Raw genomic sequence first — 69968 nt, forward strand, 5'->3', positions numbered from 1 at the left:
GAGCCAGGGGGGAAGCCTGAGCACTGCCAGGTTTGACCCCAAATCCAAGGGGAATAAAAGAACATGGGGGGAGAGAGCGGAAATCTATGTTTTTGTAGAATCTTTCACTGGCTTAGAGATACATGCAATCAGAAATTACATTGTCCTAAACATCTGGAAAAGTACTCCTTACCCCATGACTTACTTTTCAAGATTACATACATTTCTTTACAAGTTAAAAGAGGTTTTATTTGGGGTTTTGGGTAGAGAGGTAGATAGAATGTGGGCTCTTAGTGGAGAGAGTGCCCTGGTACACAATCCAGCGCTACATATGAAAGTCAACATCTCAAGAGGGGAGACGTGGGCACCACATGCAGCAGCAGCAGCACCTGGGCACAGGCAGCACATGTGTGTCACACGGTCATGTAATTTAAAGGGCCTCAAGAGATTTGGAAAACCTAGTGTAATAGATGATGTTAATTTTTCTTTGATGATGTGGAAAGTTTTTGCGTATTCAGTTGAGCAAGTGAAAAATTCAGTTTATTCCTTTTAAGGTATTTAAAATTGTTTTTTTATTTGGGGGGGCCAGAGCAATAGTACAGCAGGGAGGGTGTTTGCCTTTGCCTTGCACACAGCCGATCCAGGTTCAATCCCCGGCATCCCATATGGTCCCTCGAGCACTGGCAGGAGTAATTCCTGAGAGCCAGGAATTACTGGGTTACTGCAGAGCATCGCTGAGTGTGACCCAAAAAGCGTCCCCCCCAAAAAAAAGACCTCATAAAAATTTTTTAGGGGGGTGTGGTCTTGGGCCTCTCCCACGGTGCTCAGGCTTTAGTCCTGACTTTGTGCCCAGGAATCACCCTGGGCGGGTTTGGGGGACCATATGGGTTGCCGGGGATTGAACCAGCGTTGGCAAGACGAGCAGCTCTCCTCTGTACTATCTCCAGCCACACTTAGGGTCTTTTTAAGGGACTTTGCAGTAAGTTCAAAGTTTGGAATTTAGACATAAAATTCAGCCTTTCTCATGAAACTCTTGGCTCCCGGTGGGCTGACCTGTGGTTCTGTCTTGTCTGCTTACAATAAGCCATAAACTCCTTTTTCCTTATCTTACTTTCAATCCTAAGGCAGTTATGTTTCCCTTTCAGATCTGCCCTTTTGAGGGCGATATCTCATGCCTACAGAATACCAGTGTTTTAGTACCTGAGTGATATTTTCTAAATAGTTCATAGCCGGATTGGCCAAGAAATAGATCATTCAGTTATGATAAAAGATTACCCTAGATTGTAGGGCTCTGAGATGTTTAGTCATTACCTCCCCTCAAATGGTTGAAAAGTTCTGAAATCTTTGAGGAAGGATTGTTCAACAGTACTGTGGTCTTTGTCACTCATAGAAATATATATATATATATATATATATATATATATTACAATTCAATGGCAAAATTTCTGTCATTCAGACCTAACTGTGCTTTTTCCCTTCTGAGTATGTTGAAGAAGGTGTGTTTTAAGTCTAGCATGAGAAGCGGCCTGAGTCTCCTGGAAAAGTCATCAGTGAAGCATACGGGTCAGGCAGAAGATGCATATCATGAACTATTAAATGACTCTTACATCCTGCACAAACCTTTTTCTTTTTTTGCTGGCAATATGGGTGCCTTGTAGGGGAACAGGCATCATGGTGAAATGAGTCCAAATTTCAAAACCTTTTGCAAAATGGGTTATATACCACTGGGAGCCTCTCTCTTCCAGGAGTATTGTCTCTTTGGGGGAAGACTTGATCATTCTTTTAGCTTGACAGTGATCTGTGGTCATGCTTAGCCCTTCCCAGAGACCCCTGGCTCGGCAGAGACACTCACCCTCCGGCTGATCTCCCGAGGCAAGCGTTCCTCCTCTCACTTTCCGGGCTGTGTGTGCAGTCTTTGAAAATACAGCGCATTTTCCGGTGGTACCTGTAGATACAGCTATTGCCCTTCAAGGGAGAATGTAACTTGAACATCTCATTTGGTTTTATTTGTTTTGTTTAGGGGCCACGCCCTGGTGATGCTCAGGGGCCCGACTCAGCACTCAGGAATCGCTGCAGGCATATGGGATACTGGATATGAACCTGAGTTGACTGCATGCAAGGCAAATGCCCTATCTGCTGGGAACAGTTTATTTATGGAGTCAGTCTCACTCCAAGAACGGCACAGGACCTTTTGACATATTAAAAAAGTGTGTCTAATATGCAGCGCCCAACCCCATCTCTCCCCTACCCCACTGACGTTCTTCTATAAATTGTAAAAAACATTGTGTGTGTGTGTGTGTGTGTGTGTGTGTGTGTGTGTGTGTGTGTGTGTGTGGTCTATTGGTAACTCTAGTAGCCGGTAAGGTATGTTACTGTTTTTAGTCAATTTTGTGTTCAAAACAGAGTAATTAGCACTGGTGCTACTAAGGAATTAATCATTTGGGTTGGAGAGATAGTGCAGTGGGTAGGTCCCCCAAGCACCACCAGGAGTAATTTCTGAATTGCAGAATGAGGAGTAACCCCTGAACATTGACAGGTGTGGTCCCAAAACAAAATAAACAAAAAATAAAACAAAACAAAAGAAGCTCGTTATTTGGTTCCCCACTGTAAATTTACCCAGGGCTCCCATAGGGCAATTAAAATTGACCTGAGTGGGTCAGCCAGAATCCTTGGACCTCTCTATTTATGTCAGTCACAAATTTGATCCTCACTTCCTTTTTTTTTAGCTGCTTCTTCTTCTTCTTCTTCTTCTTCTTCTTCTTCTTCTTCTTCTTCTTCTTCTTCTTCTTCTTCTTCTTCTTCTTCTTCTTCTTCTTCTTCTTCTTCCTCTTCCTCTCCTTCTCCTTCTCCTTCTCCTTCTCCTTCTCCTTCTCCTTCTCCTTCTCCTTCTCCTTCTCCTTCTTCTTCTTCTTCTTCTTCTTCTTCTTCTTCTTCTTCTTCTTCTTCTTCTTCTTCTTCTTCTTCTTCTTTTTAAATGTAGGAGTACTGCTATTTATTCAGCCATTGATGAAGCTGATTGACACTGGATCACTGGATCACTGGATCCCTGTCATCCCAATGCTCATTGATTTGCCCAAGTGGGCACCAGTAACGTCTCCCTTGTGAGACTTGTTACTGATTGACACTGGATATCTTTATTTATTTATTTGGTTTATTTGGCTCACACCTGATGATGCTCAGGGGTTACTCTAGACGCTGCACTCAGGAATTATTCCTGGCAGTGCTGGGGGACCTTCCGGAATGCTGGGAATGGGACCCGGGTGAGTTGCGTGCAAGGCAAAACCCCTACCTGCTGTACAATTGCACCCACCCGCAACTTCTATTTTTTTTCCTTCCCCCTTTCAGCTTGGGACATCTATTTTTCCCACTTTTTTTAATATAATAGGCACATTCATCCTTATTCAAGGACATTCCCTTCATCTCTTTCTGGGCCCACCATGAATCATCCTGTGCGCTGCTTTCTCCCGGGATTGCAGTTGGTCTGTGTATTATTTCTTCTCTAGCATTAGAAACCTTAAGGCGATGTCCACAAACCCACAATGAGTCCTGACATATTCCCTTACGCTGCACTGAGCTTCCTTTTAATGTCTTTGGCACATTGTCCCCTGGAGCTTGGATGTTCAGGTCCTCTCGAGGCCTCCGGATCAATAGCAGGCGGGGTGGTAGGCTCGGTGTGCCTCACAGACCCACTTTAGGATTCAGAAGTCTTAAAAAAATCTTATCCAGGTTCTTTGGTTTCCATACCCCTCTTGGAGCCCTGGAAGAACTCACTCCTTCCAGTTCATTCTTCCCTTCTCTGGGGGCTGAGAGGATGGTTTCCAGAGTAAGGTGTCCCGTGGGAACCTTCCTGGTGGAAGTGTTCTGCTTGCTTATTGCCTTAGCAAGCTCGTGCAAGGCGATGAGAGGCAAGTAGCAAAGATTAAATCGGCCATTCTTTAGGGACCTTTATGACAAGCTGGGTTTGGATCTTCCCATGTAATAGGCGTGAGGCAGAGATGAGCGGCGACAACAATCCTCTTCTGCTGGCGGTCCTTGACTCCGAGTCTGCCGCGGGGAGCTCCGGCAGAGGAGACTGCCTTACCCCAGCTCCCTGCTACACCTGGTGCCTGTTGGGGGCTCACTGGGAAAACCCTCCTAGACCCCCCTACATTTGGTGGAGGAAGCCTGCGATCACCTCCTCTTGGTGGATTTGTTATTTAGGGTGCGAGGGCCAGGGCAGTAGGAACAGAAGGATTTACACTTCCTGCCCTCTTCGTCTCTTTCTGCCTGTGTTTTCCTTCCTGCAAAGGGATGGCGTCTTTCACACCTCCGTACCATCCTCTGGGACTGTTACGAGAAGAATCTTTGCCACGTAACCACAGAAAAGCCAAGACATAAGATATTTTTATCTCCATGTGCTAGATCTTTGACCAAATAACTCGAGCTGCAAAACTGTGTCCCAGTTTAGTGATTTCCTCAAGGGACATCGCTCTGCAGACACCAGCACACACACAGGGCAGGCGGCCTCACGGTTGAGATCAGCCTTCTGTTCTTCGGCCCAGGGCTGTTGGCACATTGTTAGACCCGGCAGAGACAGATCTACCCACTTTCAGCAAGACAGCCAAGACAAACGTCGAAATCAAGCACAAAGGGAATTCCTCCAAACACAAACCCTCTCACCGACAAGCCTGCTAGAGGTTCCAAAGCCTTGTCCCACACCTCCCAGTACCGCAAGTGACCCAAGGGCGTTCCAAATGACAAAAGCCCAGGCTGCCAGCGCGGAAAACTTCAGATTGTAAGCACAGGGACTTACCTGGACTTGTTGCTGGGAAGTCGGTCCAAGCTGAAGCTCCTCTTCCTCCCCCAACTTAGGGCAATGGGCGCTGTGAAGAGGAGAAACAGGAGAGTCCTTAAGACAGGCGGGTCTGACCCTGGCTGGGAGTCTGAATAGGTTGTCAACAGCCGCACCCATCACAACTCCCAGTGCCCGCCCGCATCAGCCTCCTGGGGTGCAGGAGCGCCCTGGGGCTCACCAAAATCTGTTCCTGAATCCCGGTCTAGTCGGCTGCTGCTCAAAATCCCAAACTGCAGAGAGACAGGTGGGTGCGAGAAGAGCACGTTTACTCAGTTACCAACAACCCGAGCTGATAGGGGCCTTGCCTGGAAACAAGTTTCGCCCTAAGACCCGGGGTTGCCGTAGGCTGGCTGGGTGGGCCTGTTAACACAGGAAAGCGCGGATGGTCACGAGAGAAGGACCACCGGGCACCAGTGGCTTAATGAATGGCTAGAATGGTCAGGTCTCTCTCGAGATAACACCGTTAAACAACATCTTCTGCCTCCAGGGGATCCACGTGATCTCTCTGAGGACCAGGTATTTGTTCTTTCCTCTCCATCCATGACCAGACCTACTTTAACACGACACACGAAGAAGGACTCATTCCTTAGTGTTTGGAGACGAGGCAAAGGTCAGGAGGAAGGGGAGGTATTTCCATTATTTCTGACTCTTCTGCTTTTCTTTTCTTTTCTTTTTTTTTTTTGTGGATTTTGGGCCACACCAGCCCAGGGTATACTCCTGGCTCTGCACTCAAGAATTTCTCCTTGCGGTGGGTGCCCTATGGGGTGCCAGGGTTGGCTGCATGCAAGGCAAGTGCCCAGTGCACTGTACTATCTCTCCAGCCGCAATAAATATTTTCCTAACATCAAAACCATCTTTGATTCTCCCTATTAGCTATGGGTTGACAGTAAAGATACTATAAATAATTAGATATGCTATTGTTTATGATCCAAACTTTTATTCGCTCGACAACAATTTTGACACTGTCGAACTTGGCAGTGTGAAAGACAAGTAAGCAAATAAACTTTTCAATTTAAAAAAGAAGGATTCCCAGTTTAATGATGTGGCCTTTCATGCGGCTGACCCATGTTCGATTTCTCCGCCCCTCTCAGAGAGCCCGGCAAGCTACCAAAAGTATTGCGCCCGAAAGGCAGAGCCTGGCAAGCTACCCGTGGCATATTGGATATGCCAAAAACAGTAACAATAAGTCTCACAATGAGAGATGTTACTGGTGCCCACTCGAACAAATCGATGAGCAACAGGATGACAGTGACAGTGACAGTGATATGTAAGCAGATCTTACAATAAATCTTTTCAACTGTCGTGTATAACTTTGAGGTTGGGTGGGGACTGTCCAAGGCGCAGAAGCAAAGCAGTTTGCTCTGAAATCCAGCAACCCCTTCAGGGTGGCTGTTAGACAAGACTCGGTTTAGTGATTTCAAAGCCAGTGAAATCCATCTCAGGGAACTTTCTCCTGCTGATTCCTGGGATTTTGAATGTTAGAGCTACCAGCACTAATATCAAGGTGTAGCTCTGTAGCTCCAAGAGACTATTTGGAATTTATTTAAGAGAGTGAAATGCGTCTGTGCCCTCATTGTGTACTTACCACTTGTCTGAATCTCCGTATATGTTTCTCAGCTGATCACCAACAACCTACATGGACTTGGACCCATTTTTCTCATTTTTTTTTTTTTGCTGCCTGCTTACGTACAATCTGGTGCAGTCCTTTTATCGCTGTCCTATTTGCACACAGTATACTTATACATCACCCAAGGGAAAGGACTATGGGAAGAGTAGATAGAAGGAGAGAAGAACCTGCTCACACAAAATCATTACCAGAAAAGAGAATTTGGATCCGCATGAACAAAAATTAAGTGAACAAGAAAAAAAATTAATAAGGGACCCAAAGATGATACCTCCCTCCTTTTTTTTCTTCAGTTTTCTTTTCTTTCTTCTTTTTTTTTAAATTAGTGAATTACCATGAGATACAGTTACAGACTTACAAACTTTTGTGCTTACATTTCAGTCATATAGTGGCCCAGTGCCCATCCCTCCACCAGTGCCCATTTCCCACCACCAATGGTCCCAGCATCCCTCCCACCACCCCCACCCTGTCCTCCTCTCACCTCACCCTGCCTCTGTGGTGGCAGGGCATTCCCTTTTGCTCTCTCTCTCTCTCTCTCTCTCTCTCTCTCTCTCTCTCTCTCTCTCTCTCTCTCTCTCTCTCTCTCTCTCTCCCCTTTTGGGTGTTGTGGTTTGCAGTAGAGGTATTAAGTGGCCATCAGTTTTCCTAAGCTCCTGAGTTGTCTTGGGGTCAGCCAACAGGAGGTGGCGAGGTCGAGACACTCCCCGCCGACCCTCACTCTCAGCACGGGCCCACTCGTGCCTCCAGGAATCAGGAATTAGATCCTAATGCTGTACGTGCAGGACTATAGGACTCAAACTTTTCTGAGTGGTCAAATATATTGGATTAGACAAAACACTTTAGAATATGAAATCTCTTGAGAAAGAGAAGCCGAAAACATCTAGGTACTGAAAAACAAATGGCCCGAAATGCCACTGACAAGGATTTGAAACAGGGCACTTGGACACGTTAAACTGCAGCTCTAAGGTCTCGGGTTTGGCCAGCCCAGGACCTTTGACAAGTCAGTGCTTGGAAATTCTGTGATTGTGTTCCTGAGTTTGTGTGTTGTAATCAGGCATCTATAGAACAACTTAGTAGGGCACAAAGCGAAGGTCACCCGGGGCAACTTCTATGTCTGGTTTTTCTTGTTCTGTCTTATGCTTACTTAAAACACAATTCCCCATGATTTAAAATAAACAATATAAAGACAGTCAGTAAATTCTATGCTGATCATTTATAATCTTAGTTTTAAATTGCTATTAGTGAGAATGTAAAAACCATCACAAAGAGATCGAGAAAGAAAAAATGCTTTATATTTTACTATCTTTAGTGACACCATTTCCTTGCTTATATGTTTGTTTATTTAGCATTGGGTCAGGTACATTAGATAGGTGGCTCTGGTGAGCACAAAATCCACATACATAGTAGGCTTTCACAAATTTCTTGAGTCAAATATATGCATTTCCACCCTCAGTTGAATTATAGTTGAATTATCATCTCCCAGAATTATAGCAGAATTACAATCTCCAGGACACGGTGAGTCTAATACCAAACCCCAGGTTCTTTTTCTGTTCCTCTCTCTCTTACATGAAATCAGGAGTGGAATTCCCTAAATTAAATAAAGCCGCACAGAAAATCATGAGGGAAGATATGGTTTGTTTTTGCAAACAGTCCACCGGTATGTTAGTAGTATATGAGCGTTGCAGTCCTGAGCCTTGCTTACTGACTTGCAAAGTTTTGCGTTGCAAAGATGAATCAAAACCCCTTCCACTTTAGAAAGTGTTTGGATACTACTTGTGCCCCAAATGTGTGTGTGTGTGTGTGTGTGTGTATAGGCGGGGGAGGGGGGGAAGACTGTAAAAACAGAATGTTGAAGACAAGCAAGAAGTAAATTACTAAAAAGAAAAGGCTGCTTTAGGAAGCACACAAAGGCCCCGCTGGGATTCGAACCCAGGATCTCCTGTTTACTAGACAGGCGCTTTAACCAACTAAGCCACGGAGCCACGCCGCGGGCGACGTCCGCGTTTGCGTTCTCGGGGAGCCCGTCTGGGCTGTGGCCTAGTTCCGCGTCGAGTGGAAACAGGTGTTTTTTTTTTTTTTTTTATACCGTCGGTGAAAATGCGTCAATCGATATACCAAGAAGTTCCTCCGCGTGGCGTTGCCTTTGGGTGGGGCTCGGCGCCAGCCGGCGGGCGGGCGGCCGGCTCGGACTTTGCTCCCTGCCCCGCCCGGCGCGGCTGCGGGAGGGCCCGGCCGTCGGGCAAGGGCGGGCGGGGCCGCGGCCGCTTTCCTCCGGGACCCCCGGGGACCCCCGGGGAGCCCAGCCGCCGCCTCCGCAGACGGCTGCTTCCTCTCGAGGACCCGACGGGCAAACGGAAAGTCGCGCACTTCCTCCGGGGGCGCCGCGGCGTGCGGGGCGTTGCGGGGCGTTGCGGGGCGTTGCGGGGCGTTGCGGAGCGCTCGCGGGCGCCCGGGGCTCGGGTCCCCGCTGGGTCGCAGCTTCTCTGCAAGAGGCCCTGAGCGCTCAGACGTGTCTTTCCCCCGGGGTCCGGGTCCCGCCACCGTCCCAGGCTGTCCCCGCCGGCCAGGAGCTTCCTAGAACCGCGCACGGGGGGTTCCCCCGCCTCCCCGAGAGGCCGAGCCCGGTGCGGAGAGACCCGGGGTGGTCCCCGAGCGCCCCCGCCCCGGGGACGGTCGCGGCTCGCCGCAACTCCCGGCGCCGCTGCGGCTCTTTGCAGAACAGCCGCGAGGGCCGCGGGCGACGCGCCCAGGAGCGCCACTTAGCCTGCGGTTTGGCCCCTGGTGCCCCTGGACGGGGTCCCGCACCGCACCGTGGCCGCTTGGGGCCTGTGGCCGAAACTTGAGGGGAGCTTTTGGTTCCTGATCTGCACAGGTGTGCGGGCTTCTCCCTTGCTGGAAGTTTCCCGCGAGCGCCCGTGCAGGTGCGCGCCGTCGTTCTTTCTGAAGTCGAAGCTCCCCTTCCCCCCCAGGGCCCCTGCGACGCCCAGCAGCTGCCCCCCCTCGGGATGCGATAGGAGAGCGGCTGGGCTGGGGATGCCCCGGACCCTGAGACTCTTCGCCGGCTAAACCGTCCTGAGATGGAGAAAACTTTGCCTTTGAAAAGGTTGACGTTAACGCGGTGCTCAATGACAAGGCCAACCTCCAGCAACCTTCCCAGGTGGAGGGAAGGGACGCAGACACACTGCAGGGTCCCTCGCCGTCCCTGGGTTAGAAACAAGGCGGACAGGGCAGGAATCTTGACCATCAGAGGTCCTCTTCCTCTTCCGGCGGTCGGGTGAGAGAGCCACGGGTGGACAAGGTCCGAGAAGTGGAAACGAGACCATTGGCAGGCAAATTCGGGTGCAGGGGTGGTGGGGAAGGGGGAGGGTAGGGCAGGATGACACCTCGAGTCTGGAGCAAGGGGTATTGAGGTAGAGGGAGTCCGAGGACCACGCAGGAGGAGAAGAAGCAATTTGGTGGCCAGGAGTGATCTGTCTCACTCTATTATTTAGATGATCATGAGAGAAAAGTTTGCGCGTGTTCAAAACAGCAACCCCTGGACCTAGAATAGAACCCTCGGGTCCTTGGTTTACACCTAGGGCTGACTGCCTTAGGGGAAATCCACTGAATAGGATTTAAAAAAAAAAAAAAGCCTTGATGTGCCGAAACCCGGGATTGAACCAGGGACCTTTAGATCTTCAGTCTAACGCTCTCCCAACTGAGCTATTTCGGCCACCTATAGAAGGTAAGTTCTTCCTTTTCCTTTGCAACAATTCATTTTTAACTTTCTTTTAAATGTGTTTTCACGTTGTCCCACACACTTCCTTGCCTACCCAGAAAGACTTAGAGTTTATTGTTTTCTATTGGTGCAAATTGGATAGAATTTCTCCACCGACACCAGGAATTTTACAGACTTTGGAGAGAAACAAAGTGAGGAATTAACAGGAAAACCTTCCACCTAACGAGTTCACATAGACACAACTCAGAACACAAACCAAAGAGAATGTTTCAAACGGATCCTCATTTTTCTCTTCTTTTCGTTCTTTGGTTTCCCAAAAACTTCAAAATGGCTGAAATGTAATTCAGTGGAAACTCATCGTAAGCAGGTGTAAGAAAATTAACACAGTAAGAATGACAGATCTCATAAAAGTATCTCTGTAATGAAAAGGAGACTAAACTCAAGCAAATTTCTGAATGGTGCCTGACTTTAAAATTCAGTTGACCACGCAGTTCAATAGTGAAAGTTCAGTGGAATTCATTACTTCGCAGTACTAAAAGACTTATCAAAGGTCTATTAGAAATATTGAAATGTCTTCTGTTCAATAGATACATTAAAATAATAAGTTAATATCAGAATGTTGACAGTTCCTATATCTGTGCAATGACATCTTCAAAGACAATATATATAAAATCTCGTTATAGAACATTACAGAGCATTCAATTTTGATCACAGGGAGCACTAACTTAAACATAAGGCACTTCCATTCTCTTCATTTTTTCTTTCTTATCGATACGGGCTAGAGTATTCTTGTTTCATCTGCTAGATTAGGTCCCTTTTTCTCGTTTTTGCATTTTAATGTTCAATGTGTCTGCAAGTTCTTTTGAGTCTACTTTCTTAACTGGAGCACTTTCTTACATGTGGGACAGGAGAATGTCCTAGGCTTTCTTTTGCTTTGTCCCAGGAAATACTTTCAGGAATTGTGGTTCCTTCTAGTAGAAAAACGTTTTGAGAAACGAAGAAGAAATCGGATTAACTCTCTTTGTTTTCTGAGCTCTTTCAGTGACAGAGCTAGGAGGGGGTTTTGCCTTCCTCTATTCAAGTGTTGCCTGGAATTTAGTTAACTGGATTTAACATTAGGAAGTCTATGAAAGACCTACCATTATTTTGACTTTCTTTTGATGTAGCTGCCAATGCAATTAAGGGGTTCAGCAACAGTGGAACTGTGTATAAGAGTCTTTGCAAATCATCAAATCACAGAAAGTTCGATAATGTGTGTAGTAGGGTCAGGGTTTCTGAGGGGGTGTAGCTCAGTGGTAGAGCGCGTGCTTAGCATGCACGAGGCCCCGGGTTCAATCCCCGGCACCTCCATCTCCTGGGTTCTGCAAGAACCCTGTTCCCTCTAAAGGACGGACACTCGCCTAATGTGGGTGCTCTTTTATTTTCCAGGTACTTCCAACTATCACGATTATGTTGGCTGAAGTTATTCCACAAAACGAAGTTGTGGTGGAAAATAGTTTTGAGAGTTGAAAATTCACTTTGGCAAAAAAGGACATTACCAAAGACACTTAATTTTACCTTCCCCTCATCTTGCCTGCCCCTCAAACGAGTGATAGAAACCGCTTCAAAGGATTTTGTTTTCTTGAATTTGAGGGAATTTTTTAAATGAAGACTTTAGGGGCTCACTAGGGATGTCGGTTCAATAAAAAACACACGCCTTGCATGCATGAGACCTGGGTTTGATGCCCTGCACTGGAAAAAAAATAAATTACTGAATTAGAAAGGTGTCCTGCCAGATTCAGCAACTTGCTCTTCACTATTTCTAGAAATCAGTAATATTTGACAACAAAGTGAGAGGTTTCTGAACTTCTGTATTTTTATCTCTTCTTCTCACTCTGCAGGGCCAGTTTCTTACTAAGGTATCTAAAGCAATTGCTTCTTTCAGACCAAGGAATCAAAAGCAGTTCAGTAGGATTACACTATCAATATATTGTACCAGTGTGATATCCTACAAAATGGAGACATGATCAATAGACCCGCAAATTCTATTATTGCACAGGCTGGAAAATGCAAATGAGTCAGTATTAATATGTATATATCCTGCAAATACAGAGACATAATTCATATAAATGCAAATGTTATATAGATAAATGCAGATTATCCTACTGACAGTATCAAGTTTTGACTGGGATGGGACTGCAGAGAGAGTACAGTGGGTAGAGCATTTGCCTTGCACACCTTGCAGACTTAGTTTTGATCCCTGACATCACTATGGTCCCCCAACCCTGCCAGGAATGATCCCTAAGTACAAAACCAGGAGTAAGCCCTGAGCACAACTGGTGTGGCCCCAAAACAAAATAATGTTAAAAGTAACCAAAGTTTGCAGTAGCTGTCAATAAATGTGGGGACTTCTAAACTGAAGTTTGAACTGAGAACCCCAAGGAGATTTGTTAGCCACGCGTTGAATTAGATTCTAGTATTTTGGCTAGAGGGAGAGAGATTCCAAAAGTTCTTTGTGAATTTATTCATACAAAATAATCTAGAACCACTTGTGTAACAATTAACATTTTAAAAAATAGATGTACAAGAAGGCATAAAAAAGAAAACAAATTATCAAAAAAAAAAGAAGGGATAAGACAGACACTCCTGAAATAAGGCAATTAATTATAGGTCTTTCTATCTCTTGCTTTATCCTTCTTCTCTTACATCTAAATTACTTACTAGTTACATTGCTATGTCTATCCTATCTTGTCTTGAAGATGAGCTTTACCATTAGTTCTGGAAGAGGATAACTCAATTCTGAAACATATTGTAAACCAGACTTCTCTGTCCAAACTATTGCTCGTCAGACTACTGCTGAGACAAATGCAGAATACGAAAAGCAAGAGAGAACACTAACTATGTTCCCTAGGAGGTCTTCCAGAGGGCTTTTGCACCTGAGTAAGAAACAAAATGGGAAGCAGTGAAAATTCTGGGTTTTAACTTACAGCTCCATCCTTGAATTAACATTTTTGTTGGATTTTATGTTTATTTTTGTTGTTTAATTATGGTTTAAGTAGTTTCAATGTTTGAAATTTATGGTGTCCAGGCACAAATTTTGTGCCCTAGTTAGACTATTACTGCGCTCTCCGAGGTGCTGAAACTTTATTCTTGAAACCATTCCCATCCAGAGTTGGCTTAGTGTCTGCTTTACCTGTCTCTCTCTGTTGTTGCTTCTATTCCAGGCCCGTTGCTCTAGAAATTCAGCTCCCACCTCATCCTCACTAGCTCAGAGCCACCAACGACACATGTTTCTACGCACATTGTCCCCACAAGTCACACAGCGTTGGGCTGGGACTTTCCTGCTACTGTGAATATTTCCTGTTTCTATTCCTGCACCACTCTTGGCCAACAGCAAGCTAACCACAGAAGTGTCCTGTGAGCAAAGCAAACCATGTGGGTTTCTCGACACCTTGGTTAAGAATAACAGTGCAGGAGAGATGAGCTTGGAAAGCTCCACATCTATTTATCCAAATCCTATCGGTGTTTGAAGTCCCATTCCCACAGCTTCTGGTCTTCTGATAGCTCCTCTGAGCTGCCTCTTCTCTCCTATACTCATCTTTTAGCCACTTCCCTTTGCTCTCCATTGTCCTCTATTCCCCATTCTTCCTCAGTGGCACCAATTTAGCAGTAAATGACTTTGGGATGTTTATTTAGAATCACCTGAGAGTGACTGAAAACTATCATCTCCTCCTCCATCCCAAGGATTTCCTTCAAAATTCTTTGTGGTATCTGGGTTCCTATGTTCGTGACAGTATAGAAACCTACAATAGCTAAGACCTGGAAACAACCCAAATGCCAAAAAGCAAATGCGGGGATAAAGAAACTGTCTTTGCATGACCGCAAATCCACAGGACAATTCATACCACACAGCCTACCCATACTCCAAGAGTATTGCATCACATTTGATGAGATTCAAAGTAGAAGGCAATTGATCTTAGAGGGAAATATTTTTTACAGATACATATATATAATATATATATATATATAAGCATACAAAGCTCAGCCTCTAACAAGGAGGTTGAACCTTGTTAGAAAATAAGGAAATATTTTTTACAGATACATATATATATAAGCATACAAGGCTCAACCTCTGACAACATATTAGTGATCTCTTATAAAAGGGCTTCATGGTCCCTGGGTGAAATACAACAATCTTCACATTCTTTCCCCTAAGGAAGCCTTTTTGTACCATTTTCAGTGTTTTTTAATAACAAACAATATAAAATATATTATCTCAGTTTTTCTTTGGGGCAGGGGTTGGGGCTTGGGATCGAAACATTCGAAATATGGTGGTGGGAAGGTGCAATGGTGGCAGGATTGATGTTTTTTTTTTTTTTTTAAACAGATTTCACATATGCATTTCTTTATTATTTTTCATTTTTTAATTTATTTGCTTTTTGGGTCACACCTGGCGATGCACAGGGGTTACTCCTGGCTCATGCACTCAGGAATCACTCCTGGCGGTGCTCAAGGGACCATATGGGATGCTGGGAATCGAACCCGGGTCGACCGCGTGTAAGGCAAACTCCCTACCCGCTGTGCTATTGCTCCAGCCCCAGGATTGATGTTTAAATATTAAATGTAACCAAATGTTGTGAACTACTTTATAAAATAAAACACATTTTTTTAAAAAAAGAAACTGTGGTCTATATACACACTGGAGTATTGCTCAGCTATATGATGAAAAGATGGAATTTGCCCCTAAGTGGGTGGAACTAGAGGGTATCATGCTGAGTGGTCAGTCAGAAGGAGGGAGATAAATACAGAATGATTGCTTTTAGATGTGGAATACAAACATAATAAGGGGATGACAAATGGCCAATGGCCACAGCAGTTGAGAATTGGCCTATAGAACCGAGGAGGTGGGGGTGGGAGTGGGAGGGGAACACGAGACTTTGGTGGAAGGACTCTGACACTGGCGTTGGAACATTGTGGCATGAATTTTATAAGCTGTATTAGAAATCACATTGCCTGAATAAAAATGGAAAAAAGAACATTTAAATTTCTATCAGGGGGCTGGAGCGGTAGTACAGCGAGTAAGGTGCTTATCTTGCACATCAATGACCTGGTTCAATCCCCAGAATCCCATATGGTTCCCTGAGCACTCTAGGAGTTATTCCTGACCACAGAGCCAGGAGTAACCCCTGAGCCCGGGCAGGTGTTGCCCAAAAACCCAAAAACCAAACCAACAGCAACAACAGAAAAAAAACCATTCTGTCTGGTTCATCTGCAGCAAACACTTTGAGTCAAGGTGTAAAACATCTACTGTATGCCCCAGGTACAGCTGTATTTGAGGATCTATCTAGGCATAGAGAGATCTTGTAAAAACTTATTAATTTCACTTCCTTCCTCTGGTGTTCTCCCTATTTGTGGAAACATCTCTTCAGTCAAGTACAGTTATTATCCCAGCAGATGTATCTACTTTAATCCCTCTCTAGTTAACTTCTGTTACCAGGGTCTCAGGACTAGAGACACAGCCCTCCCAGGAATACTGGGTGGTACTCATACTTGTACATCTTGCATCAGCTTTTGTATTGTTTCTGAAAGCGCTGTCAACAAGATGGGAGGAAGTTGAAGAGTAAAGGGAATGTCTCTTCCACAGGAAGTCCTGGTGGACTCCCAGGAGAGAGAGTGCAGTAGATAAAGCCCTCGTATTGCAGATGACCAGGGTCTGATACCTGGCACCTTAATAGTCTCTTGAGCACTGCCAGAAGTGACACACAAACAAAGAAGTCTGCAAAACAAAATCAATGCACAAAAACCCCTTGGCTTTTCTATATACAAATAATGAAATAGAAAACATGCATATTGCCTCTGAATATTTCTGTCTCAATGATTTACTGATCAATATGAAAAGATCACAAATAATTTTCATCCTTTTAAAATTTTGTTTTATGGACCACACCCTGTGATGCTCAGGGCTTACTCTGGGGAATACTATGGGGTGCCAGGGATTAAACCTGGGTTGGCTACACTCAAGGAAAGCGCCTTGCCCCCTTACTATCTCTCTGACCCCTAATTTTCATTCTTAAAGTGTGCAAAATTCACAACTCCTCCCAGTTTGAATGAAGATTTGAACTAATTAACTAATTTGGTTTGAGGACCAGTTGGGGGGGTCCCCTTTCATGCAAAGCCTGTGCTCAGTCCATCCAGCTCTCTCCAGCCCCAGAATTGGAAATTTTGAGAGAAAATTTTAGATTTGAAAAATTGAAAAATTTAAAAAATGTTCCCAAGTCGTGTTACTTTTTTTTTCTTTTTGGGTCACATCCGGCCGTGCTCAGGGGTTACTCCTGGCTCTGCACTCAGGAATTACTCCTGGCGGTGCTCGGGGGACCATATGGGATGCTGGGAATCAAACCCAGGTTGGGCACGTGCAAGGCAAACACCCTACCCGTTGTGCTATCACTCCAGTTTCTCGTGTTACTTTTTTAGTAGCATAGATACACATTCTAGCTAAGACTGTGTGTATAGGGGATGTTCAAATAAACATAAAGAACAGTTGAAATAAGCACTAAACTATGATATTTAAATAAAATCACTGGTACTACTCAAAGATTTCCCAGTAGTGGGGCTGGAAATACCATATAGTGGTTTAGGTGCTTGCTTTGCACCTGTTGACCAGGGTTCAATCCCCAGCACCACATATAATCTGTGACACATAGCCAGGAGTGATCTTGAATAATCCTTGAGCTCAGCTGAATGTGGCTAAGAAGAGAACAAAATGAACAAAAATTCCTCAATAATGTGGGTATTTTTCTACTTTATTGTTGTTTATTGAAGATTGTGTCAAAGTTCTTCTCCTTGGTTATATTGTCATATGTGTGTAAAGGTTTTTTTTTATTTTTTAGTCTTTTAAACTTTTTGTTCCATTGTACTTTACTGCATTCAACTTGTTTATATGAATTTACTGCTGGCAATAAACAATTATTTATCAATAAATATATTACAGCTAGAGATGCTGTGCTAGATATAGTAGATAAATAACTGTGATTAAGACACAATTTCTAACAAAAAGGAAGTTTGAGCTTTATGAAGCTTAAAAAAATTAAGGCCCAAATAACCATGATAGATTAAAATGTATAGAATAAGACTCCGGTTGCCTTTTAAAAGATGAAGTAAAACCCATAAACATACACAGAAACAATAGGAAATCACATGCAACAAAATGTCGACAGATTTTTAAAATACTGATTTTCAATTCTGCGGTTTACAATCCTGTCAATGATAGTGTCTCAAACCCATAATCCCAACACCACACCCGTCCCCAGGGGTACCCACCTCCCTTCCCCCAGGACCCAGTGCTCCTCTGTTTCCACCCCTCAACAGGTTTGCTTTCAATCAGTGGTTCCTGGAGGAATTGTAGGAGGAATTTGCTTCTGGCTTGTGGCTTTTCTGCGCTGCGAATCGCACCCTAAAGTACCCAAGAAGTGTCCAAGGGCTGAAGGCGGAGGTTAGCTAAAGCAGGAGAGAAGAGAGCCTGCTGGTGGCTAATGAACCTATTTAAAGGGAAAACAATAATGACAAAATGTGATGACTGAAATATTTTATTTACTAATAATTAGGCCAAGAGTGGAAAAAGGAACCTTGGAGATGCCGGGGATCGAACCCGGGGCCTCATACATGCGAAGCATGCGCTCTACCACTGAGCTACATCCCCCGGCGGTGGGACCAACCTGGAGAGACATCCTGTTCTGTTATAGCTGCACGTTTTTGCACAATTACTTGGTGGTTTCGTGTTCCACCACGGAGCGGCGATCTCTGAAGGTGAATGCAAGTGGTCGGACCCGAGCCCCCCCTCCTTGGCCAGCCCGCACCCCGGAACACCGTGGCAGGAGCCTCGCACGGCTGTTGGTCCCTCTCGGGGGCCAGATCGGAAGCCAGACGGAAAGGAGCAAAGGCTACTCCCGGGCCTTTCAAAGAAGGTTCGACTTGCTCAGGCTTCAGAGCGGTGCAGCTACGTGGTGACGCATCTGGTCACGCGCGAAAGGTGCAAACGCACAGCGCCAGCCCAGGAGCAAATCCATCCCCCCAACGCTTCCAGGGAGAGAAAACAGTTGCGTGGAAAGAACGGTTTTGCTCTATTCAGTGAGCTACCATCCGTTCCTACCTGCCACTGGAAAAATAGCCAGGAGAAATAGATGTCTGACTATTCTTTCAGGGCAACCTCTTGAGCTGGAAAACCTGTGTTCTGGAAATACAGTTAACACCCTAACACTCGGTCTCGGAAGTGGAGGCAGTTTTAGGGGACCGAGGCCTTAATCTCTGGGTTCTGAGCTACCTCCAGGTAAGGGAATTAGAGTCCTAGGATACCCCGGGGCCGGAGAATTGCTTGGTTATATCGGAGAAAACACATCAGATCTTCTTGAAGGCTCTTAAAATCTACCTGTTCTCTGCCCACTGCTCACACCCAGCTGGTACTTGGGCGTCACGTAACATCAAGTACAAAGAGGCAATCGCCCAGAAAGCTTGTCATTTCCTACTACGCTCACCTACAAATATATACCCAATTCACATAAACCCTATTTCTCCTTAGTTACTGTAGAGTATTATTAGCTTCTTTGGAAAGTTCTATTTCTGTTCCTGATTCTCCTCTATGCCCGAGATATATTCTCTTGTATTTATTTTTCTACTATATTAACTATTATGGACTGGAGAGATAGCACAGCAGGTAGGGCGTTTGCCTTACACGCGGCTGACCCAGGTTTGATTCCTCCATCCCTCTCGGAGAGCCTGGCAAGCTACCAAGAGTATCTTGCCCACACAGCAGAGCCTGGCAAGCTCCCTGTGGCATATTAGATATGCCAAAAACAGTAACAGCAAGTCTCACAATGGAGATGTTACTGGTGCCCGCTTGAGCAAATCAATGAACAATGGGATGACAGTGACAGTGATTGACTATTGTGGCACTGGTATTATAACTGATGAACCAATATTGACATCTAATTAGTAACTAACCCATAATTTATATTAGGGTTAGTTCTTTACATTTTACATGCGATGGGTTTTGACAAATGTATGATATGAATCCACGACTACAGCATCATACTGGACAGTTTTGCTACCCTGAGAATTCTCTCTCTTCTATCCTTTCCCAGAACTCTTAAAAACCAGTACTATTTTTTCACTCTCTCCAGTTTTACCTTTTCCAGTATGCCACGTAGTTGGAGTCATATGGTATGTTAGCCTTTTCATATTCTTCCTCACCTCTTTCACTTAGTAATGTGCATGTAAGATTCAGTCCTGTCTTTGCTTGAAAGCTCATTTCTTTTTTCAGTGCTAAATAATATTCCAATTGTGTTTATTTTCTAAACACATTCACTATTAAGGTACATCTTGGTTGCTTCCAGTCTTTGGCAGTTATGGCTCAAGCTCTATATCTATCTACATGCAGGTGTTTTTTTTTTTTACCAGAACATAAAAATTTCAGCTCTTTTTGGTAACTATAAAGGAATATAAGTACCAAAAATTATGGTAAAGAAATACCAAATTGCAGTCCAAGGTGACTATGCCATTTTCCATTCTCATCAGCAACAACTGAGAATTCCTGTTAGACCACATCTGATAGTCAGTATACTACACTTTGGCCACTAATAAATTCACAGTAGTGTCTCACTTTTCCCTTAATCTTCAATTCCCTAATGACACATGATTTTGAGAATCTATTCATATGCTTATTTGCTGTCTCTATTTCTTCGGTCAGGAATCTGATCTAGACTTTCTCTTTTTTTGGGGGGTCACTCCTGGCTTTGCTCAGGGGACCATATGGGATGCTGGGAATTGAACCGGGGTTGGCTGCATGCAAGGCAAATACTCTACTGGTTGTGCTATCACTGCAGCCCCTCTAGACATTTTTAATTAGGTTTTTTTTTTTTTAAATTTTTAGGCCATAAAATTTTTAGGCCATGGCTGGTGATGCTCAGGGGTTATTCCTGCCCTCTGTGCTCTGAAATCACTCCTGGCCAGTGACCATACGGGATGCCTGAGATAAAACCTGGGTCAGCTGCGTGCAAGGCAAGCACCTTACCCACTCACCCACTGTACTATCCCTCTGGCCCCAGGATTATTTTTTCTCGTGGAGTTTTAAGAGTTATTTATCTATTTTTGATAATAGTGTTTGGTTAGTGTTGTGTTTTGCAAAACATTTCCCCAAGTCTATGATTTTCATCCTAGTCTCTTAATAGTGTTTCATGCAGTGGAAGTTTGAAATTTAATATATCCAGTTTATTTTTCTATCCATGGGTTTTTCTTTTTGGAAGGCAGCTATACCCACCCGCACGCTCGTGAGCTGTTTTTTTTTGATGAACACAAAGTTACTCAGACTTTCTTCGATGTTCTCTTCAAGTGGTTTTATAACTTTGAAATTTGCAATTAATTCTGTGGTCCATGTTTTGAGTTATTTTTTGTGAAGGTATAAAATCTGTGTTGACTCATGGCTTTGCACGTGGACGGCCAAGCGGCTCTAGCCCCACTTCTTAGAGAGACCAACACTTCCTTTCCTATGCCTTTATCTCTTGCCAAAGAGAAGTTGACTCTCTCTGTCACTGCTGCAGTCACAACTTATCCGCTCCTGTCAAGAACCCAGATGTTCTATATTACAAACCATAATGCACCAAAGTAGAGAGAGAGTATGGGGGAAATAGCCTGCCATTGAGGCAAGGGAATGGTGGGAAAAGGGGGGCGTATACTGGGGACATTGGTGATGGAAAATGTGCACTGGCGGAGGGATGGGTGTTCCATCATTGTATGACCAAAACTCAAACGTGAAAGTTTTGTAACTGTATCTCATGGTGATTCAATTAAAAAAAATAAAGAATTCAGATGTTCAGAGAGATGTCTGCATATTCATTCCAATCAAGTTATACTGATGGCCACGTCCTTCTTTACTGCGCTCCACTAATTTCCACCTGAGCATCCTTTAAAGAGTTCAGGTTTCTGTTTCCTCCTGCCTGGCTCTATGTGGTGACCTGCAACATAGTAACAAATCCAAACATGGAGAAGAACCATTTCCTACTGGGGTTTCCCAGCCCAGTTTTTTCCCTTCTACTTAGTTACCCCATGTATGTAAAATAGAGGCTATTCAGAGTTTCTACCCTAAAATACAGAGGTGAAAAGTGTTTCATCCCCAGGGTGGGGAAATAGATTTATGGAAATTTCAGGAAAAAAATAAAATTCTGCTTATTTCATGAAGACAGTTTAGGTAAAACGCTCTTTCTGCAGTGGGGATGTAGCTCAGTGGTAGAGCGCATGCTTAGCATGCATGAGGTCCCGGGTTCGATCCCCAGCATCTCCATTTCTTTTGTCCCTTCCCTCGGGAAACCTCTGTGTCACCCAGGGCATTTTGCTGCAGAATCCAAGATCAACCTTCCAATTGCCAAACACTTGCATTTTGTTGCATTCTGTGCAACAAAAACGCCCCGCTTTTGAGTTGTGTTCTGTGCCCTTTACAGCGCTCACGTGTGTCTCCCACCGAGCAAAGCGAAGTGGCTTTGGGCCCCCGTTCCGGGGGTGCAAGTCACTGACCCCAGCAAAGCCCAAGTGAGGCTCAGGGCTGGGGTTCGGGGTGTGCGCCGGGAGGGGGTGCAGAGGGCGGGCTGCGGCGGCTGGGGCCGGGCGGGGGGCGGGAGAGGCACAGGAAGCCGGGACCCCCTTGCAAAGCCCCTTCCCTCTCCCCGGGCCCGACGCTGTGCGAGCAACGCTCGGTGTCAGCTCCCCCGAATCGGCGGTTGTGAGACGCGGAGCACCAAGGGCGGAGCAGGGGCGGGTGGGGGCGCGGGTCCTTCCCGCACAGCCCCGAGCCCGGGTAACGGCCCTGCCCGCCCCCCCGCGGGACCCTCCGCCCCGCGCCCGCAACCGCTATTGTTCCAGTCTCTTGTCCCCGTCTCCTTCCCGGCCCCGCTGCCTGCCACGCCCGATGGGAGGCCCGGCCTGAGCATCGTCGCTGTCTGCCTGGCTGTCCTCGGCAACGTTAGCCTGGACCCTGACCTGCTGGGTGCTCCTCCTGGGCCTGCCTCCCACCCCCTTCCTTCCTTCCTTCCTTCCTTCCTTCCTTCCTTCCTTCCTTCCTTCCTTCCTTCCTTCCTTCCTTCCTTCCTTCCTTCCTTCCTTCCTTCCTTCCTTCCTTCCTTCCTTCCTTCCTTCCTTCCTTCCTTCCTTCCTTCCTTCCTTCCTTCCTTCCTTCCTTCCTTCCTTCCTTCCTTCCTTCCTTCCTTCCTTCCTTCCTTCCTTCCTTCCTTCTTCCCTTCCTCCCTTCCTTCCTTGTTCCCTTCCTCCCTTCCTTCCTTGTTCCCTTCCTCCCTTTTTTCCTCCCTTCCTTCCTCCCTCCCTCCCTGCCTTCCTTCCTTGTTCCCTTCTCCCTTTTTTCCTCCCTTCCCACCTTCCCTTCCTCCCTCCCTCCTTCCTTCCTTCCTTCCTTCCTTCCTTCCTTCCTTCCTTCCTTCCTTCCTTCCTTCCTTCCTTCCTTCCTTCCTTCCTTCCTTCTTCCCTTCCTTCCTTGTTCCCTTCCTCCCTTTTTTCCTCCCTTCCCACCTTCCCTTCCTTCCTTCCTCCCTCCCTCCCTCCCTCCCTCCCTCCCTTCCTTCCTTGTTCCCTTCCTCCCTTTTTTCCTCCCTTCCCACCTTACCTTCCTCCATCCCTCCATCCCTCCTTCCCTTCTTCCTTCCTTCCTTCCTTCCTTCCTTCCTTCCTTCCTTCCTTCCTTCCTTCCTTCCTTCCTTCCTTCCTCCCTCCCTCCCTCCCTCCCTCCCTCCCTTCCTACCTTCCTTCCTTCCTTCCTTCCTTCCTTCCTTCTTTCCTTCCTTCCTTCCTCCTTTCTTCCTCCTTTCCTTCTTTCCTTGTTCCCTTCCACCCTCTCTCCCTCCCTTCCTTTCTCCCTTCCCCCTTCCCTCTTCCCCTCCCTTTTCCTTCTTTCCTTCCCTCCATCCATCCTTTTCTTCTTCCTTCCTTTCCTCCTTCCTTCCTTCTCTTCTTTCCCTCCTTCTTTCGTAGCCCTTTCCTCTTTTTCTCCTCCCCCCTCCCTCCCTCTCTCTCTTTTTGTTTTTGAACTCATGTTTATTCCGTTTTTTCAGCTACACTCACTTCCCAAGGCTCTTTATTCCCTTGTTCTCTCTTCAGTTTTCAAGAATACAAAAGGAAAGGCTGGGAGAGACAGTGCAGGGCGGGGTGGGGGCGCGGGGGCACTGGACTTGTTCCACACATGGTCCTGGAGCCCCGCCACAGTGATTCCACGCACAGCTGGCGTGGGTCCTGCCACTGCTGCGTGTGGCCCTCAAACCAGCACAGGAAGTGTGCTTTAATTCACTTTATAGATGGGAAAGCTAAGAATTGCAGAAAAGTGATATAATTTGCTTAAGTCACAGTTTCATCAATACATGATCATGCTAAGGGCTAAACTTAACATTTATCAACACAAGGTCTTACATATCAAATAGTAATATTATTTATAAAACCAAATATATTCAGCGCAGCATTGCATAGCTACACTTCAAATTGTTTGGCGCATGAGCTCCTTGGAGTATCTGGTAAAAACTTGCCCCTGATAACCACTCTCTGGCCCGGCCCCCCGGGAAAACAAAGAGACATAAACATAAATTTTTGTATGTTTCTAAGTATTTATGGATTTCCTTAGTATCTTAGGTGTCCATGAGGCACGAAGGAAAAAGAATTTTTGTTTTGGTGAGGTGTGGTAACTCTTTCCCAAGACCATCAATGTTAAGCATGCCGTTGTAAACATATTACCGTCACTTCAACAATAAACATCTAATTTTAAAAAAAACAATTGTTTTTAAAAAAAAATCAATTGTTTTTAAGCCCAGTGGAAAAACAAAACAAAAAATGCTTTGCTTCCCATAAACTTGTAGATAGGGGCCAGAGTGACAGGAGGTGAAAGACATAAACACGGAAAACTATACATCACTAATAAAAAAAAAATAGAAACAATTTCTAGGTATTCTTATAACTGCAGAGAATGGGGTGGGGCAGATTGTACAGGAGGTAAGGCCCTGACCTTGCATGCAGCCCACCCCATGGGACCCCTGGCATCGGTGGTCTCTGAGCACCACTCAGGGGTCATTTCTGAGCTCAGAGCCCAGAACAGATCCTGGGCCTAAGGGTGGCCTAAAGTGCCACCTCCAAGGACGAAGTGGGACTTGTACATTATACTTTGTGGATGACTCCTGATACGCTGTGTCTATGAAGCCCTCTCCTTTCGGGAGTCTGGGTGGGAAGCTGTGTTGAAGGTAGGAGATTTTCCAGTGTGTTCCACAGTCCAAGATTTCCAACTTCTCTTGATCCGAAAGGATGCTGAAAGACTCTAGCTTCTCCCGCCCCACCCCTACATCTACGTCCACGCTGCTCTGTGTCACCAGTGGACCAACGTCCAGCTCCAGCAAAGGTAACAAGAGCTCAGGGAGGGCGCCTCCTAGCATCAAGCGTTTTTGAAGCACAGCATCTAACCTTTATCTGACGAGGTGGCCGAGTGGTTAAGGCGATGGACTGCTAATCCATTGTGCTTTGCACGCGTGGGTTCGAATCCCACCCTTGTCGGGAGGGTTTTGGATGGCGGACTGAACTCACTGTCTGTCTCAAGAGTTGGAAAAGTATCTCTCTGGATCAGCGTTTGTGTTACTTGTGAAATACCGGCTTGGTCTTTCAAATTCTGCAGGAGATTTTCTCTTCTTTGTCCTGTTCTTTTTTTCTTTTCTGTTCTGTTCTTTTTTTCCCCCTATCCTTTTCTTTTCCCTTTTCCCCTTTTCCTTTTTCTTTTTTCATATCTTTTTTTCTTTTAAATCTAAGAAATCTAACCATTCGTCACGTTGAGCTAAATTTCGGTGCATTTCAGATCCAAATCTGAGCTCACATCTTTCAGATGACACAAAAAATCAACAGAAATATGCAACAGACTCCTTGTGAAGGCCCATTTAGTTCTGGAGCTAAGCTGGGACTCATTCTCAGTTAACTGAACTTCTACTCTCCTGAGCACAGAAAATGAATTAGAACAGACCAATAAAGGTGTAGAAAGTGATATACGAGCCCCATTTGAAGAAAACATCGAGACAGGAACAGCAAGTGTGATATTGAAGAGAGTCTTTTGGTTACTCCTAAGATGGACCAAAGCCTCCCTCCTGAAAACAGACTCAGCTTTTCTCCTTTGCACTTTGTGACTAAGACTGCACAGGCGCCAATCAATAGTTGTATGTCATGTACTAGACCTTCATCCGCAGAGTGTCTTCTCGATGTGAAACTGAGGACTGTCATTGCAGATTAACCTGCAGTTTTGCTCTGGGGCCACACAATGAACAGGAAACATGATGAGATTTAAAGACGTTCAACTATTCAACCTTCCCAAGTGTCAAGGTTATGGAAAACTCCCTTTTCATCAGAGTAGGAGACTGGGTAAGGTTTTGCTGAAGATCAAGGCAGGGCAAGTGCTTCATCATATGTTATTCTCATCATAGATAATTTTGGGGTGTGGAATACTAAAGCACAATTAATGCTATCTTGGATATATTTGCCCCAGAGAAAAGCTACTTACTTCTTTGGTTTGTTTTTGGGGGTGAAACTAAGGGCCTCACACATTCAAGGCTTGGACTCTCCCCATGATCTACATCCCCAATCACCAAATTAATTACTTTAAATATTCACACTCAGTTCTTCTTTCCAATTTAGAAGTTATAACCTTGAGTACTGCCTGCTAAAGCAGTACATAGGCCTGGGTGATGTTTTGTTCCTTTCTGATATCAGGCATTTCTTAGGGAAGACCGAGAAGGCCAGAATTCAATAATAAATATGGAACTCAAGAGAAAATACAGCAGGTAAGGCAAATGCCCTACACTATCACTCCAATCCCTTATTCTTCTTTTCAGTTAACTGAGCTTCCCCTTCCATGCTTTCTTCTGCTCCTTTCTCCAAATACACAACAGCAACAGATTACTTAACTGAATTTCCATAGTGCTCATACTAGTCCAATTTATTTTTATTAAATTGAAATTCTTTTTTTTTTTTTTTTGCTTTTTGGGTCACACCCGGCGATGCACAGGGTTACTCCTGGCTCTGCACTCAGGAATTACTCCTGGCTGTGCTCAGGGGACCATATGGGATGCTGGGAATCGAACCCGGGTCGACCGCGTGCAAGGCAAATGCCCTACCCTCTGTGTTATTGCCCCAGCCCCTGAAATTCATATTTTTTAAACTACAAGCTTAAAAGCCACAGACTTGATCAGCCACCAGACAGATGGCATGTCCTTCTCTCCCAGAAGGGAGCATAACATGATGCCCGCCATAACCATGCCACCGTACCCTGCGCCAGGCTGTTTCACTCTGGGTTCCCCTGAGGGGGCCAGGTGAGACCCTCCCGGCCCCAAGGGACCCAATCCCGGAAGCCTAAAACCTCCACAACTCAGCTTCCGCCATGCTCACAGCCACTCTCCACATGCTTGGGCTGAGCCTCACCCACGAGTGAATCTATTCCTGGACCACTCGGCCGATACTTCAAATCACACATCCTACACATACTCCAAGATTACTGCACCACATTTCATAGGGTTCAAAGTAGGAGGCAACCAATCTTAGAGGGAAATATACATTTTTTTTATAGATATATAACAAGTCTTCCAATGGAGACGTTACTGGTGCCCACTCGAGCAAATCAATGAGCAATGGGATGACAGTGACAGTGACAATTATAAAGTTGTTCACGATGATTTATTACATTCAATACTTTAACATCAACGTCACCACCAATACACCTTCCCACCACCCACCATTATTTTCAGTTTTCTCAATCACCACCCAAGCTGCTACAATAGCAGACCTTAAATAATTTGTTTTATATTGCTTGTTATAAATAACTTGCTAAAAATGATCAAAAAGATTTTCTTAGAAGAAAGTGTGTGAAGATTATTATATCTCACCTGGGGCCATTAACCCCTTACATATGAGATTACTAACATGTTGTTACAGGTTAATATTAATTTTTTTTTTTTTGCTTTTTGGGTCACACCTGGCGATGCACAGGGGTTTCTCCTGGCTCTGCACTCAGGAATTACCCCTGGCCATGCTCAGGGGGACCATATGGGATGCTGGGATTTGAACCCGGGTCGGCCGCGTGCAAGGCAAATGCCCTACCCGCTGTGCTATCTCTCCAGCCCCTAATATTAATTATTAATATATAATTAATTGGACTGGAGTGACAGCACAGCGGGTAAGGCATTTGCCTTGCACACGGAGACCCAGGTTCGATTCCTCCATCCCTCTCGGAGAGCCTGGCAAGCTACTGAGAGTATCTCGCCCACCCAGCAGAGCCTAGCAAGCTACCCATGGCATATTCAATATGCCAAAAATAGTAACAAGTCTCACAATGGAGACGTTACTGGTGCCCACTCGAGCAAATCGGTGAGCAACAGGATGACAGTGACAGTGATAGTGAGATATATATATATATATATAATGCACACAAGGCTCAACTTTTAACATGTTAGTGATCTCTTATAAAAGGCTTAATGGTCCTTGGGTGTAATACAACAATGTCCACACTCTTTCCTGTCAACCCCAGGCAAGGACTGGGGTTCTGGATGGAAACAGCCAAAATATGGTGGTGGTAAGGTGTAATGTTGGTGGGATTGTGTTTGAATATTAAATATAATCAAATATTGTGAACTACCTTTTTGAAAAAAGAGCCACAGACTTACATATTTAAATATAGATAGGGAGATGAAAAAATAAGGACCCCCTTGTTAAAATATTTTATTATAACAATGTGATTTGCCAAGTTGTTCATAATACAGTTGTTTCAGGCATTAAATGTCACAAAATCAATCTCATTACCTGTGTACCCTTCCATCCACCATTGTCCTCAGTTTCCCACTCACCACCCCGGCCTGCCTCCTTGAAGGCACCAACAAATTTACTTCCTACTGTTTGTCACAACACAAAGGGAAATGGAATTGTCCAAACTTAGATCAATAAAAGTCAGCTTGTGATAATTGTTATATCTCATGATGGTGTTACTAAAGTCATTGTCTGAGGATTTATTGGGCTGGTGCTTTCCAGATGGGTCTCCTATGTTACTGTTTATGTTCATTTGACTTAGAGGTCGTTTATGCAACTTTCCCTGTAGATTTGCTGTGATTCTCCTGGGCTAACACTCTGAAATGTGGAGATGTCATGTGGCTGCATATGCGGCTCAGCAGTCCAGGAGCTGCAGCGCTGGAACAATTTGGAGGCTTGGCTGTTTGATGAGGTTCAGCTGTTGAGTGGGCGGTTTCTGTGTTGGAGGATGTTGGGTGTGGCTTCGGGCTGCTGTGCCCTCCATAGAAAGGCGGGTCTGCCTGTCTCCATTCTGAGAAGGCCCAAGAGCTGTCAGCCTGGACCCGTGTACCTGGTGAGACGGCCCAGCATCATGTTCTTTTTGAGATTAGTTGAGGAGCTGAGCCAGTTCTCTGCTGGCAAGATGGCAGGTGTGGGAGGGGGCTGCTGGGTTTTCTGGTGGGGAGGTTGTGGAGTGTGTGTGTGTGTGTGTGTGTGTGTGTGTGTGTGTGTGAGAGAGAGAGAGAGAGAGAGAGAGAGAGAGAGAGAGAGCGCACACCGTTTAATAGATATTATTCATTATTCTTTTTCTAAAAAAAAAAATAACAGGGGCTGGAGCAATAGCACAGCGGGTAGGGTGTTTGCTTGCACGCAGGCGACCCAGGTTCGATTCCCAGCGTCCCATATGGTCCCCTGAGCACCGCCAGGAGTGATTCCTGAGTGCAGAGCCAGGAGTGACCCTTGTGCATCATCGGGTGTGACCCAAAAAGCAAAATAATAATAATAATGATAATAAAAATTAAAAAGAATAACAATTATAGCTTAGGTAATGTGGTTACCATAAAGTTAAAGTTTATGGTGCCAGTGACAAAGTTACTGCATCCCACTGCAAGTGATCACAACTGTCCACAAGTGTTCACTGTCTTTATGCTATCTCTAATTCAAGCAAATAAAGAAAAATTTTAAAAGGAAAAGAAAAACCTTGATTTGCAATGAGAAACAGTTCCAGGTAGTAGTAGTAGTAGTAGTAGTAGTAGTAGTAGTTGTTGTTGTTGTTGTTGTAGTTGTTGTTGTTATTATTTGTGAGTTCTAGAGTGGGTATGTGACGTGTTCAATAGCTGAAAGCCACCTCCTGGCCTCCCCAGCAGAGGAACAAAGACAGGGGACCACAGATTGATGGTCAAAATGGCCCGTTTAATGCAGAGCTGCTAGCATACTTATAGAACACCTGAGGGGGATCAAACTATAGGACTACAAGTAGGTGTGATTGATTATTTACACAGGTAAAATATTTATAGTGTCAAGGAGACACTCTGTCTCCCAGAGACATCTATATTGCTTTTCTCCTTCCCTTAAATTGTACATACGAAACAATTAAGTTTACTTCTTATTAATACTTGCCGTTATTTGGATAAACACAGTAAAAGATATAGATTTCAAAATTTTGTTCTCTGAACTCTGAGAAAAAGCAAGTCTTTTACCGTAAATACCAGATTAAGTCCTCAGCAGAGTTAGCTTGTTCTACTCCATGGAGGGGCCTGTCTCTTAAGTCATAACAGTCTGCATCAAGACTGTGCTTCTTTACTTTCTAGACTGTCCCATTTGGATGCTGGAGTAGCTTTGCCGCTCACTCTGGCTCCATCCAAGGCCCACGGGAGAATCACTCTTTGTGGGGTGTTAGGAACTACACAGCAGCAGAGACTGAGGCAAGTAATTTGACGGATGCCTAGGAGTAGATACATATCAGAGTCGATTAACTCACAAATATTTGGAATATAGCATTAATGGTCTTTCTGTGTTGAAGCAAAGAGCATCGCTCTATAGTAAAATAGGAAAAGGTTATAGGGGAAATAGAAAAGCAAGTAATTCACTACAAATACTAAGTCCAGAGTTATCAGAGAGTTTGACTTATAAGTAACCAATCCTGACTTAGGGAATTGTGACAATGAGAGGTAAAGCACAAAGGAAAGGTTAAAGATAAATTCAGAGGATTAGGGGTGCTCATAAGAGCACTTAAAGCTTTTCAGTGGGGAGGCTTCACTGATGAAGCCTAAAACTCTTAGGGATAATATCCAACAATCATTATTTATTAGCGCTTGCTGTCTCTACCTGGGGTAAGATTAGATTCCCTCATTCCATCAGATGTAGTTCATTCACTCCAGTCAGGATAAGGAAGTTGGGCAGCTTTCAGTAAATTCTGAGGTTCTAGTAAAATGTAAGCCACTGATAAAATTAGTGTTCTCTCTCCAAATCTGGACTCCCTAGTGTGTGTGGCCTTATTTTAGCTCTTATTGGAGGCAAATCTTAAGTTTTTATTTAGAACTGACATGAAAACATACAAAATAGTTGAATATAAGTTAAATGGGAAAATGAGGTCTCATCTCAAACTAAAATAAGAAGAAAATAAAAACATAATAAGTAAAATAAAGGTTACTTTTTAAGCCCCAGCTCCTGTTTGGCTCCATGGCTTAGTTGGTTAAAGCGCCTGTCTTGTAAACAGGAGATCCTGGGTTCGAATCCCAGTGGGGCCTCAGCTTGTCATTTTTCAAACCTTAACGTCACTTTTTTTCTTAAGAAGGCCTGAGGGAATTGTCCGAATTTCAATCCTGAAACGCCCCCTATCCGCCCCCCGAGGCAGAGTTCCAAAAAAATCTAAACCTCTACCTGTCTCCTCTAATTGCCAAAAGGTCGAACAGGCCTTTGTCTGGGCATTGGACTCCCTGGGCCTGGGCTTCCAGCGGGTGGTCCTGAGAAGGGGCCGGTTGCCAGGGAGACGCTCCCCCCGCGCCTTGCGGGAAGGGCAGGGGCGGGATCTCTCTTAATTCCTTCTGGGCCTTAGAACTTCACACCCCAAGCAGAGTTCCCATAAACTCTCGAGCTAACAAGAGAGTTTTCTAAGAAGCTGAGTGTCTGGGGGGATAATCCTGGTGTTTTGCGTCCACAAGAGAGAGAGGGAGAGAAATCCAGCTGAGTCGGGTGGTTTCTCCACGTTTATTTCAGCGTCCGAAGAAAATTTCTCCTGCTCTTTCCTCCTCTGCCTCTTGGTCCTCCTTCCTATCCCTCCCCCTGTTATAAAAATCCTCTTAAGACAGCAACAGTTTTATATATTATATGAGTTTATGCGAATTCTATGAACAACATGAAACATTGCCTTTTTATTTCTTGATATACCATCGAATGAAAAACTGCAATTTACAGCATTACTCCAGGATGATTTCATTTCTGCACGTTGAAAAATCACATTATGTTGTTTGTCGAGGGACATTATTTGGTAAAGCAGAAATATAGACAAGAAGGGTATGGCCAAGGGAGCTGTATCTTAATGTCCTATTTCTTAAACAACATATGAATAAAAAAATAATACTGTGAGCTCCTGCAACTTAAATAGCTAAGAATCCCCTGAATGAGTCTTTCTCATGGGATCACCAATGCTTTTATCCATTGATATTTTTTTCCAGAAGATGTCACTTTCTGCACTGACCTGGCTCCAGTATGAGAAGTCAGAACCTCTTGGTAGACTTTATGGCTGTCATTGATTTGTTATGCTGACTAACAGCATTGGCATTGGAATTGGAGCATAGAATCCTCTATGGGGAACATAATCAAATGGGATTTTCCAGAACCAGAGGTCTCCTCTGAGAGATCTGAAGGGAAGGACATCATCTGGATGATGTGAAAACATGACGTTCTGCAATCCAACCTGTAAAGTCAATATCACCACTGATGCCAATAATAGTATTTGAAGGAAAAGATAAAATCTTGTTCGAAATGATTTTATTGACAGTTCCTGTGTCATGCCAGGTACAAGTATATATGCATACATATATGTGTGTGTGCATGTATACCTACATATGTGTGTATGCATATGTATAATGACTATACATTTATAAACGTGTTGTTTAATGAAGCCATGCTTTCTGAGTAATAGATCATTAAATGATTTGGTCATTGTGCAAAGATTACAGAATGTACTTGCACAACCCTAGAGGTAAGAAATATTGTATATATATATATTTATACTACTGAAACTGAAATGGGAACTGGTTATACAAAAATGTACATCAGTAACACTTTTCCCATGAGTTTTGAGTTGATGCTTTCCCCAGGCTGAGTTGGAGAGGAGCGTCCTGTCCTCTTACCAATGTTGCATTAGCAGGCGAGCAGTCAGTCTAGCTTTCCCAGCATCCGCCCTTATTCTCGCGTGCGCATTGGGGACGGTACCGGATAGCCCTGGCGCTACTTCTACCCCACGGCTCTCTGATTTCTTAATGAGAAACACGCTGGCTATTTCTTGCTATGCTTCTTGTACCTAGGAGAGTGTGAAACAGGCTGTGGGATGAAGAAATTGATGGCAACCGAGAAACTTTAGCTGTCAATGTGGCCTTAGAAAGTAAAATTAATCTGGGCCAGAGAGATAGCACAGTGGTTAGGGCGCTTTCCTTACCCTCTTTGCTCCCCTACAACCCAATGATTCCACCAGCCCTGAGCACAGGATCAGGTGTAAGCCCTGAGCACCAGTGGGTGTGTACCCCACCCCCCTCCCCAAGAAATTAATTTTCCCACTTGTAGTGACGGTGCAGCCGGTGAAGGGAAGCCCAGTGTGGGCATCCAGGGACCAACGGGTGAGTTCAGATTCATGAAGAGCAATTATGGCTGAGAGAGGGAAAAGGATATACCTACCCCCGGAACTGCCCTGAAAAAGGAATTTTCTTTTTCTCGCTAAAGATTGGACATTATGATTTGGACATAAAGACCCAAATATTCAGCAATGGACAGAGAAAATACACAAAATTCAAATTACTATATAGGAAGGGAAGAAGACAAAAGCTAGAAAATCAAAAGAGATTTTTTCATCAGCGACTCCAAACTGAACCTGGACCGGACCTTTTCATCCAGACCATAACTAATGCAAGGACACAAGCAGTCATGAAAGTTGTTTGAGCAAATAAAGGAACCAAAGGCAAAAAAAAAACACCCTCCAGGACATCCAGAAGGAAGATCCATTGAACAAAGAGCTTGGAAATGATCATAAACTGGATTCTTTGAATCTGTGATTTTAGTACAGAAAAATATATGGGGGGGGGGGTCACAAATAAGTGTTCAAATTAATTAGTTAAACAAACAGACAAAAAAATAGAGCCCTTTGCACATTCAAACCCACCTTCTGAACAGGCCCTTATTTGGGGGTCTCCACCGCCACCCCATCCCCCATTCCCCGTGCCCGTTAACCCTTTCTCCTCTCTTAGGTCTCCGTTTGGCTCCTTGGGTGTCTGCTGAAAGCTGGGTTAAGGCTCAAGCCCAGCGGTCACACGCTTGGACCCACGGGGACCGGAGAGCAAGGCTGATTGCACAGTTGCTGGCCAGATGCCGGATCCAGGAGAAAAAGCAGCTTCTAAGGCTGTGATTGGAAATTAAAATGCGGCAGGAAGCGAGTCCGGCGCAGCCTTCCACCTTGTTCTCTCGGGCTTTTTACTAAGATTCCCCCAAATCAGCGGGTCTGTCCTGAAGGCCGTGCTGGGCGTCTCCAGGAAGACCCCAGACTCAGTCTTGCTTGCAGGCGGGTCGGGGCACAGAGCTGAAGGGGGCTTCTCGCCCACCGCTGGTGAACGAGGAGGGAAAGAGCGTTTTGCAGCCGAGATCTCAGAGGAACGCTCAACCCCGTTCGGGATCTTTCTGGGTTGGCGATGCACCCCAGCAGCACACGAGCACCATTTGGCTCAGAAAGGACATGTGGCGTTAAATGCAGGACACAAATGTGGAGAAAATCGGAATTCCCCGCTCGCCTTAACCCAGGAGGCGTCAGGTGCTTTTTTTTTTTTTTTTTAACTCTGTAAGTATCAGTGAGGTCCGCAGAGAAGATGCATCCGGGCTGCAGGAAACAGCGAGCGTGTAACCCTGGAGACGGGTCCGGATTCTCAGTATTTGTTGTATTTTCCCGCATACGCAGCCGTGAGACCACGTGGCCTAATGGATAAGGCGTCTGACTTCGGATCAGAAGATTGAGGGTTCGAATCCCTTCGTGGTTGGGCTTCCTTTTTCACGCGGCCCGTGATCTGACTCCCGGGTTCACGGTCCCGGGTGGTTGGTGTGATTCCGTGGCCACTTCCAGCAAGAAAATCGGGTTGAAAGCCGCAATCCGGTTTCCTCCCCTGCTCCCCGCGGCGGGTGAGCGCACATATGAGGATGCGCGCCCCCAGGCGGGGAGGCCCGGCCGGGACCACTGTCCGCGCGCTCCCGGGCCGGTCCGCCCCAGGACACGTGGGCATCCTTTTAGCCTGTCACCAGCCTGCAGTGGGTCATCTGACCGTGAAGCTGGGATTCTTTGACCGACAGGTACATACGCGCACACCCCACAGCCGTTTCCATCTCCCGCAAGTCTGTATCTTAAAAAAAAAAAAAAAAAAAAAAACCTTAAAAAAATTAAATAGATATTTTTGCATGCCTGTATCTTGAGAGATTTGTTTTTCGGAAATCAGCTTCTGTGTCGCCCTCTTTCATAAGGACACTTACACGAGATCCAGTTTCCCAAGATAAAACCCTCCCTGCTGGTATGACATTAGAAATTAGAAACTGCATTCGATATAAAATAACATGAGACTGCTGACACCCAAGGATAGTAGAGACAGGGCCAGAAATATCGGTCCATGGTTGGCAGCCTGACTCATGGGGGTGGGGGAGAAGGCAGAAGGCGGGATAGAGAAGGGATCACTAAGTCAATGATGGTTGGAGGGATGCTCGGGATGGGAGCTGTGTGCTGAAAGTGGATAAAGGACCAACCGTGAAAGCCTCTCAGTATCTGTACTGCAAACCATAATGCCCAAAAGTAGAGAGAGAGGGTATGGGGGAAATTGTCTGCCACAGAAGCAGGGAGAGGGGTGGGAAAAGGGGGGGATACTGGGGACATTGGTGTTGGAAAATGTACACTGGTGTAGGAATGGGTGATTGATCATTGTATGACTGAAACTCAAACATGAAAGCTTTTTAACTATCTCATGTGATTAAAAAAAAAAAAGAAATTGCATTCCAGTGTCAGGTGCTAAAATGTGAGATGATGAGTATCTTAGAATCACAGCTAATTCTATGCTTTTTTAGTATGGGAGTCAATTGATTCTGAAAACTGTTTACTCCCGGGCATACGTCATAGTTACACGACTTAAAGCTCAGTTGCCCTTGGATTGACCTTAGTTCCTTACACCCTGAAAGGTAGGCCCCATCAAGGAACTTGGATGCACCCTAAGGCAAGTCGCAAGGTACCCTGGCTTCATTATGGGACAGCATAAAGGCCAAGAGAAATATAAGTTAAGAACAAAGACATGGAACAAACTGTCATGACCCAAAGAGAAGCAGCTGAATACGGACCCTGTTGGGTTTAGGAAAAACTAACCTGGCCTGAGGTCTGTAGTCTGGAAATATAGCGGATGTCCCCAGGAGAAGCCGTCCTTCACCTGGAGTCAGAGAGACCATTTACGCCTAGTCTAGGGTATAGATAAAAGTCTATATCTCTTACTGTGGTTATACAAAATGACTAGAAGTATTATTAAGAAGTAAATTTAAGATGATGGTTTAAAGGAATTATCAGTACAGGAAAGGAGAAAGCAATATGCCCCTCGATGGTTGCCATCCGTGGGTGGATCTCCTAGGAGAATTTCCCAGGACGGAAGCGCTTTACATCTGTAATCATTGTTTATGTTAATGTTCAACCACACCTACGTGTCACTGCAGCCCCTGAATACCTCACGATTTCTCTAGAATAATACTGATTGATGTGAATTAAGTCACCACTGGTTACCAGCCTGTGTTTTGTTCCTTCATTCATCAGCCAGGGGGATGGTCACTGACCCCGAAAGCACCAGGGAACCCCAATCACCGTGGGAATATGACCCTAACAACTGATGCCTCAACAGAGACTCTGGTGATCAGACAGTATACTTTCATTTTGTTGTTGTTGTTTGTTGAGAACTTAGACATTCTCCTGGCCCTGAGCTCAGGAGAGCACATGGGGTGCTAAGGATCAAACCTGGGCCAACCACATTCAAGATAAGTACCTTACCACTGCCCTATCTCTCCGGCTCCAATTGATATACTTTTTTTTTTTTGCTTTTTGGGCCACACCCAGCAATGCTCAGGGGTTACTCCTGGCTCTGCACTCAGGAATTACTCCTGGCGGTGCTTGGGGGACCATATGGGATGCTGGGGAACCCGGGTGGATCGAGTGCAAGGCAAACGCCCTACCCGCTGTGCTATCGCTCCGGCCCCTCCAATTGATATACTTTAAATTCCAAACATAAATTTTGTTATTTAGAATAAGCAATGACAATTTCAAGATTCTCTGCCTCAAGAAATTTCATTTTATTCTTTTTTTTTTGAGAAGAAATTTTATCTTAGTGATGTCAATAACCAGAAGAACTTCTGACTTTACGGAAATGATTGTTTGGTGACTGTCCATGATATGTGTGTGTGTGTGTGTGTGTGTGTGTGTGTGTGTGTATGTGTGAGATGTTCAAAGCAGAAATAAGAGGTAAGCAGGAAAATGGTGAAATATGACCTCTGACAAATGAAAGGTTTATTATTGAATATCCATTTTGCTTCTGTCTGTTCCTACAAGGAAAAGAATTTTAAAAGTGGAAAAAAGAAGATTAAGCAGAAATATGAAACTAACACTCTCAGAGGATAATAAGGGTAGTTTTCACCTGCTTATACTATTTAAGGTCACACATCACACACCCAAGAAATAGCATCTGGGGATATGAAAAACGAACTGCAATCTGTCACCATGTCTGTGAACCATATAAAGTGCTAGATGCATATAAGAATATTCTGAATTTAAAAAGGGGCTAAATGATATGATACAGTGATAGGAAAACTCAGTTCTATAGACCAGTTCTCAGGTTCTGCTGCTTTCTGTTTGATCTGGGAATTCTTGGAGTGTTTCTGTTTGTTTTTACTTTACAGTGCTGAGGGTCAAAGGGGGTGCCTTGTGTTTAAGGGGTGTCTCTGGGGTCCCTCTCAGTGATGTTCGGGGACCAAAGCTGGAGTACCTGCATGCAATGCTCTAACCCAGGGTTCCTGCAGTGCATCCCAGTCCATTGAACTCTCTCCCCAGCCTTCACTGGTACTTTCCGTAACGCAACCCAGTCACCATGATTTCTATCACCTGTTTGACATCATTTAAGGAGTTGGTAACGCCTTGAAGTAAGTGGCTTAACATACTTTCTTAATGGAAAGCCTGCAATCTGATATTTCTGTCTCTGCAGTTTCCCACACAAGATCTAACAGTGTTGGTTATCAGCGATATTAAGTGACAAAGAAGTTTTTTTTCTCTGAGTCCAAAGTTTAAATCTTTACTTTATTGTTTTTAAAAGTATTTGCATTACTGCTTGTCTTTTCTTTTGTTTCTTTTGTTTAAAGAAAAGATTTAAGCATTTATTAAAAAAAACACTAGAAAATAATTTCTGTAGATTTTCTTGGAGGAATAAAACATACTTGGGACTTATTTATTTTTATTTAGGTGTTTGGGGCTCACACCTAAGTGGCACTCAGGGCTTACTCCTGGTGGTGCTCAGGGATCAAACCAGGAGCATCTGTGTGCAAGGCAGCTCCTGTACTGTTTCTGGTTCCTATTTTCTTGAACCTTTTATTTTTTTTTAACACCATTATTCACAATAATAAACTTTTGAAAAGGTTCAGATAAATTCAGAATCCATTATCTAGAAAAATATGAGTTAAGACTTCAATGTAAAAGACAATAGATAAAAGAATTTCAGAAAATTCCAAGAAAGAACGTGTACATAAACCTACGATAGGGAGGAATTTCACAATTAAGCACGCCATGCTTAGCGGAGTGACAGTACAGAAGGGTGCTTGCCTTACACAAGGCTGACCTAATTCGATCTTTGGCACCCTTTGTGGTCCCAGAAACTCCTCCAGGAGAGATTCCTGAACCGGGGCAAGGAGTAAACCCTGAGCATTACTGAGTGTGGCACAAAAGCAAAAGCAAAAACAACAAAAATGTTGTTGGAATAAGCAATCACTGTCACTGTCACTGTCATCCCATTGCTCATCGATTTGCTCAAGCGGGCACCAGTAACGTCTCCATTGTGAGACTTGATACTGTTGATACAGGGATATTGACTTCGCCACGGGTAGCTTGGCAGGTGCGGGCGAGATAACTCTGCGGGCTCTCCGAGAGGGGCGGAGGAATCGAACCCAGGTCCGCTGTATGCAAGGCGAACGCCCTACCCGCTGCATTATCACTCCAGCCCATGCCCAAAATTAGTTAAATTAATTTTGTGGGTGACCCAGAATGAGGTTCAGGAATTGGTGAATGGGAAAGTATTATATGTATAATCAATATTCCTGCATATGTGCTTTTGTGTATGTTAATAGCCATTGGTGTTCTCAAGCTACTCCTAGCTCTGTGCTCAGCACCTCTTCAAACAGTGCTCAAGTTCAGCAATGCACTGAATTCAACTGGGATCTAAAATGGATCACCTGCATGAACGTCAAGTTCCTTCACTGTTCTGTAACTGAGTAGTCATTTAGTTGTTTAGCAGTGGATGAATTATGCAGCAAAAATTAAATTCTTCAAAATATGAACCAGAAGTCAAGGAGAATTGTACAGCAATAAAATAAATTTGTTATGTACCAAAGGGGGAAGTTGGAATTGGGAGGGAAACAGGGGGTACTGGTGGAGGAAAGGTCACATTGGTGGTGTTGGAAAACTAAACGCTTGAACCAATTGTATAATAAACAACTTTGTAAATCACTGTGTGTCTGAGGTGTGCCTGATTGGGTGTCAGTTGTCTGAGACCAGGGTCTCCTGGTGACCAGGGGTGATGGCTCTCCCCCTGGGCGATGGACAAAGGAACAGGTCCACAAGATGGTAACCAGTGGTGATTTTATTCAAATAAATCAGGGTTATTATAGAGAAATCATGAAGGGTTGGAGAACAGCAATTGCATTTAGGTGTGGTTGAATATTAACATAAATATGAAGACATGGAAAGCACTTCCTTTCAGGGAAATTCTTCTAGAAGATTCACCCAAGGATGGCATACCGTCTAGGGATATTTTGCTTTTTCCTTTTCTTTACTGGTAATCTACTTAAACAATCACATTGAATTTACTTCTTAATACTATTTCTAGCTATTTTGTATAATCACAGTAAGAGATAGAGATTTTTATCTATACCTTAAATTAAACTTAAAATGGTTTCTCTGGACTCATGGTAAGGATTATTCTCTTGGGAACATCTCGCAATATTTTCCAGGCTACAGTCCTCAGGACAAGATAGTTTTTCCTAACTCCAATAGGGTTCTTATTCGGTTGCTTCTTTTTGGGCCATGACAGAGTTTGTTCTATGACTGTGCTATTAACTTTTATTTCTTTTGGCCCTTAGGCTGTCTCGTGTCAAAGCCAGGGTAGCTTACAGCTTGCCCCAGGCCCATCTAAGTCCCTCAGTGGGTATCACCTTTTGGGATGTAAGAAAGTAAGGTCAATCAAGAGCAACTGAGGCTTAAGTCAAGTAAATATGACGGATGCCCGGGAGTAAATATTTCAGAGTCAATTAAATCCCATATTACAAAAACATAGCACTAATTGTCTTCCGGTGTCTATACAGAAAGACCATTGCTCTAAAATAAGCTATGCAAAGGCCATAAAGGAAAGAGAAAGGCAATATTTCACTTACATATAAAAAATCCAGAGCTATTAGAAGGTTTGACTTTACAAGTTACCATGTCTGATTTGGAGATATTTGTGGCTAACAGGTAGGGGGAGTAGACACAAAGGAGAGGGTAAAAGTAAACACGGAGGACTAGGAGTGCCCAGATGGAATTGGGTGTACCCCAGGAGCTCTGTGGTGGGAGTAACTCAAATAACAGACGCTCCCTGTGGAGGGGAAAGAACGGCCCACTGTTAAGTCTAAGATGTTTGGAACTATAATCCAATAAGGGTGTTTTTAATAACAATTTATTTAAAAATAAGTACAACAAGCTAGCAATAAAGGAAAAGGTTGACAAATTTGCTTTCGGTTTTGGGTTTACTCCTGGTCCTGTGCCCAGAGATCACTCCTAGGTGATGCTCAGGAACTGAACCAGGATTCAGTTTGAATGCAAGGAAAGTACCTGTAGATCTCTCTGGGCCCCAAACTTAAACTTTGTAATTAACTAACCAGCATATACCATAAGGGGAAAAAATATTGGCTTTCATCATAGTTTTGACTGTGAGGTTTCTTCACAGATGCCATTTTCTAGGTTTATTTCTAGGTTGAAACAGTTCCTGTCTAATCTTTGTTTCTTGGAGATTTTAGTAGGAAAGCATGTTGGATTTTAGAGAATACTTATCCTGCATCTACTGAGAGCCTTACATAAATGGTTTGTATATTGTTGTTTAATTGTATTGGTGTGGTACATTATGTTCATTGATTTTGGTGGTGTTAAAACAACCATGCATTCCAGGAATAATTTCTACTTGGTCTTTTTTTTTGTTTGTTTGTTTTGTTTTTTGGGTCACACCTGGCGATGCACTGGGGTTACTCCTGGCTCTGCACTCAGGAATCACCCCTGGAGGTGCTCAGGGGACCATACGGGATGCTGGGAATCGAACCTGGGTTGGCCGAGTGCAAGGCAAACGCCCTCCCCGCTGTGCTATTGCTCCAGCCCCCCCCCTTGGTCTTTATGTAATCTGTTTTAGATGTTGCTGGGTTTTGTTTAATGTTTAATGGCATTTTGTTGAGGATTTTTGCATCTGTCTAGGAGACTGGATGGCATTCCACGTGCTGGTCCCTGGGTTTCAGGAGACAGAAGGAAGATTATAGCAACAAGGTGGGTTGATCTGTCTGCTGTGCCTCTTAGTAAGTAAACTATTCAGTGTCACTTCTTTACCAGATGTTAATGAAAGCCAGTCTGTGAGCCTTGTTTCGAAACTTTTACATACATGATGGGCAGCTGTTGTCCTGCTATTTCTCAAGCTAGAACTTCATGCTGGTGTCTCTAGGATGTCTCTCTTCACTGGTATCATTGTATCACTGCCATCCCGTTGTTCATCATTTACTCGAGCGGGCACCAGTAACGTCTCTATTCCTCCCAGACCTGAGATTTTAGCAGCCTCTCCTTACTCGTCTTTCCCAACGATTGGAGGCTCTTACAGGGTCAGGGAAATGAGACCTATTGTTACTGTTTTTGGCATATCGGATATGCCACGGGTAGCTTGCCAGGCTCTGCCGTGCGTGTGAAATACTCTCAGAGATTGCCGGGCTCTCCAAGAGGTATGTATATATCTGTTACTGTATTTTGGATATGAATACGCCACAGGGAGCTTGTCAGGCTCTCCCAAGTGGGTAATAGACTCTAGGTAGCTTGTCAGGTCCTCTAAGAGGGAGAACTAGGCTATTAGAGAGCTTGGTTTTATAGTCTCTGGATGTTGGCCGTTGATAGGATTACAGGGTGGGGGGGGGCAGTCTCTGGGTGTGACTGTCTAGCTACTGGAAAATGGGGATCTGGATGGAAAAGGTCCGGTCCCGATCCGAGCAGCCTTGGAAATCTCAGCCCCGGGTCCCGCACACCTGGATTCCTCTGCCGGCTCCCCCATTCGTGAGGCTCCACTGAACGTGTAGAGAGTGGCCTGAGGATGTTTCTCATAATCTTTAAAATCCAGAGGGTGACACTGACCTTTGCACACAGATTTCCGGATGGACTGCGAGACTATAGCGAGTTATTTTGTTTCCTGGAACTGAACCCCTGTGTCTCGGTGGTCAGTTCTGAGCATCGTGGTGTTCTAAGATAGGAAGGCCAGAGTGAAAAACTGAAATAAGGAAAGGAGTTCAAGGCACTGGAAATTTCCAGCCAACCTAGTTCTAAAAACCAAGATCATCTGCATTTCAAGAACCTATACTTCATAGTTTTTCTTATTTCTTTTCTTTTTTTTTTTTTTTGTTTTCAAGTTGACATAGTATAATTATTTATGTTTGAACTCTGGATCTGAAACTGGTTTCTTACTGAATTGAACATTTAAAACTATCAAACACTGGTGGGCGCCCGTGGGAAGATGGCAGGCTTGGGAGCCTTGGTCAATCTTTCTTGGACAGGAGCAGGACTTAGCCCGAAGACAAATACAAATCACAAGCTCTGAGTAAGATATAAATCATAACCCTAGCTTAACCTCCTAGAAATATTATATTACAATGGCATCTACCTTGCACAGTTGACTGGCACTGAGGGGAGTAAAAGCTGCTCCAGGTGAGGCTCGAACTCACAACCTCGGCATGGCTCACAAGCGTACTGTCTTATAAGTACCGCGCGCTAACCGATTGCGCCACTGGAGCCACACCGGATGTGGGCGCGGGAATATGGAAGTGAAGATACTTTTATAGGGGCGGCCTGCCGCTATTTCCGGTCACGGTCATCACTTCCGAGGGCCAGGACGGCACCCGCCAGTGTGGGGCGTCCACCCACGGTGTTCCGTGCAGCAGCGCAGGGACCCCAGGAGCAGCTGGTGCGGAGCCACACGGAGAGATGCTGGGGGCAGGGGGGTGGGGAACTGGGGACCCCCGTCCTCGGTCTCTTGCCTTCCTCGGGCAGGACCCTGCGATGACCGCGTGCAAAACCTATCACCGCCGCTCCCGGGGGGCGCTCGGCTCGCCAGGGTGGGTTGCGTCCCCGGGAAACCGTGCAAACTCCGGGCTCCGGAATCCCGCGCTCTGCAGCCCCGCCCTCCAGCATCTTCCACCCGCTCCCCTGCACAGCGCCTGGAGGCGGCTTCCTCCGTTTCTGCCCTTGGGCACAAAGACACTTTCTCTCTGCAGGATTTGGCCTTTCCCAGGCACACGCCAGCAACGCCCAGACAAGTCTGAAGACAGTATTAGGGGAAACCACCCACCTTGATCTTCCTATGCGGTTTTAAGAACTTGTCCTTTTTAATTCCTTTGCTCCTGTAGTGAAATGTACCGATGGGTACCGGAATATGAGAACTTGAGGGGCTTTGGGGATTTGACTTGAAGATTCCTTTTAGATGTACTTTAAATTCAGAGTCAGGGATAGTCTTTTATCTATTTATTTTTTTAATAGTGAATCACCGTGAGGTACGGTTGCATACTTTCAAACTTTCGTGTTTGCCTTTCAGTCATACAATAATCAAGTACCCATCCCTACACCAGTGCCCATTCACCTCCACCAATGATCCCAGTATCCTTCCCACCCCCCCCATCCCCCCCACTCTGCTTCTGTGGCAGGGCATTCCCTTTTGTTCTCTCTCTCCTTTTGGGTGTTGTGGTTTGCAATACAGGCACTGAATGGCCACTGTGTTCGATCTGTAGTCTACATTCAGCAAGCATCTCCCAACCCGAGAGGATCCTCCAAACACCCTTTACTTGGTGTTCCCTTCCCTGTCTGAGCTGTCTTTTCCCCCCAGCATGTGAGGCCGGCTTTCAAGCCACGGGACAAACCTCCTGGTCCTTATTTCTACTATTCTTGGGTGTTAGTCTCCTATTCTATGACTTTATATTCCCCAGATGAGGGCAATCTTTCTATGTCTATCACTCTCTTTCAGAGTCAGGAATACTCTTTTTTCTTTATATATTTAATTTATTTTATTCTTTAATTAGTGAGTCACCATGAGGGTATAGATACAGATTCACACATTTTCGAGCTTGTTTTTCCCTTATACAATGTTCGCAAACACATCCCTCCACCAGTGCCCATTCTCCACCACCAACAAAACCAGTATCCCTCCAACCCCCAATCCCATCTCCCCCCACCCCACCCTGCCTCTGTAAACGGGTATTCCCTTTTGTTCTCTCTCTTCAATTGGGTATTGTGGTTTGCAGTAAGGGTGTTGAGTGGCCATTGTGTTCAGTATCTAGTCTACTTTCAGCACGCATCTCCCTTCCCACGCAGGATCTCCAACCACATTTTACTTGGTGTTCCTTTCTCTATCTGAGCTGCCTTTTTCCCCAGCATGTGAGACCAGCTTTCAAGCCATGGAACCAACCTCCTGGTACTTATTTCTACTATTCTTGGATATTGGTCTCCTACTCTGTTATTTTATATTCCACAGATGAGTGCAATTTTTCTATGTCTCTCTCTTTCTGACTAATTTCACTTAGCATGATACTTTTCATGTTGATCCACTTATATGCAAAGTTCATGAGAGTCAGGAATATTCTCTTCATAGCTGCTCCAACTTCATCTCAGTGTGTACGATATTGTCTCAAATGCCTCTAGACGTCTATTGCAAAAATTATACAGCCCAGGATCTTCACAACCAAGTAAGCAGCTCAAGGTCATGTAAAATCCTTATCAATTCTCAAAAATATCAAGATACCCAGAAGGGGATCCAGTCAACTTCACAGAGAAGGAGAAAGACCTTATCAGAGCTTCCTTCTAGAATATATTATACGCCTACAGTTGACCCTTGAAAAACTTCAGAATTGGGTTGTTGGAGGGGTTCCAATCAGACATCCCCCAGCAGCCAAAATCTGCCTTTAACCTTTGATTTCCTCAAAACTGAGTCTCTGCTATTCCATGGGGGCGTTGGTTTCAGGAAGCCCAGTAGATATCAAAATCTGCAGTTCCCTCTGGTAAGTCCTCTGCTTCTGGGGGTGGATTCTACATTCTCGGATTAAAATCATCCATAGGCAGTTGACTCCGTGAATGTAGATCCTCATTTAGAAAAAAAAAAAAATCCATTTAAGTGAGTCAGCACCAGTTCGAAGCCAGGTCGCTCAGGAGCAACTGTATTGTTCACCCATCCGTAAGGTACACCTTGTCACTCAGATTTTCAACGAGAAAAATGACAGTGAGAAGCTGACAGTGGTGAGGTGTGTGTCCCCAACTCACTCATATTTTCTGTCTTTCAGAGGTCTGGCGAGGAAAGAGCTTTCACAGACTGGCAAGTGGGCGGTCTTTGTCAGATTGACGAAACATTTGGTAAAACCGTTGCCCCATGAGCTGTACTCCTAAAAGAAGGGCAGATGTTAGGGTAGGTTGGCTGTTGGCACCGTTTTGAAATTACAAGCAAGGGATGGAAGTGGGCTCTGATGAGACAACGAACAAAGGGAGTATTTGAAAATATTTGCCTGAGTTGAAGAAGCTTGGGTTGTTTTCCCTTCTCACTCCTCCAACTCTCTCCCATTCCCGTCGTCGGCTGGATCTCCTGGCTTGTTCTGTCCTGTTTTTTTTTTCTTATTTTTTAAGTTTTAATGGATCACCTTGAGATACAGTTACAGACTTACAAATTTTTGTGATTACGTTTCAAACAATGTTCAAGTACCTATCCCTCCACCAGTGCCCACTCTCTGCCACCAAAGTGCCCAGTGTCCCTCTCGCTACCCCCACCCCCTGCCTCTGTGGCAGATACGTTCCTTCTTTCTTTCTCTCTCTCTCTCTCTCTCTCTCTCTCTCTCTCTCTCTCTCTCTCTCTCTCTCTCTCTTTGGGTGTTACGGTTTGCATTATAGGCACTCAGCAGTCATCATGTTTGGTCCATAGTCTGCTTTCGGCACACATCTCCCATCCCGAGCGAGCCCTCCGACCATCACTTACTTAGTGGTCTCTCCTCCATCCCAGCTGCCTTTTCCCCAGCCCATGAGATCCAAGCTGTGGGGTGATCCTCCTGGCTCTTATCCCTGCTGTCCTTAGGTGTTATTCTCTTATTATCTTTCCTAATTCTTGTGTGTTTGAAATGGTCAATTCTTCCTCTCTAGTTTTAAGTTTCTTTCCCACCAGCTCTGCCTTATTCAGGGTCCCACAAAGAGCTGCTCCCTCCTTAAGACTGAAGGCTGAGTGTGCTTTCATTCTTGCTGTTGGAGTAGAACGAACTCATTATCCTCCGTTTCTGATCTCTTCTCCGCGACCTCTAATCTAGGGGGCGGAACCCAAGATAACGCTGTCTGAGCCAGCCACAAAGCAGTGGAGGTTTCCTGTGTTAGTTCCTCCTGGCCCACAGACAAGGCCTCTCCACCCGCCCCAGCCCCTGGCTGTCACAGTTCAGAGGATGGTGGAGATGAAAATAACCAAATCTCAGAAACATTATGCTTCAGTTCCATCTTCCTTTCCAGGCTTCCTAATTTGGACAGAATTGACCATTTATGCCTGTGGCTTTCATCTGTAGAAGTGGAAGAACAATCTGGACTTCATAGAGCCCATCAAAAAAGGGAAATAATTCATTTAAACATTTACACTGGACCTGGCCTAAGGCATTCCAACAATATAGGAAATAGTTGATTTCTTTCCATTCATGTTTAGTGAGAGCAGCTTGGGTCCGAGTGATAGTGGGCAGAGGACTTGCTTTGCACGTAGCTGACGGGACCTGGGTGCAACATATGGTCTCTGAGCCCTGCCAGGTGTCATCCGTGAGCACTGCCCTGTGTGGCTCAAAAACAAACAGATAGAAAAGAATTTTGAGCTGCTCTTTCCCAGCTGTTCTACATTCCTTGCCTCCTCATTATCTCTTTCCTCATCACACACCCACTAACATTTTTTTTTTTTTTTGCCTTTTTGGGTCACACCTGGAGATGTTCAGGGATTACTCCTGGCTTTGCACTAAGGAATTACTCCTGGTGAGCTCAGGGGACCATATGGGATGCTGGGAATTGAACCCCGGTCGACTGCGTGCAAGGCAAATGCCCTACCCGCTGTGCTATCACTCCAGCCCCAACCACTAACATTATTAAGATAAATTCTTCTGCAATTGTTGCATCCAGGTGCCTCAAACCTCTGCCTTCCCCATCATTTCCCTGGAAGCAGGAACTCTGAATCTAAAGGAAGGTTCTAGAGCTCATGCTCATAAGAGAATGAGGGTGGGTCCATCATGGGAGCCAAGCTCTGTCATGTGACCTCAGCCTCCTCTTCTACCTTCCACCAGGGCCTCTATGCTAAAAGGTTTTAGGTCTTCAAAGTGTCACTCACTACACCTGAGGGACAAGCCAATCACATAATCATTGTGATGCAATTGATTGGAGGTATCCACGTTACAAGCTCAGTAACCCCTAAGGGACCAAATCATAGTTTCTGTCCTGCAACGTCTCTTTCTTCGCTAGGACCAGTGGGCGCAAGTGCAGGTCACTCCTAGGTGACCTGAGACAAGTCGGGCTCATTTTACAGTCATAACAATGCTTCGATATACCCAACTCACACCCACCAGAGCCAAGAGAGTTTTGTAGTTACCATGGCAACCCATTAAAATGACCAAATATGGGGCTGGAGCGATAGCACAGCGGGTAGGGTGTTTGCCTTGCACGCGGCTGACCCGGGTTCGATTCCCAGCATCCCATATGGTCCCCTGAGCACTGCCAGGGGTAATTCCTGAGTGCAGAGCCAGGAGTAATCCCTGAGCATTGCCAGGTGTGACCCAAAAAGCAAAAATAAAATAAAATAAAATAAAATGACCAAATATGGTCAAGATCTCAGATTGCAGTGGGGGTGGATGAGTGGAAGGAGTAGGAAAGGCATCTAAAACCACAAAAAGATGCAAAGAACATAATAAATAGCAGTGCTCCTACATTATATATATATAAAAAAGAAGCAAAGCGCAAAGAAAATGTGGATGTCTCCATGGGTCCCCGCCCTTTTCTGCTTTCACATTTAAACGCTACGGTAGGGGGCTGGAGTGAGGTAGAGCTGCTCGAGTGTTTGCCTTCGGACAGCCCACCCTGGCTCAATCCCCGCCACCACATGCGGTCCCTTGAGCCCCCCAGTATGAAGCCCTGAGAACCTCCAGGTGGGGCCCCAAATACAAATAGAAATAAGTAATTACTTAGAAAAAGTAAGTATTTGCTCTTACTTACTGTAAGTAGCTGCTCCCCTCACCCTGACGATCACTGCAGATTTTTCCCACTCTGACTCTATTATATCCTTGAGGCAGGATTTTTTTTCTTTTTTTCTTTTTTCTTTTGGCTTGTTGGGTCACATCTGGTGATGCTCAGAGGTTACCTCCTGGCTCTGCACTCAGGCATTTCTCCATAAACCATTCACTTGGATTTTTGTTTAATTATAATCTTTTTGTGTTTTAGTGTGTTTGTTTTTGCACCACACCGGACTGTGCTCAGGGCTTTCACTCAGGGATCACTGGTGGCGGCTCAGGGAACCCTGTGAGGTGCCAGGGATTGAACCTGCATCAACTGCATGCAAGGCAAGCACCTTACCCACTGTACATTCTCTCTGTTCCAATTTTGTATTTCAAATTACATTTTTCTTCACTTTAGGTGCAACATTTTCTTTTTTTTTTCTTTTCGGGTCACACCTGGCAATGCACAGGGGTTACTTCTGGCTCTACACTCAGGAATCACCCCTGGCAGTGCTCAGAGGACCATATGGATGCTGGGAATTGAACCTGGGTCGGCCGCGTGCAAGGCAAACGCCCTACCCGCTGTGCTATTGCTCCAGCCCTGGGTGCAACATTTTCTAATAAATATGTTTGATAAGGTAGGAAAGTTCTAGAGAAACCACTCTGATTTACACTTAATTTTTTATCCTCATGCGTTTTTAACCTTCTAACCTTCCTCAGCTTTGACTGGGTGAAGTTTGGGACTTTGGTGTCATTTGCACAGGTCCCTGGGCTTTCACGGAGGCACCTGGGCCTGCCACATACTTTCTGAAGGTCTGTTACTTATGCTAAGACCTCCTCCCCCAGTCTGCTCCTGGAAGAACCTGAATTCTTGGGAGCTGGGGAGGGGGCAGTGGGGAAGGATGGCGTGTTCTTTTCTAGCTAGCTTTCTTATCTGTTGCTCCTGTCTTAGTGCCAGGGCAGGGTATCGGGAGAGAACCAGGCGCCCACTCAGACCAAGGACGTTCCAATGCCATTCCAAGTCCGCTGCCCGCCTGCTTAGTTCTCTGGTCTCCAGGCCCTGCTGTTTCCAGGGAGAGAAGAAACTGCTCCATATCACTAATATCGACCGCAAACCATTACCCACCGTTCTAGGGTGCGGCCCAATGGGGGAAGCGACTCTGTGGAGCTCAGCTTGCACATTTAGAGAGGAAATTGCATTAGAAATCACCAAGCCGGGGGCTGGGGACACAGTGGGTAGGGAGCTTTCCTTGCTTGCGGCCCACCTGGGTTTGCTCCTCAGCACCCCCATGGGGTCCCCCAGCCTCTAGATTCCATTATCACCTATTTCCTGTGCAAATCCCTCTTGATCACACTTAGTCCTCACCCAGGTAATCCAGGCTAATCCTCTGGAGGGATCAAGAGCCTTAATCGCACCTTCCCATCTTTGCCACAGGAGATAACATTCACCGTCCCAGAGATTAAAATCTCATCTCTTGCAGCAGCCATTATTTCAGAGTTGGGATTTTGGATCAGAACGCACTTGGCTGTGAATTTCAGGCTGACAAATAATGGGTCTGTAATGCTGTGAAATTACCTACTTGGGATCTCTGATCATATTCTTGTTCAGGAAGGAGACAAAGTACTAACCTTCTAGTTATTTTGGTGATGATTTTTTTTTTTAAGTTCCTAAATGTGCCTGAGTGTTCTCCTCCTGTTCTTTCCTTCTCTCTCTCTCTCTCTCTCTCTCTCTCTCTCTCTCTCTCTCTCTCTCTCTCTCTCTCTCTCTCCTCTCTCTCTCTCTCTCTCTCTCTCTCTCTCTCTCTCTCTCTCTCCCTCTCTCTCTCTTTCTCTGTGGTTATTGATGGGGGGTGGGGGGTGGGGTACACACTTGGGTCAATGCTCAGCAAATCCCAGCAATGCCTCAATTGCTCAGGGGTAATTCCTAGCTCTGTGCTCAAAAGTCACCATTCGTGGGCTTGGGTTGGAACTTGGATAGGCCACACACAAGGCAAGAGGCAAGTGTACTAGCTCTCCTGTCCAAATATGAACCTATTTTATACTCAGCATCCAGGAAGTTACCCAAGTGTCAGGAAGACGGAAAATTAAGACATATAGATGTTCACACTTCCAGAGACAAGGAAGCGGGGAGGCCCTCCAGAGGGCTTAACAAACCCCAAGGGCCCGCTGAGTCCTAGGCTAAGTGCCTAGGACTTTGAGCTGGCAAAGGCAACAGGCCACAGAGATGGGGACGTGTGTGGGCTGCGCCCGAGGCAGGAAGGGCGCCTTCCACGTGGCTGCACAGGGCCCCGGCGGCTGGATCCGGTATTGGTGCTCTGGGCTCTGAGATCAGAAATCGGAGATAAGGAGCCTCGCCTTCCCAGGGAGAGAGCGAGGATCAATCCTCAGCAGCCCCAGCCGAGAAAGCCTTTTTGTTGCGCACCTGACAAGCGATTTAGAAGTGGGGGGAGACGTTTTCATCCATCAACAGGAGGAAAGCGGAAGCGGCCGTGGAAGCCCGGGTGAAAGGACTTGCAGACAACCCTCTGGTTGGGGTCTCTCTGGGGTCTCGGGGAGACCACGGTCCCTCTCTGAGCCTGGGACCCACGCGCAAGACCGTCCGTGCGCTCCTGTTGCAACAAGCCGGGCTCCTGGCGCAGAGACCGCCGGGCGAGCTGTGTCCAAACGGCATCTGCTCTTAGGAACTGCAACGTGCTGGCTGAGCGAGCACTGTTGGAGGGGACTCGCGTCAGCTGGAGAGCCGTCGTCTAGCAGAGCCCGCTCCAGGTCCGGGCTGCGCGGGACGGGGGCGTGTGCGGCCTTGTTCCAGAAGCCCACCCGGCTTCGGGGGCGGCGGTTTGCGCTCCTGGGGGGTCCGCATCTGGGAACTGCGGGTCACTGGGAGGGGCAGAGAAAGCAATAATGACGATGATGATGGTGATGATGATGATGATGATGATGATGAAATAAAATTAGACAAAACCCTAAGTATCACCCACCCCCACCCCGTCTGCACACTTGCCACTGGCTGTCCAGCGCGCACTAGGGTGCGCTGGGCAGGTCGGGGTGGGGGGCAGGTTCGAGTGGGACGAATGCCCCGGGGGGCGGGGCGGGGGGCGGGGCTGATGGGCGGCAGCGGGAGGATTAGGGGGCGGGGAAGATTAGGGGGCGTCGTGACTGCGGCGCAGCGATTGGACGGCGCGTTGTGGGCGGGACCCCCAGGGGTTCATCAGCACGCCGGGGCGCTCAGAGGGACCCCGGGACTCCCTAGTCGGACCATGGTGCGACTCTGGGCCGCGGGGCTCGTCCCGCTCCTCCTGGCGGGCTTGGCCCAGGCCGCGCGGCAGCCGCAGCCGCAGCAGCAGCAGATGAAGGTCAGCGTCCCGCGGGGAGTGGGGGGACTGTCAGGGGGTCCCGCTTGGCCTGACCCCAGGACCCCAGCCGCCTGCCCAGCCTCCAGCAAACACGTGCCCTGACCCCGCCTCGGCCCTGGGGAGAAGCCCCCCATCCCGGGGCATTCGCCCCTCCCTGGGAGGCGGACAGGCTGCTGGCTGGACCCCCGCCCCGCCCCCCCCCCACTAGACCTGGACCTGGGGGCACCCTGGAGTGGGGGGCGGGAAAAGGGAAACTGAGCAAGTGGCCGGACTCTCTTGGGCAGGCTGGAACCGCAGGGGAGGAGGAAAAGCAAACAGTGCTGAATGTGCTCCGAGGAGTTCCAGGGGCAGAAGAACTTTATCGGGGACTGAGAGGACCTAAAGTGGGGGCCCGGGACGGTTTGATTTTAGGGGACAAGGACTCGCTCTTAAGAGTCCTTGTCTTAAGTCTTGATGCTGCTCCCCCCAAACCCTTTAGATTTGTCCCTTCCTTGGATGGGGGGGGGATGGTTGGGGGGAGCATCCGGTGAAGACGGTGTGTGCTGGGGCGGGGTGGGGGAGGGCGGGGGACAGGGTCCAGCCTTCAGGGCTTCGCATCCCTCGCCAGCGCTTTCTCTCCCCTGTCAAAGACAGAGTGGACCCAGCCTTTCTCAGATTTCCTCACTTCTAATATTACCTGGAGGGCTTGTGACAACAAGATTTGCTGGGTCCCCAGGCCCAAGTTTTAGATTCAGTGAATCTTTGGGGTGTCTAGGAATTTGCCCCCCCCCTCACTTTTTGACCTGCTCCCAGCTAATATCTGCTGGGGATGGAGTCTCGTCAGAGCACTGCCCAGTTACTGGGTTGTGTGAAATAGATGATGCACTAAAATGCCCTGGGCCTGTGTACAGGGGTGAAGACACTTGCCTGGCACAACTGATCAATCCCTGGCACCTGTTGGGGTATCCTGAGCACCGCCAGGCGTGATCCCTGAGCACAGCACCAGGAGTAAGCCCTGAGCACTGCCGAGTGAGGCCGAAAAATAAAAAACAAACAATAGAACAATAAAATGTTCCAGGCTGGGGGCCCGAGAGATAGTACAGTGGGTAAGGTGCTTGCTTTGCAGACAGCTGACTGGGGTTCAATCCCGGGCAGCCCATATGATCCCTGTATGAGCACTGCCTTGGATGACTCCTGAGGGCAAAGCCGCAAGTAGCCTCTGAGTATTTCAAGGTGTGCCGTCCCCCCTCCAAAAAAAAAAAAAAGAATGTTCTAGGTTGTTGAACATCCATTTCCCTTATGAAAGAATGCAAGGCAGCACCTGGGTCTCTGCCAGCTATGGCTCCCTGTGAGAGTGGAATTTTGTTGGAGAAACTCAATGCTAAGCGTAAAAGCTGTCCGGTGCCACCCCCTGCCCCCCACACAGGCCTTAGCCAACTGGAACAGAACTGAAAGGTGAGCCAGAAAGTCAGAACTCTTCAAACCTGTAGTGTTCTTGGGTTTCTCCGCCTCACTTCACAGGGTGATATCCATGTGGGGGACCCAGCGGGAGGTAACAGGAAGGCAAGGACAGGGCTGACACACAAATGTGGTGTCCCCATCCCAGGGGTTCTGTGGTTTTGTATTTCAGTATCAAGAAAGGTAAATGCTAGAGACTGTAAACCCAGAGTTGAGATGGCATGGAGGAATTAGGGGGTGTGTCCATAGGCGACACCTCCCTCAAAGTGGTTCCCTCGGGCTAATGTTCCAAAATATATGGATTCGTTTTTGTTTGTTTGCTTTTTGGGTCACACCTGGTAATGCACAGAGGTTACTCCTGGCTGGGCACTCAGGAATTACTCCTGGCGGTGCTCATGGGACCATATGGGATGCTGGGAATCAAACCCGGGTTGGCCGCATGCAAGGCAAACGCCCTACCCGCTGTGCTATCACTCTAGCCCCAAAAATACATGGATTCTTGAATGTGCACCTGTGTTTGTTGATTCCTGGACACGGGTCAGGCTCAGCTTCCTTCTGTCCAGGGGTTATCAAGGAGACAGCACGCCTGGCACCCTGCTGAGAGGTGTACAGGTGAATGTTCAGGCTTACATTCTCTGCCTGCTTCACTCTTCCTTTTCAATTACCTTGAAATTCTGTCCTTTTTCTCATGTCCTGAGATCTCCTCCAGGCCCTGTGTCCCCTTGGCTTGCTTCTGGGGAGGGATTCTCTTTCTTTGGCTTCCTATTTTGTAATCCCAAATCTATGAGTAGTCCAAGCTGTTTCTCCCCAATTTGGAGATGACAAGAGTGTGTCAAGAATCAGGTTTTTAAAAAATACTTTATTTAAACACCAACGTTTACAAATATAATATAGTTGTGATGGGCTTTCAGTATTCTAACACCAATCCCACCACAGAGTGACCTTCCCTTTACCACTTTCCCCATTTTCCTGAGCCTGCTCCCTTAGCACTATAGCGCTGTCGTCCCATTGTTCATCGATTTGCTCGAGCAGGTATCAGCAACGTCTCCATTGTGAGACTTGTTGTTACAGTTTTTGGCATAATGAATATGCCACGGGTAGCTTGCCAGGCTCTGCCGTGCGGGTGGGATACTCTCGGTAGCTTGCCAGGCTCTCCAAGAGGGATGGAGGGATCAAACCAGGGTCGGCCACGTGCAAGGCAAATGCCCTACCCACTGTGCGATCACTCCAGCCCAGTAATAGAAAACTTGTGAAAATTATTGTATCTCACCACTGTGTTATTAAGTTTTTGAGGATTTACTATGATGTCTGTTGCTAGTTGAGCCTTCTTTGTTATTTTTGTTTGCTGAGTTTAGTTGGCTTCTATGTTACTTTCCCCTCTAATTTGGTGTGCTCCTAATGAAATTTCAGTATTGTGGAATTTGGAGGTGTTGTGCAGACATATGTGGCAGCGTGGTCCAGAAACTTCAGGATCTGAAGGACTAGGCAGATGAGTTGATATGGTGATGGCTGCGGGAGGCGGGCATGGCTCTCGGGACTTCTGGAAGTATGAGGGACAGGAGGATGCTGCCTGCCCTGAGTCTGAGAAGACCCCAGAGTTCTCAGGCTAAACACTGAAGTGCCTGGAATATTTGTGGTTGGGCATCGCTGCAGAAAATTTTAGTAAAGCTGTGGAGTTGGGTCACTGGTGTGGCGTGGCATTTGGGTGTGAGTGCAGATGCTAGGGCTTTGGCAGGGCAACGAAGAACGTGTTTCTGGAAGTTGAAAAGGTAGTACAGAGGGTCAGGCCCTTGCCTTGCATGTGTCCCACCTGGGTTCAATCTCTGGCATCCGATATAGTTCCCCAAGCACTGCTAGGAGTGATACTTGAGTGCAGAGATAAGAGTAATAAATCCTGAGCGTTGCTGGGGGTGCCACCCCAGCCAAAAAAAACGAATGAGTTTTGTAGGTAATAGTAATACTGATATTGGCAAAATACCTGAGGGTGTCAGCCTCAGGAGGAGCTAAATTTGGGGTCTAAGAGGATTACAGCGTAAGAACATATGGATGGGAAATATATGTAAAGCTTATTTCTGCTCCAAGAAACTGGAAATTCTGTTGAGATTACTTGAGGAGACCGCCAGAGCAATAATATAGCAGGTAGGGTGTTTGCAATGGTTAGTCTCTGGGCATCCCATATGGTCTGCCGAACTTGACAGGAGTGATCCCTGAGTACAGCAGCAAGCCCTGAGCACTGCCGGTGCAACCTCCAAACAAAAACAAACAAAGAGTGCTTGAGAAGGTCTGGGAGGACCAGAAGTGTGTGTTGGGCTGTGGAAGAGAGTACAATGTCAGAACACAGAGACACTGTGTATGAATCTGGGGCCAGAGAGTTTGGACAGGGGTTAAAGCGTTAGCCTTGCATGAGGCCAACTCCAGTTCTATCCTGTACAGAACACCTCATCTGATCACCAGAGCGAAGCCAGGACTGACTCCTGAGCACAGTTGGGTGTGACCCAAAGAATGAACAAAATAAACTGTCAGACTCTTCCAGAAACAAGGAGAGCATTCTAAAGTGCTTGCTCACCACACTCCAAAGGATTTTACATGAGGAGACATTTTCTAGTTGTGGCAACAGCCATGACACAATCTCTCTAATTCTTAAAGAGTTTGGGGGTAGAGCCAGGGAGTTCTTGGATAACTTTGAAAAAGTCCATGGATGTTTGTCTTACGGTTATTTTCATTCCATTCCAGGTGGATTGCTATGAGGGGGTGACGGGCACCATCTACGAATACGGAGCACTCACCCTCAACAGCGAGGAGTATATCCAGTTCAAGCAGTACGCGGGCAAGCACGTCCTCTTCATCAACGTGGCCACCTTCTGAGGCTTGACAGCTCAGTACATCGGTGAGAGCTCACGTTCCAACTCCTTGGAGATGAGCTTCATCAGACGGCCCGTGGCCACTCAGAAAGTCTGCATTTTGCTGGGCTGGAGCAATAGCATAGTGGGTAGGGCGTTTGCCTTGCATGCGGCCGATACGGGTTCGAATCCCAGCATCCCATATGGTCCCCCGAGCACCGCCAGGAGTAATTCCTGAGTGCATGAGCCAGGAGTAACCCCTGTGCATCGCCGGGTGTGACCCAAAAACCAAAAAAGGAAAAAAGTCTGCATTTTGCTAAGATGTGGGAGCAGGAAAAAGTGGTTCTTCTGTGATTCTGTCCCTAAGCCCGACCTCTGCTCTGCTCTTCCAAAAGCCAGATCTCACCAGATCTGAGACGTCTCCCAGAGATTTAGTCAAAGACCACCTGGAAAATACCAGTAAGAGTAACTGAGTTGTTGAGTTCGTAGCCCGAAGTCCTGAGGGAGAGCATATCTGGTAGGGAGCAGTGGGACCCCTCAGGGAGATGGTCCATATTCGCTACTTAGACAGAGCAGGTGTTCTCCACACAGCTACAGTCCCAGCTTCTTCTTTTTCTTCTTCTTCTTATTTATTTATTTATTTATTTATTTATTTTTGCTTTTTGGGTCACACCTGGCAATGCACAGGGGTTACTCCTGGCTCTAGCACTCAGGAATTACCCCTGGCGGTGCTCAGGGGACCATATGGGATTCTGGGAATCGAACCCGGGTTGGCCACATGCAAGGCACACGCCCTACCCACTGTGCTATCGCTCCAGCCCCCAGCTTCTTTTTTTTCTCCTTTCATAAAACACATCGTTTCAATGTAAGCAAACTGCAATTTCATAAGACATATGGTTTACAAAATATTGATATTTAAAGTGGACATTCAGCAGGTGTAATGATGTGAATGTTTATGCCCCCCTAAAATTCATGTGTTGAGATTCTTTCCTGTGTGGGTGTGGAGGATGTTGAACCACACTCGGGGTGGCACTCAGGGGCTATTTCCGGCTCTGTGTTCAGTGGTACCAGAGATCAAACATATGCACTTTAAGTGCATTTGCTCCCCGCCTTCATATCTCTAAATTCTTCTTCTTATTTTTTTTTTGGCCACACCTGAAGATGCTCAGGGGTTACTCCCAACTCTGGAACCATACAAGATGCCAGGGCTCAAACCCAGGATGGCCATGTGCAAGGCAAATGCCCTACCAGCCATACTATCACTCCAGCACCGCATCTTGAAATTGTAATCCCCATATGACAGAAGTCCAGCCAGGGGCCTTTGAGAGATGCTTTAGCAGGGGTGGAGATGTCATGAATGAGATGAGTCACTTTTATCCATTAGTTAATAAGTAATCATTGATTAATAATTCACGATCGTCACATGTGTTCTAAGTACTGCCAGAGGTTGGCTGCTGGCCAGGCTATTCATGCTGCTCAATCTCCACCTCCAGAACTGAATGCACTCCAGGAAGAGCTGAAGCCTTTGGGTGTTGTTCTCTTGGGCTTTCCCTGCAATCAATTTGGAAAACAAGAACCCGGAAAGAACTCAGAAATCCTTGCTGGGCTCAAGTGAGTGCCTGTGTGGATCGCTGTGAAGTCTCTGCCAGTGTTTTTCTCCCACATTCTGCTTAGAGAGACTCTCATTCTGGAAATATCTGGGGTTAATCATAAATTAATAGGTTCAAAAACATTACTACGATGCCTTGAATTCAATCGTAGCCTCCTGGTACTCAAGGGAGCTATCTTTGGGTTCTCTGAATGAGAGATCAAGGAAAAATCCTACAGAGAAGGACAGGAGCAAGAAGAGAGCTTTTGAAATAGAAATGAACCAGGAATTCTAACTTTGAATTATTGTCTTTCAAATTTTTTGGGGGGTACACTTTTTGGGGCCCGGGGTCTCTGCAGTGTTGGGATTGAACTTGAGGGTCCCACACGCAAAGCATACACGTCAGCCCTTTGAGCCATCTTCCTTGCCTTCCGTTTGTTTCAGAATTCTCTATTGGTCCCAGAAGCCTATATATAAAGCCCTGGTCCTCAGGGACCACTCTTTCCCACCTCCCCTGTCCAACACGTCTTCCTCTTCACCTCTAATTTCCTTTTGTAATGCAGGTGGGCGGCCATTGCTATTCAACCTTGTCTTAACTTGTATCCTCCTGCGAATACTCTGGTTTACTGTAGGTATGTACGTCCAGGTGGTGGATTTGTCCCCAACTTCCAACTCTTTGAGAAAGGAGATGTGAATGGGGAAAAAGAACAGAAGATCTTTACCTTCCTGAAGGTAAGTGAACAGAAACCCCCCACGGACGGGCCCAGTAGGTGATGTCATGAAAGCATGGAGCTCGTGTCTAGGATTGAGGTTAGACTACTTCAAAATAAATGTTCAAATAAGTTCAAGTTCATGACAATATCTGTTGTGAGACCTTTGTCTCAAGTAGAGGAAGCATGTGGCAACATAGCTCTGACATGAACTACAGTAATTTATTCAGCAGTCATATGTCATAGCCCTCGTGTGTACAAGCAACTGTGCTATGCTCCCCAGCAAGTTAATAAATAATTAACAGGCGGCGTCTCTTTCCTGAAGAAAATTGTATCTCATCAGGGATATAGAAATAGATCATGTAGAGTGGTGCATGGTAAATGCTGGAGTCACAGAATGTTACGGCCACAGGAGACTAGAATAGAGGAATCACAAGTATCTCTTAGTCCAATGTTCCCAAGTGGGGGTCTTCAGAATAATAAGGTCTTGTTCAAACTTTCACCCAGTCATGGGCTGGGTCCAGTTAAGCACTTACCTTGCATGAGCGCTGCCCCTGCTATGTCCCTGGCATTGCCAAGAGTGATTCTTAAGCACAGAGCAAGGAATGAACCCTGGGCACAGTAGGGTGCGGTCCAAAAACACAGAGAGAGAGAGAGAGAGAGAGAGGAGGGAGGGAAAGAGAGAGGGAGGGAGGAGGCAGAGAAGGAGGAAGGGAGAGAGATATAGGAGATAGGGAGGCAGGGAGAGAGGTAGAGAGGGAGGGAGAGAGGGAGGGGGAGAGAGAAAGAGAAAGAGAGAGAGGAGAGAGAGAGAGAGAGAGAGAGAGAGAGAGGCTTGGACCCACCCATAACAAATTGGAAAAATAAAGACAAATGTGGAGAGTGTTTTTTAAACAAGGTTTGTTTAACTTACTGAATATAAAATATCAACATTTAGTCTCACATTGATAGTAGGTGGTTAAGGCATATAAATCACCATCGTGTTACTTAAATCCGGTGATGTTATCAGTTTTATATTCTTTAATCAAACACTGAAAATCTGTTATTTTTTGGTTTTGATTTGGGGCCACAGCCAGCAGCGCTGGGGGCCGCCTCTGGCGGAGCTGCTGCCCCCGCAGGGGCTCCAGGCCAGGCCTGCACAGCCTGACTCAGCCGCCAGCCCTCCACCGTCCGCTCCTGTTTGACGGTATAGCTATAACGGGTTTCTTTTTGCTTTTTCTTTATTAAAAAAAAAAATCAAGGGCTGGAGTGACAGCACAGCGGGTAGGGCATTTATTTGCCTTGCACACGTGGCCGACCCGGGTTCAATTCCCAGCATCCCATATGGTCCCCCGAGCACCGCCAGGAGTGATTCCTGAGTGCATGAGCCAGGAGTAACCCCCGAGCATCACAGGGTGTGACCCAAAATAAAGCAAAAAAAAAAAAATCAGTGCTCAGGAGACCCTCGGGCCGCTTGTAATACTCGCTCAGTTTAGTGCTGGGATAAACTTAACTTTCACATTTTCAAAAAGAATTTGTTGGTTATTCTACATTAATTTTCAAAGGCAGTTTTGATTCTAAATGGAGCCCTTCCCCCATTTTTTTTTTCTAGACAAGAAAACTAAGATTGTAGAGGCCCAAGAGATAGGACAGGGGTTAAAGTACTTGACCTTGCGCTCGGCCGACCCTGGTTTGGTTCCCTGAGCAGGTCAGGTTCCAGCAGGTCAGTTTCAAAGCACCCACCCACTCTCACCCCAAACCATAGAAACGTTCTAACTTCCTAGGGGAAACGGTCTTTTGCTGACTTGCCATGGTAAAATCCCAGCGATGTGGAGACGCGAGGAAAGAACCGTTTTCTAGTTACCCGGGTTCCCTGATACTCGGTTGTCTGCGTCGTAATTGCTGTTTCAGTGTTGGGTCGAAAGGTCTGCGGATCACTGGGCGTCTGTCCGGTGGAGACATGCGCTGGCTTATGACATGTTGAGAAATATCATGGGAATTCCACCAAGAGTGAAATCTAGCCCAGACGACACAGAAGCGGAGGAGGAACGAAACCAACTTGCCTTTCCGCACTTTGTCTCTCTCTCCAGAACTCCTGCCCCCCAACTTCTGATGTTCTGGGCTCCCCGGACCACCTCTTCTGGGAGCCCATGAAGGTCCACGACATTCGCTGGAACTTCGAGAAGTTCCTGGTGGGGCCCGACGGCGTGCCGGTCATGCGCTGGTTCCATCAGGCCCCCGTGAGCACCGTCAAGTCTGACATCCTCGAGTACCTGAAGCGGCCTGAATAACCAGCCAGACCCCCCCCCCAGCCACCCTTTCTGGTAGAGCAGAGCCCCCCCCCCCGCCAAGAAGAACAGGCTTAGCGGAATCTGCCTCGCTCTGCCTTTCCCCCACCCCAGCCCGCTGCATACGCAAACCCCCCAGAACCACCCACCGATGCAACTGTGAGTGTGTTTGAAGGTGAAGGAAAAGCAAAAGAGCAAATCTCTGGCCCCCAAACATCAAGCTTCCCCCACCCCCACTTTGCTCTCCACTCCAAAGAAAAATCTTCTTTCAGGGCACATGCTCATCCCACCCCAGTTTCTCCTTGTGAAAGTTTTAAAAAAAAACAACTGTGCGGAAGATGCTCAAGCTCCCTCCCACAGACCCCCCCAGGCGGGCAGTGCCAGCTCCCCGCGCTCCAGGATCAACCCTCCTGCGAGCTTCTCTTGGAGACAGCGAGCAGAAAGCTCCCCTCGGAGGGAAGGAGGGACATCTCCATGACGGTGGGTCCCCAAGCCCCTCGGGGTTGGACCCGACCAGACCCCTGCTGGGTGTCCTGTCCCTTTGTGCATTCAGGTCATGGCACCGGGCACTGATGTCCCCTCATTCTCAATGAGGAGTTTTTGCCTCGCCCCACGTCTCCCTAACGCTGATCACTGTCTCAAATTAAAACTCTCTGCTGCAGCTGGACTTCCTGGGGTGCCCTCAGTTTCGTGTTGCGTCTGGAGTCAGGTCACTTCTTTCCCTTTTGTTTCCCCCTGGGGTTGGGCCTGAGTGCTCCGGACTTTTCCTGCTAGGGCTTGGGGGAGCCACAATAGATGTTGGGGAGCAGACCCAGGGTGGCCACTGGTGCCCTACCCACTGCGCCATCTCTCTGGCCCCTGGAGTCATATCACTTCTTCCTCTCTCTTTGCCCTCCCCCCTTGACCTCCTGACCTAACGCTTCAGGATTTTGTTTTTCTGATGATGACCATGATGAACGAGATGATGATGCAAACATCTTTATAAAGAGATCAACTTTTCCATTGCTTCTCTCGTCACCAATCCCTCGAACAGGTCTTAATCTCCACAGAAAGTCCCACATAGGCCCCAGGGGTGGGGGCAGGGAGCCACCCGACTCCTGTTCTCATGGGGAGGATCTCGGGACTGTTAGTCTCTTACAATAACTAAAACTTTCCTGTCACTGTCACAGTGCTCATCCTCCTCCCCACCACGGGCACTGGTACTACTGTCGAAGTTTCCCTTCCCGGCAGCTACGCCAGAGTAACGAGCCTGAGACAGGTCTTCCCAGAGGTGTCGGACCCGCCTACCAGGCATCTGGCACCAGGAAGGTGATGCTGAGCACACAGTGCACACAGTGGTTTTGGTCTGTTTTGAGCAGGGTGCGTTGGGCCACACCTGTGCTCGGGGCTTTCGGTGAGCACAGAGTGATCTGCCCCCCCCCCCCCCCCCCCCCCCCCGCAGCTGTTCTCAGGCCTGGCTCCTGGCAGTGCCCAGGGGCCATAGGTGGAGCTGGGACTCTAACGTCCCCACTGTATTTTCCTTCCAGTGTAAGATTTTTTTGTTTTGCTTTTTGGACCACACTCGGCTGTGCTCACTGCTCAGGGGCCATTTCTGGTGAGTGTGGGAACCACACAGGCTGCAGGGCCCAAACCCGGGTAGGCTGGGTGCAAGGCAGCGCCCTCCCTGTTGTACAATCTCTCCGGGCCCGGCAAAGCTTTCTAAGAGTTTCCAAAGCTCTAAAGTCTCAGAACCAGGATTCGGACCTTCACCTCGCTCCCAGCTTCGCTAGTCTCCCCGTTGCTGGGGGGAACCCTCCAAAGCATCATCCCTGTGGCAGTTACTATATTGTGGGGATTTTTTTTTTTCCACACCTAGCGGTGCTGGAGGCTACTCCAAGATCAGTGCTCACTTCCAGCGGTGCTCAGGAACTCATGCAGCATCAGGAATCAAACCCAGAGTTCCAATACGCAAAGCCTGCACCCCAGTCCTTTGCACTATCTCTCCCATGTGAGCGACGGTGTAGACGCTCTATCTCCCCATGGTTCGCGCAGACGGTGGTGGTCGCTGGATTCTGAGGACCACTGGTCACCAGATTCCCCCAAGCTGAGACTGGATGGCCAAAGACCCAGATCTGGTGTTAAATCTTGCTCCAGACACTCGGGATTCCCCTGAGACCCCTAGTCTCAGCCTCTGTTCCTGTAAACAGAGGAACACGCCAGAGTCACGCCTCATCCAAGCAAACCCGGGCGAGGGGACCGCGCGCCCCTGACACCCTCTGCAGACTGCTCATTACTGGGAGGACTCCCCGAGAGGTGCTCGCTGCCCTCGGCCGCTCCCACCGCGAGACTCAGTCTCTACTTCTTCAGTGGTCTCGGCGCGGTCACACCCACTTTTAGCTGAGTCTGTTCATGGCCCAAGTCCCAAAGTCAGACGGGACCTGTGGACACTCTAGGGGGTACGCGGGGTGGGGAGGAACTTCAAGTCCTCCGGGACCCCGAAAGGACTGTCGTGCGGGTTCCAGGAGGGCTGGGCGCCCTCACGTCTCTGCGTGCAGTTCCTAGCCGCCCCGTCCAACACCCCTGCAGTCCCGGGGTCCCCGTGCACGCAGACTCACCCCCTCTCTCCAAATCCTCCCCCTGCTCTAAGCCTCGGCCAGTGACCGCCCGGGTGGGGGCGACCCGGGAGAAGCGGGGGGGGGGGTGGTGGTGGTAAGGGGGGGTCCTTGCGGGGTCCAAGCACCGAGCGGGGAACTGCGCGCCCGGAGCAGGCGTGGACCCAGCGCGAGGGGAACCCCGGGCCCCAGGGTGCGTTTCTCAGATCATCATTAGATTTGGGGGGACCCCGCCCCGACTCGCGTCCCGCAAGGCTCAGCAGAGGCTCCTCGGGGCTCCGGCCCCGCCTCTCCCGCACCCCGGAAGGAAGCGAGGCACGTGGCCGGCTGCGTGATTTTTCCCTGGGCTGCCGATCACCCCAGATCCTGCAAATTCAGGGCTGGGGGTGCAGACGGGGGCGGGGGGCGGGAGGGGGCCTCGCCCAGGGAAACGAGGTAGATTCCGCGGCAGCCGCAGCTTCCGGGCGGCTCTATGGCTTAGTTGGTTAAAGCGCCTGTCTCGTAAACAGGAGATCCTGGGTTCGACTCCCAGTAGGGCCTTCTCTTTTCCCCGGGAAAGGGCAGGCAAGAGCATTTTAGGGCTCCAAAATTACACCGAGCTTAAACAGCCTCCGAGCCCGCAGGCCGCTAAAGTGACAAAGTGCTCCTTACTTTTGCAAAAAAAGAATTTTAAAGAAATGGTTAGGCATTTTAATAGAAGTCCTGGGCTTTGCAATACTGTTACTCCCACTTTGCACGCATGCACCTCTAAGACACCACACCCATCACCCATCACCAGGGCCCCCTCTCCCGGGAGCTCCTTCTCCCTAAGTCACTTCTGTAGACAACATCTTCAATTCCAAGGACCAACTGTAGTTTCTTTTTTATCCCACATGTGGGAGATCTTTTTGTTTTTATTGTGAAAGTGGTGATAATACAGTTATCAAATAGATAAATACAGTTCATCTCCTGAAATTCGACAAAATTGTAAATCAGTGAAATTATTGTTTTCAAAAACTATCCTTTCTGAGGCATATGATTTTTTAAAATTAATATTATGAATAATTCTGTGCCAGTGTATTTTAAATTTTAAATGAAAATAAGTAGAGACTACAAATGTAAATTTTATTGAGTGAAGAGAATTAAGAGAAAATCTAAATAGGCCTCAAAAAGAAAAATCTGTAGGATAAAAGTGTTTTATCCTACAAAAGTGAATATTGGCTTTCTTAATACAAAAGCTTAAGCTTTTGTATTAATAAATGATTGTGATAGAATCTCTATGGATGTGATAATAACTAACAAATCTGATCAGATATAGAACATTCAATATAAATGAAACATTAATTCATTGTTAAAATGTATAAAATCCCTAAGTAATTTAGTAGTAAAGAAACTCTTTTAACCTAGTAGAGGACAGCCAGAAGCATCATGAGTGAGTGCCACACTCAGTGTCACATGCTGGATGTTTCTCCTGTTCTTTGAAGAAGCTCAAGGCTTCAAGGCTCTTCCCCTAAGCTGAAGGAAGCTCTGTGCGTCCCTTCAGATATGAACAGTAATGTAGCTGGATAGATGATTCTTGCTGAGCAGTTCATTCCGTTGAATTTTTGTGCTATATGGACTTTCCTTTGTATATAAGTTACCTTTTTTGATCTTGCTGCTTTCAAAGATAGCTCCCAGATGTGTTACAAAGAGACTTTCCAGATGTGTTAAATGACGGATCATTAAATGGGAAGATGATCTTGGAAATTCTGGTGCGATCAAAGTTACCTAGGGTGCTCATAAATAGGTGACAGGAGGGTCAGAGTTTAAAGAAGGAGATGAACAGAAGCAGAGGTTGGAGTGTTTGTGATCTGAGGTGAGAGGAGGGTAGACTCCAGAAGATGGCAAAAAAGGAAAGAATAAATTCCCTCCACTGCCTTCAGAGGACTACGCTGCCACCTCGTGGTTTTAGCGCTGTAAACTGCTTTTCAGATTTTTGACCTCCAGGACTTTGAAATAATGAAATTTGGTAAAATTTAAGGGACTAAATTTACAATTTTCTGGGCAGCAAAAGACATATAGAAAATTTACAGTCAAAGGAAACCGACCACACGTGAAACTTGTGCATAGTATTGAGAGATGAGGAATTGAGGTCACTGATTCCAAGAGTGGGTTATTTTCCTGTGTGAAAACGCTTTTCCCACAAATGACAGTTTTGCACAAAATCCGATGCCCTCTCTGAGGCTCGAACTCAGGACCTTCAGATTATGAGACTGACGCGCTGCCTACTGCGCTAAGAAGGCACGTACCCGCTGGGCTCTCTGCAGACGTCTCAGTCCCAGTCTTTCCAAGCTTACGTAAACTTCAGGTTTCTCTACAGTAAGTTACAAATGCAGGAGGTCGGCTCTGCCCTGTGTTGACCGCAGCCCCTTGTGCGTCACAATAGCCGATACCTATTATTTCAGAATTTTATTCTTAATAACACGTGAGACAGCAGATTGCCAAGTTCACGTGGCCCCACGTCTAAAGGGACGCTCGGGCTTGCAGAGCTCCAGCCTGCAACACACACAGGGACACAGTGAGTTTGCCGGTGCCAAGACGCTTGGCAGGGCCACAAGGTAAAATTGGGGGGGAGGGGGGAGCAGGGAAGGTAAGATGACAGAAAATGCACATCTGGGACATCAGGGGAAGACAGGCCGGTTTAGCTGGGAAATGGACACTGGTGGAGGGATGGGTGCTGGAACAGCGTGTGACTGAAATCTAATCATGAACAGCTTTATAAGGGTCTAACTCACGGTGAGTCAATTAAAAAAAATTTTTAAATAAAATAAAGACAGCCCGGCTTAGTGGAAAACGTCCTAAATCTGAAAATCTGAAATTGTACTGGAGTATAAACCTTCTGTGGGCATGCATTAACTTGGGGAAAAAAATAATCTTTTTTTTTTTTTGCAATAGGTTGCTTAATTTTATCAGCTGCATTATGGTCCAACGGGACAATAGCTCACACCGCATCACTTAAGAGACTGAATAGTTGACACGAAAATTTGCTCAGCGACTGCAAATAAGTGATTCAAAGGATGATAGGAAATATCACAGAGTGTTCATTAGGGCCGGACACTAACAACTCACAGGCTTTTTGGTTGTTTTTCTAAACAGTCCTTCTCTGGGCAAGTTTTATTATTGTCCCCATTTTGCACAGAAGGAAAGAGCGACCCAGTAAACTCGAGTCACTTGCCTGGGTCGCCCCAAAGGGGACCCGAGCGAGCTCCTGGGACCCAGCGGCAGCGGGACGCGACGTTCCAGCGTCCAGAGACCTGGGGTCCCGCCGCTGATGCAAACTGACCTCCGCCCTGAGCCTCCTAAACGAAGGCCGGGACCTTGCAGCCAAGGGCCGCTCAGCGTGCACGGAGCGAGCTCCCACGCTAGCCCAGACGCGCCAAGCCCAGAGCTGGGCTGCAAAGGAGCCCAGGGGACGCGTTGGACGCTCTGGATCTCGGTGGATCCGCGTGGGTCCCCTTCCCAGCTCCGGCCGGGGAGCGTGGCGAGGAGGAACCGAGGTGTGGGTTTCCCGAATCCACAAGGATAAACAAAACAGAACAAGACAAAACATTCGGAGGAAGAAAACAAACACGTGGGGAAATTGCCCATTAGAAAGAGGTGCAACGTTAGCTGTGCGTGGTAGCGTGGCCGAGCGGTCTAAGGCGCTGGATTAAGGCTCCAGTCTCTTCGGGGGCGTGGGTTCGAATCCCACCGCTGCCAAATTTGTTTGCTGCAAGTTAAAACGGAGTAGGTCAAATCCAAGTAAATACAATACGGAAACCCTGCGTCTCAATTCAGGCTCTGTTTCAGGGGTCCTGCTCCTCCCTGCCTCCCAAATGTTCCTAAGAAGGAAGTTTATTCTCTCTCCTCCCCAAGCTTTAGGGGTCAATGATGAAGTTCTACATCTGTGTTCCTTATAACTAAGAAGAGAATTTATTTCTCCAGGGGAGAAAGCTTTTGTATGTTTGTTCTATGAAATAAGGGGAATTTACACACGTTGGAAAAGATGAAAATCTAAGAGTAGCTTACTGAGAAAGTCTTCCCTCTCTCCATCCACAACACCCTCTTCTGGCTTCCCACAAAACCGTATTGGGGTTTATATTAATGTTCAAGGTATGCTTCTTGCAGAGACAAGCCCACAGAAACCTACTCGTTTTATACTTGCCAAACCTATTTTACGGACCCTTGGCTTTACTATTTCGTGTATGGTGCCGTGACTTCTTCATCAACATAGGCAGTGATTTTCCTGCTTCCTTTGCATTCCATCTTATGGACATATATAATATTGTACCAGTCATAATTTGACTTAGTTGACTTAGTTGAAGTGCCTGCTTTATAGCTTTATAAATAAGATCCCAGGAGATCCTGAGTTTGAGTCTCTGGGATCCTAGGAGAACCTGAGGGTTTGGGTTTCTCGTACTTTCTGGAAAATCAATCTCTACTACATAGGGTGGTTCAGTCACTTATGAGCAGTTGTGATTGCAAGAGAGACTAATGGTACTTTATATTGTCAAGAATGAAAATAGTGGGTAATAAAGATGTTCAGGCTCAGTGTTTGAAGATAGAAAAGTTCACTGGAAAAGGGCTGGAGCAATAGTATAGTAGGTTGGGCATCTGCCTTGCATGTGGCTGACCCAAGTTCAAATCTCAGCACTGCACAGGATCCCTTGGGCTTACCAAGAGTGATCCCTGATTCCAGAACCAGGAGATCTGAGCACCATTGAGTGTGGCACAAAAACAAAAACCAACAACAAATAGTTTATTAGAAAGTCAAAAAGGAAAGAATCTCTCCAGCTGGAGCCTGGCTTCCCAGTCTTTTGGGCTACTTGACTTCAGGTATTGCCCATTGTGTCTTAGTCTTGATAGGCCCAAGGCCTGGGGTAGAATGTATGACCTTGGGGAATTGTTTATTTTCCATTCATTAGAAAGAGCTTAGAATTCACTGGAATGCTAAAAATATAGGATGGGGGCAGTAAAAAATGGGGCAGATCCAAGCAGCTAGTAAGGAGAAACTGAGGTTTCCTCTTTTACTACCTGCCCAAACAAGGCTACACCCAGTTGGTGGCAGGGGCATTCTGATGGATCACATGGTGCCAGGGATGTAATCCCAGACTCCGCCGTACTAAATATGTTCCAGCCCTTTGAACCTTTTCCGCAGTCCTATGTGTTCTAAGTGTTTAAAAAAACACTACTTGCATAGGCTGGAGAGATAATAGAGGTGGTAAGGCACTTGCCTTGAATGTGGCAAACTCCAGTCTGAAACTTCCCCAGGGATCAGAAGCAAAAGGACATGACGTGAACTGTGTGGGAAAAGCTTCATGCATCACATCAGTCTCAGTAGACACAGGAGAATGCACAAAGGAAAAACCTTTTGAAAACCCCATAGAGTGTGGGAGAGTCTTCAGTGAAAACAATTCTTTTGGAACACCTCCTCACTCACACTCATGGAAAACCTTACCTGTGTAATCAGTGTGGCAAAAGTTTTAGTCACAGGTCTTTTACCTTTGAACGCCAAAAAACCACCTTGGGGAGGATCTTTATGACTGTAGCAATGTGGCAAACTCTTCAGGAGCAGCACAGAGTGCACTCAGCACCAGAGAATCCACACTGTAATTAATGCCGCCAGCGCAATGGTGGTGGGAGGCTGCAGGGACAGTTCAAACATCACTGCAACAGCCGCAGTCACACGGGAGAACAAAAGCCCTCTGAAGGTGAGGAACGCAGAGAAGCCTTCAGTGGAAGTTCTGGACATCACAGAATCGACATTGGAGAGAAACTTGAACTTAATCTATTGTTTGAGTTCCAACTGGAGATTTCTGTAGGAAGCAAAGGTGGATTCCAGGCGAAAGGAGGAGAAAGTATGATACGAGTGAGGCACATCCTGGCTCAGAAAGTGAGAAATAATACATTCCAGAATATATTATTGTGGAAGGAATATGCTTGTTGCTTCATCTGTTAACTGTGGGTAATTGTACCTAACCCACAGGACTGTCATTTTTATTAAATGAGTTAATCTATCTGTATCTGTATCACATTCCATTAATTACTATTAGATTGTTCCCCATGATAATCTTGTCTTCATATTGTTCTCAAATTGCTCTCCGTGAGAATATGGCACCAAGAATAGAGCACCAGAATTCAACCTGGCGACCACCGAGGTGGGGAAACCTCCGGGCGGGCTAGAGGGAACGTGCCTGGTCCTTGGAGCGCGGCGGCGGGCGTGACGCGCTTCCGGCCTTTGTGGTTCCTGGTTTCCGGGCTGCGGTTGTCAAGGACTCCGAGCGGTCCGGTGCGGTCGGGGCGGGGTGTCCTCTGCTCCCACGGGTGCCGGGTGAGCTTCGGAGTCAGGCTCGGGCCCCTGGCCTGGGTGTGGGGGGGCGGCCGCGGGAACTCGTCGGGTCGAGCCTGGCTGCACCCGCGAGGGGCGAGGCGGCTGTCCCCGACCCCGGGGGGCGACCTGGCCGCCTGTCTCCTCCCCGGGGTCGGGCCGTCTGCATTGCCCCCCGCGATGTGGGATCCGGTAGGTTTTGCCCCCGCCTGCAGCCTCGCTCCAGCCCGTGAGCCAGGACCCTGATTTGGAAACACCGAAAGAGTTGCCGGGTGCCAGCAGGCACGTTCCAAATAGGAGCGTAGTCTCGTCACTCCCCGAAGGGACCCCTTCCGTCCTTTCCCCTCTTTTTAAGTTTATTTTGTATCCTTATTTAGATTTTTGTTCCGTGTCCGGCGGTGCCCGGGGCTTCCTCCCGCCTCTGTGTCCCTCCTGGCGGGCTCGGGGCATCATGTATGGGGCCCCGGATAGAGCCCCCGTGGACCGCAAAACAAACCCCCTCCCCATTGGCTCTCTGGCCCCAGATGTGCTTTTAGGGTAGGGAGAAGGATGCTGAGACTAATTCTACACCTCGCGTTCACAGTGGGATGCTCTGAATGGGAGACTCGTAATTGTGGGTGTCCAAGAGGACCGCGGGATGCGACCTTGCTTGGAAAGCCTCTCAGAGACACTGGGTCCAAGAAAGGATTAGTACGTACTGCTGCAGAGGACATGGCTACACAGGCCATCAAGGGCAAAACCAGGGAAGGAAGACAAAAATAAGAGGAGCCGGCGATATACAGAGAGGAGAGGGAAATTGATTGTAGTGAAATGGAAGCAAGGTCTGAAACGTCACACACCGGGAGTGACTCGCTCGGAGCAGAGCCCAAACTTGAAGCTGC

General features: G+C 46.8%; 2 protein-coding genes and 12 non-coding genes across 15 annotated transcripts in view; 9 read left to right on the forward strand and 5 right to left on the reverse strand.

Moving 5' to 3' along the window:
• Positions 1-8345: 8345 nt before the first annotated feature.
• TRNAT-AGU (transfer RNA threonine (anticodon AGU)) lies at positions 8346-8419 on the reverse strand. Its single transcript has one exon. It is a non-coding gene; the product is annotated as a tRNA-Thr (tRNA).
• Positions 8420-10076: 1657 nt separating this feature from the next.
• On the reverse strand, positions 10077-10149 carry TRNAF-GAA (transfer RNA phenylalanine (anticodon GAA)). Its single transcript has one exon. It is a non-coding gene; the product is annotated as a tRNA-Phe (tRNA).
• Positions 10150-11433: 1284 nt separating this feature from the next.
• Positions 11434-11505, forward strand: TRNAA-AGC (transfer RNA alanine (anticodon AGC)). Its single transcript has one exon. It is a non-coding gene; the product is annotated as a tRNA-Ala (tRNA).
• Positions 11506-17761: 6256 nt separating this feature from the next.
• Positions 17762-17833, reverse strand: TRNAA-CGC (transfer RNA alanine (anticodon CGC)). Its single transcript has one exon. It is a non-coding gene; the product is annotated as a tRNA-Ala (tRNA).
• A 3561-nt stretch (positions 17834-21394) lies between these two features.
• TRNAA-AGC (transfer RNA alanine (anticodon AGC)) lies at positions 21395-21466 on the forward strand. The gene has a single exon. It is a non-coding gene; the product is annotated as a tRNA-Ala (tRNA).
• A 3169-nt stretch (positions 21467-24635) lies between these two features.
• On the forward strand, positions 24636-24717 carry TRNAS-GCU (transfer RNA serine (anticodon GCU)). The gene has a single exon. It is a non-coding gene; the product is annotated as a tRNA-Ser (tRNA).
• Positions 24718-30654: 5937 nt separating this feature from the next.
• On the forward strand, positions 30655-30728 carry TRNAT-UGU (transfer RNA threonine (anticodon UGU)). Its single transcript has one exon. It is a non-coding gene; the product is annotated as a tRNA-Thr (tRNA).
• Positions 30729-34150: 3422 nt separating this feature from the next.
• Positions 34151-34223, forward strand: TRNAR-UCG (transfer RNA arginine (anticodon UCG)). The gene has a single exon. It is a non-coding gene; the product is annotated as a tRNA-Arg (tRNA).
• Positions 34224-42425: 8202 nt separating this feature from the next.
• Positions 42426-42519, reverse strand: TRNAI-UAU (transfer RNA isoleucine (anticodon UAU)). The gene is made up of 2 exons: positions 42482-42519; positions 42426-42461 (listed from the first exon to the last, which is right to left on the reverse strand). It is a non-coding gene; the product is annotated as a tRNA-Ile (tRNA).
• An 8614-nt stretch (positions 42520-51133) lies between these two features.
• Positions 51134-60838, forward strand: GPX6 (glutathione peroxidase 6). The gene is made up of 5 exons (XM_012935785.2): positions 51134-51329; positions 55500-55653; positions 57100-57217; positions 57827-57926; positions 59974-60838. Exons 1-5 carry the CDS (start codon positions 51234-51236, stop codon positions 60172-60174), a joined length of 669 nt encoding a protein of 222 aa, XP_012791239.2. The 5' UTR covers positions 51134-51233; the 3' UTR covers positions 60175-60838.
• A 2390-nt stretch (positions 60839-63228) lies between these two features.
• Positions 63229-63302, forward strand: TRNAT-CGU (transfer RNA threonine (anticodon CGU)). The gene has a single exon. It is a non-coding gene; the product is annotated as a tRNA-Thr (tRNA).
• Positions 63303-64950: 1648 nt separating this feature from the next.
• On the reverse strand, positions 64951-65023 carry TRNAM-CAU (transfer RNA methionine (anticodon CAU)). The gene has a single exon. It is a non-coding gene; the product is annotated as a tRNA-Met (tRNA).
• Positions 65024-66397: 1374 nt separating this feature from the next.
• TRNAL-AAG (transfer RNA leucine (anticodon AAG)) lies at positions 66398-66479 on the forward strand. The gene has a single exon. It is a non-coding gene; the product is annotated as a tRNA-Leu (tRNA).
• Positions 66480-69017: 2538 nt separating this feature from the next.
• Positions 69018-69968, forward strand: part of LOC101537961 (zinc finger and SCAN domain-containing protein 23) — a 15123-nt gene continuing 14172 nt past the window's right edge. For both annotated transcript variants that reach the window (XR_008628631.1, XM_004621842.2), the window contains exon 1: positions 69018-69090. The gene's annotated coding sequence lies outside the window, so the exon portion shown is untranslated. The remainder of the gene's footprint in view (positions 69091-69968) is intronic.

This window comes from Sorex araneus, chromosome 2, assembly GCF_027595985.1.
Source record: "Sorex araneus isolate mSorAra2 chromosome 2, mSorAra2.pri, whole genome shotgun sequence".
NCBI classification, from domain to species: domain Eukaryota; kingdom Metazoa; phylum Chordata; class Mammalia; order Eulipotyphla; family Soricidae; genus Sorex; species Sorex araneus.